Below are 72,089 nucleotides of genomic sequence, written 5' to 3' on the forward strand. Positions count from 1 at the left end.
TATTGTTATCATCAAAACTAAGATAATTGATCAGAACAAATCTTGTTCTAACAAAAAGTCTCCATAACGCTTCATGTTGCAACATTTTTGTTACGTTACTAAAAGTAAATTTGTAATTATCGTATCCATATATACCAATAGTTTTTAATAGACCATTCAAAAGTTTTTAGAAGTTTAAGTAGAAAAGGGGTTTATAAATGTCTTTTTATGCAGAAAAATAAATGACATAAAATAAATAAATGATAGAAAATAAAAATGAAGATTTTGATTAAGTAATGTATATTCCGTTGAGAACATATTTTGTTCACAGATTCCTTTCTTTTTCCTTAAGAGGAAGATTTTCATATACTTTATAAAAGATTATGGTTTTTTTCTAACTTGTGCACCAAGGAACATAACTAAGCCATGGTTGAATACCAAGGTTAATACAGGTGACAAAGATAATATGATGCAGAGCTTCTTCCTTGCAGAAACCCTCAAGTACTATAAGAATAAAGAATTAGAATATTCCACTATTGTCATTTTCAAAGTGTGATAAAAAGTTTCCTCCAAGTACTATAAGAATAAAGAATTGAAAGTAGATTCATAAACTCAATCAAAGAGACATTCCTACAAAAAAAAGCATAAACAAAATTGATATAAAAGCAGCCAATGCATCCCCACCAACTCAACTGCAATAATTACACTAAGAGTGGAAATAGAGTCTTTATTTAATTAAAGGTATAAAAAGCTTAAAGAATAATTTATTATTATAATGAAAAAAAAGATCATTCATTAAATTTTCCATGCAAATTCTAAGGTGGTAGACAGAATGATACATATATTATGGATATTAATTAATTTAATTTAATGTAATTATTAGTATTATTGATTCTTAGATGATGTGATTGGGAAGGCAAAAAAGTGTGAAGTAGAATCTAGTACTATCTCTTGATAGAAGTGATGGAATTTTTGAATTGGTAAATTAGAGAATCCTTGCTATGAGAGAAACTTGAAAAGGAGAGCCATAATATGAAGGAGAGAATAATAAGATAGATTGTGTCAGCTTGATGATAGTGCATGCGTTTTTTAATTCAAACTTCAAAGAAGTTGTTTGTTTGTTGAAACTTAATGTGTTATAGACTTATAGTATGTAGTATATATACTTCCCTTTATATTTTTTCTATATAATTCATCATGTAAGAGATAATTCTCTGAGAGATTCTCTGCATTCTTGCGTTCAATCGAAACTTTGTTGGATGTATGATTATTCGATCAAGATTAGTTAGTTCAGATATAAGTTTGATTTTTGATCGAACGATCACTAATATTCAAAGTAGGTGAATGCATAATTACGTATCGTGGAAATCTGAATTCCTATTATTTTTATTTTTATTTATATATATATATATATATATATATATATATATATATATATATATATATATATATATATATATATATATATATATATATATATATATATGCATGTTAGAGCATTGAGGACATCAAAATAAAGATATGAGGGAAGCTTTTTTCGATTTGATACTGAGTTCAATGATATAAATACATAGATCAATTTCTTATTAGTTATTATTACTCAAAAAAGCATGGTCCAAAAAAAGGTGTTAAAGGTGATCTGTAAATCTTTTTGACTAGTAGTAGCAACTTTTTATTCTTAATGACCTAATTTTGAATCTGTTACTTAAAAGCTTTTGCCTCAAAAGTTATTACTCCTATCTTGCGCACATCAAAATGCTAAAAGCTGATCAGATCTATGATAACTTCTTTAATTCACTTTTTTCTTTATTTTGAGTATAAAGCTAACCAATTCATACTTTATATTGTCCAATTCATACTTATCAATGCCATCTTCAAAGACATGCAAGCTCGGTTACTACAAAATTAGTTACGATTAAATCATAATTAAACAGAATTCCATAAAATGTTAGTCACAATTAAATCGTACTGGCATATGCGCGTAGAGTCCCCCACTCTCGTCCCGGGACGATAAGGGGTTTTTGAATTTGGAATGGACAAACTTCTATTTATTTTGTCATGATTATACCGTGATTAATCTATGCAATGTTTTTAAAAATTTTTGAGACGACTTAGTATTTGATTGATAAATTTTGTAAATTTAGATGGCCTTCAAAAACTACTTTAATCATTTTCATTAAAAACTTTAAATAATTTCTAAAAATATATTTATATTAAATAGTTTTATTTTTCAATAGATGAAATGACAATAATTATCAAAATTTCATGCACTATTTTTGTTAGTATCTTGATCGAGGGTGTCAACCTAGTTAAAACCCTAACATGATATCGACATTGACACATTAACACCAATTAACATCAGTAATAATTTTTAAAACAAACAAATTATATATATATATATATATATATATATATATATATATATATATTATATATATATATATATATATATATATATATATATATATATATATATATATATATATATATATATATATATATATATATATATATATATATATAATATCGGTATCTATAGTGACATAGATACAAACATATTATAAAAATGAATAAATGCATGTATGTATGATAGAGTTGGAATGAACAAAAGGGGAAGAGAGATTGAAAACTAGGTACATCAACTGTTATCTATCTCAATTATTGTCGGATACCCCCCAATCTGTCTCAGAATATATGTATAGGTCAGGTTTCAGGTGGACATATATGAAATTATTCCAAGACAATAATTCGAAATAATTGTTTGCATGCAATATACTTATTCTCTCTTAGATCAAAAAATATATACTCTTCTTTCTCAGCATTGTAATCTCTCTCATGATGTTTCACATTTTTGGACTGAGATGAAATAAAGTTGGAAATAATGTTTGGAATGTATATATATTTTATTGTCCTTTGTCCTTTGACGTTGGAGTCATAAATCTTTTTGGCAAGAATGAATACTACTTGTTGAGGAGATCATATTGAAGAGTGTTATCTATCAACTCTATTTTTTAATATACTTTGAGAGGAATATTTATGAAAGAGATTGATGGACACAACAAAACTAAAAGATTAAGGAGGTACATACATGGTCTATTTATTGAAATATATTTTGAAGGTTTTGAGCAAGGAACGTTGAGAGGCGAGTAAGGTAATTTGTGAGGCGAGCTAATCATCATAGAGATTTTTAGAAATTTTGTAAGAACAAATTTTCGGAATGAGGAAGATAAATCATAAAGCCAATTTATAACAATGACACTTTAGTGACCTACGTGGATAAGGTGACAGATACTTTAGAGTGAAGAGAATTTATTATACTAAACAAAACACCATATATTCATAATCTATAAATCGAGGTCTCCGATCAGAATTGAAAATTATATATTTTTTGGAAGAAAGAAAATCACAAAGATAGAGAAGCATCTCAAGATTAGAGTAGAGTTCAATAATTTTAAAGTGACGCAATTCCATTTTCTCTTCATATTTATGTAAAACTATTATTCCATATTGAAATCACAAATTTCCGAAAGTTTGAAAATGATCTCCGGGAGAAGGCTTATAACACATTGGTTATGGTTTTCTAGTGAACAAATGAGTGCATGTAAAAAGTTAGCACTCAAATATTCAAGTGAGTGTTTGAAACAGGTAAAATTTTACAAATGTATGTAAAAGAATATGTGGACGTGGCTCAAGGTTACACTTATATATAGGAGACAAATATAATTGTTTTTGGTTTTTCTGTTGTGGAGTGCGGGCAAACCGTTGGATGTGATCAACGGTGGAGAGAGAGATATATTAAATAATCATAATGCATAGTTCCTGAAGAATCAAAGTCCATCAAACCTGAAAGTTGTGTTTTGAAAGGTCTATTTTCAAGCTATCAGAAAGACAGACGCATAGTTTGTTTGTTCTGATTACAGATTTTGACCTATATTACATTGCATTGCAGCATAACTAGACTTTGTTTTCTTCTGTTTTGTTTCTATTATATGCATGCTCCTCCTACCCCCACCCCACCAATTTGTTCATCAATCATATTAGTATCAACAACTCAGCTGGGCAAGCCCACAGAAAAATAAAATAAAGCTTTTTGTATATTAATTCACCTTACTAATTTTTATGCTTCAGTGTGACCATCTTTTTGCTACAAAAAACGGTTGTCCTAAAAACTTTAAATTCAATAGTTGGGTGTTTATTTGTTTCATCTTACGTGGAAAAGTGAATATTAAATTAATCATAAAATATATATGAATTTTTTCCATAGTTTAATCATGAAAATGTGAATTTTTATATTATAGGTTGGATTGCACATTGTCAAAGACGAATCTGTCTAGGCATATATATAATTTAAAAAAATGATATTTTTTCACTTATAGAAAATAATATTTCAAAATCAAATGTGAAATATGATTACACATTCACTATAATTTGACTATTCGGAGCCTCAAAAATATATAAAAATAATTTCTGCATTTTCTTGTATATATTTCTATCTAAGTCTTCACTTAAGTTAAAACAATAATAAAATTATTTATTTCAAAATATAAGTAAATTCAAATCTAAAATAAATTTAATATTGATATATTTAAACTAAAATAAAGTTCAAAAACAGAATTTTATTCAATTAGTATACTTCAAATTTAAATTATTATATATTGCAAATCAAGATCGTTAGCTAAGATAGTCTCTTAGCTTCTATTACGTGATTTAATATAGTCCATTCGGTAATTAAATTAATTTGTTAATTTGTGTGCATTATAACCAATACACAACAAGATAAACGATATCTTCCCTACTTTCCAACTCTATATCCGACTTTTTACATTTGTCTTTTTTTGGATATATATATATATATATATATATATATATATATATATATATATATATATATATATATATATAGAGAGAGAGGAGGGTTATATTTACTCCAGGAGTAAGTTATTATAACTTACTCCAAATCTAGACCATTGATTCTTCTCAATCTAATGGTTAAAAATAATAAGTAATAGTTTTCTCTCTACACATTTAATTACTTATTATTTTTAACCACTAGATTGAAAAGAATCAGTGGTCTAGATTTGGAGTAACTTATAATAACTTACTCCTGGAGTAAATATAACCCTCCTCATATATATATATATATATATATATATATATATATATATATATATATATATATATATATATATATATAGGGAGCGTATCCGGTGAGAACTCATATCTTTATGAGAGACGAGAACAATCAATATTAACCATCAGATTTAATTAACGCGTAAGATTTAATAATTCCACGTAAGGAGCATTTTATTAAATCTTTTCTATTATGTTTAATATTTTCGTAAGAATATAATCTTACCAAAAATATTTTTTAATATTCTATTTAATTTTATCATTAATATATAAAATTTAATTTTTTTCATGATATCTCATACATTTTTTTAACTCTCTTGATTCTTTATATCTATTGCAAAATAAAATCATTTTTTTTACTGTTATGGAGTTTAATATTCTTTATGTTACTAAAATATACATGTATGAAATATACAATTTTTTTATAATATTATCTATTGTATTGTTATGGAGTTCCTGATGTTATTATTTATATAAAAAAATATCATATTCTGTATTTTTGTATCGTTAAATATTTTTTGGATATTTTAATTTGGTTGATTTATTTATTTCTCAATTTTTTTTAACTTTACAAATTTTATCATGGTGACTATTTTAAATAAATTTTACTATTGTTATAATATTTTAATAATTGTGGCCTCTTTTTGATATTGACAAACTAGAAATTTTAATCTAATTATTTATTTAATTTTTTTCTGATATGAAGTTTTCATTCTTGCAAGTAGCATATTGAAAAATATTTTCAATCTGGCAAGAAAGATAATTTTATATTGAAAATAAATAAATAAATAATAAGACTAAAATTTATAATTTGCCAATAATTAAGAAGGTCATAATTATTAAAATATTATAACAAAGTATAAATGATTAAAATAGTCACAATGGTAAAATTTGTAAAAAGAAAAATTTCCAAACACGCAAATAAATAAATCAACTAAATTAAAATATTGATAATACTTTTACATTTTTTAAATATTTTTTATAAAACATAAAGAATACATTAAATGAAAATATTTTTTTCTTATAAAAGAAATATTTTTAATCAAATAAAAATATAGATGATAAATCAATAATGTATTTTTATTTAGTATAACTTGCTAAAATCTAACTTGTAAATAAATAATTCCTCCAAAGTAAAATATAGGTTATAATTTCAAATTCTTCAATATTTTTAATAAATGAATATATAGGTGATAAGTAAATAAAATTCTTAGTCATAAAGTACTACACCTTATACATATCTATTTTACAGTCATGTCTATTTAAATAAAATAAATAATATCAAAACTCCCCTAACAATAAAAAAATATAGAATATGATTTATTTATTTTTTATAACAAATTTAAAGAATCAAGAGAGTTTTTAAAAAATGTATGAGATAATATGGAAAAATTAAAATTGATATGTTTTTTTGATATAAAATTAAATAACATAAGGAATAATATTTTTGGTAAGATTTAATTTTTATGAAAAGTTTAAATATTAAGAATAATAGAAAAAGATTATGTAAAGTGTTGTTTATATAAAATTATTAAATCTTAAGATTAATCAAATTAAATGGTTGGTATTGATAGTTCTCATTTCTCACAAAAGATATCAGTTTTCACCGGATACGCTCCCTATATATATATATATATATATATATATATATATATATATATATATATATATATATATATATATATATATATATATATATATATATATATATATATATATATATATATATATATATATAAAAGAATAATCAATATTAAAAATTTAAAAATTCCTACGATAAGTGGGAGGTAAAAAAATCTCAAAAATACTTATATGAAATTTGAACAATTGCTTAAAAAATTTCCTAAGACTTTTAACATGTGATGCACCGACTTGATAATAGTTAACAATTGAATAATAAACCATCTACGTTATTAATATGAAAGTAATGCCTTAATAATAAAGTTAAATGACATTAGGTGCCACATAAACCCTTTTTATTTAGTATTCAAAGTGATAGAGACAATATAGAAAGAAATCTAATATCCTTAGTCATGTTGGTGTGTATCTAACCAAGAAGTCATTCTTTCTATATTCTCTTATTCTAGACTGCTTTTGTAATTTAATATAACCACTTTTCTTGATTTATTTATGCATTCTTTAGCTAAAACTAAAACAAAAGAGAAAGAATGAGATCGATCCATGACATTTTTATGGGGATCAGCGTATAAAGAGAGAGTGTGGCAACAATGATGGTCTAGGTTGTCAATTGTCTTGTATATGCAATACTATTGAATTTGAAAGAAAGAAAGGAACATACTTTCATAAGCTTTACTTTTTTTTTTCTTACCCTTTCACTTTCCTTTGCTTTATTATGGCCGTTCACTCTAGTGACTGATTTCAACAATGAAAGCTTCTTCATTTCTACTCATTTATTTATTTACCTTTGAATATAAGATAGCTACTTTAGATTCATAGAATATGTTGGAATATAGTAGAATGAAATGAAGGAAAAAGAAATAAAGATGTCATTTTATTATTTGGTTATTTTACGATGAAATAGAGCAATTTTGTCATTCCGTTCAAATCGAATGATACAAAAAATGATGGAATGAGATGTAATGCATTCCATCAGATTCCACTTCATTCCATCCCATTTTTAATCAATTCAAATGATGGAACATAACTTTATTGCATTCTATTATGCTCCATTCTATCATATTCCATCAATCCAAACATGGGATAAATTTTATATTTACTTTTGAATATAGAAACTCCAAGATAGTTAAATGATGCCTGTTCCTCGCTGAATCCAAGCATATCTGAAAAATATGTGTCAACTTAGATCTAAAACTAACTCAACCATAAAACTTACATTTAGTTGGATTGGTGTGTTGACCAAAATTTTAACCATATAATTGAAAGATATGATTAATGACTAGATCATTTTTTCTAGTAAATTTGCACAATATTACAAGGTCATTTTTAAAAAAAGTATGGTTAGGAATTATTGTTTTGCTGACTGATATGTATGCCAGCTTACCCTATTCTATCAACATAGATAACTGCCTACTAAGTGTCTCTTCAACAATGTATAAGAGCAAAGGAGACAGAGGATCTCCTTGTCTCACTCTTCTAGAGCAAGAAAAAAATCTTGTCTATCTTTCTCATTTATCATGATTGACAATTTAGCTGAGTGGAGATTGATAAGAATCCAATCACAATATTTTTGATTAAAACCAAATTTGAACAAGAACTTTAATAAGATAAATTCAATCTAAAGTATCAAAGGATTTTCTGATGTTCTTCAAAGTCATACTACCTATAATGAATTTTTCACCCAACAAATTAATGACTTATGAAATAATCCCAATACACTCATAAATTTTTCCGCCCCTAATGAAGCCTCTTTGGTATTTTGAAACATTTTTAGGAGCTATGATGGTCAACTCGTCTACAATGATCTTAGTGATGATTTTGAATTAAAATTTTTCAAGTGAAAGAGGTCTATACTGCTCAATAGAATCTGCCCCATGTTGCTTAGGTATCAAAGTCACATTAATTGAATGTGAAGACTTGATAACTCTTTATCCAAGATCCATGATATGTGATCATTAGCCTATCCACATAATAGTCTCAATGCTTTAATATTATCCCACTTTACAATAAAGTTTGACTATGGATACTTTAAGAATATTGTCCTTATATCTAATGGGATCTCATGATTAAGTCACACTTAATGTTTCATTAAGCGGACTAGTTATTCTAGGGACTTTATTGTTTTGGAAAAACAAACATAACAAAAAAAATTCCTTTTATTGTTAATAAATAATTCGATACAAGTACCAAAACTATTGGCCTCTAGTGCTTACACCAACAACAAGATGTTATGGCAAGATGTGAGACATCCAGTTTCTCTGTAATCAAGACATTTCAGTAAGAAAGCAACATGTTAAGCATAATTTGAATCATTTTGAGAGACAACTTGTCTCGCCCTGAGTTGCTTCGTGCACAAGATAATTTGAGTGATTCTTGCGATGTTTAAGGATTTTGTTTCCTTTTTTCATCTAATGAGGTTTTAAACTTTTGTACGTTTTTTGGAATAAGAAAGTTTTTTTCATATTCACTTTTAGCAAGATTAAAATTGAAGTATTATGATATGTTCAAGATTTAGTCAATCAAAGATCTTCAATCATCATAATTGAAGATTGGTGGCTTGCCCCTTAACAAAGAAAACCCTAATGAGTTTTTGAAATTTGACCTTTGCTGCTATTTAAGGATGAAATCTCCTTCGTCACGGCTCAGGCCTTGCATAATCAAGTTTGGCATGTTTAATTATTTTTGTATCTTGTGTGTATATGTTTGTGTAATACTCTATTCTTGAGTCTTATTCCTATGTTAAGGAAATAAATTATTTGAGTTGTAATTTTGTTCCTTTATTCATAATCTCTTGTAACTGTCCAAACACTTGAGAGAGTGTTTGAGTGAAACTGAGAAGAGTCTCATATTTGTTAGCACAATAATCGGGGGAGGGTCGAGCGAGGAGCGTGCTTACATTGTGGGACTTTACTTTGAGCAACACATCTTTGTAGGAGAGACACCACTTGTCCACCTAAAATCTTAAGGTGATAGGTGAGGGGGTTTTCTCACTTATAAATGCTCAATTCACCATATATTCTTATCTAATATGGGACTATTTAACACTCTCCCTCAAGTGTGAGTCCACAATGTTCTCTCACATTTGTATCGTCATTGACACCTCGCAACGGGACACCACTTCCTAGGCATTTTGATACAAGTAAGTTTTCCCTTTTCTCGAACCAGAAACTTTGATATCATTTGTTAGCGCAACAATCGGGGAGGGTCGAGCAAAGAGTATTTTTACTTTGTGGGACTTTCCTTTGAGCAACACACCTTTGTGGGAGAGACGCCACTTATCCACCTAGAACCTTAAGGTGATAGGTGAGTGGATTCTCCCACTTATAAATGCTCAACTCACCACACATTACTATCCAATGTGGGACTACTTTTCCACTTACTCACACTTGCATTATTATTCTAACAATATTTAGGGAAGTCCTAAATAGATGTTCACAAATAATATTAGAAAAAGAGACATTGAATCAAGAGAGTTCAAATCAGACCAATTTGTACTTCTGACTATTAAAAGTGAATTTTATTTCATTGAGTTAACGTCCTCTACATGTGAGTGACTTTGCACCAAATTAGATTACTAACTCATGTGTTACTTTATTTAATGCATTTATTCTACTACTAGTTATACATTACACTTGACTCTAACATTTTATCGAAAATAGAATTGATAGATTATGTCTTATACATGTCTCACTAAAACGATGTTAACACCAAAAAAAAAATCACTTTTATAAGATAAGGGAGCCTGATTTATATCTCTTAATAAACCCTATAAATTTAACTTGATGCTTTATTGAAAATATGTCAGAGAACATGCAAACCAAATCATTCCTTAGAGTTACACAACATGATTTATTCTGGGTCAAATTTGAATACACATATAACACATGACACATTCTCTATTAATTCCATAAAAGGGATACTTTTCTTCTAAGTAGAGAAATTCTGATCCTAGTGCCTTCTTCACTTTTCAAACGTTCAAATATAATGTTCCAATGATTTGATTTTTTTTCTTTCTTGTTTTGTTAAAGGGTGTGTATATTGATGACCCTCAAAATGAGTGAACCTCGTTATTATCTACTTAGTGGTGTTTCCTCTTTAATGGGAAGAAAAGATATAAAGAATGCTCAAAAGAATAAAGATCCTCAACTCCACTTCCCCTCCACACTCTTGTGTTACGAGGAAAAAACATTAAACATTAGGTTAAGAGTAATTATAGTTTAAACACTAAACCTTCATTCAAAATATTAAAAAAAAATTATGGTTACCTCCTTCAATTTTGAAGAAAAATAATAGATATGATAATTTAGGGGTGCAGTTACCGTGCATAGATAAAAAATCTATGCACCATGCATAGATTATTATGGACCCTTTGATCAAATTCTAGACATCAATTGTTATTACTCAATACTCAATACTCACCACTCAATACTCAATACTCAATACTGTATTAAAAACATGATCCAATGACTTATGTAGGCTTTTGCATGGTGTATAAGTAAATTCTTATGCATATTAGCCAAAGCCATAATTTAGAGTTTGACAGAAAAATCAGTTAAAGTTTAGAAAAATGTTATTCTCAGTATTTTTATTAAAAAATAATATTTTGTGTTAAATATATTTTTTGGATTAAGGAAAATAGATTTAAAAACGGTATGATTAACCAACTTCATCATTTCATTAACCAATATTCTACACTTCATTTACCAACTTTATTTTACTACTAAAATTTTTTTTGGTTCTCCCTACCAAGTCCAGCGCCAATCACCACTGGACCAACTAACGATTGGTACTAAAAATTATTTCTAATACCAGTGTTTATTAACCAATTTCATGATTACATTAATTAACAATTTACACTTCACTAACTAACTTCATTTTACAACTAAATTATTTTTCATAGTTTGTTTATTAATTACCTTCATCACTTTATTAACCAACCTTTTATACATCATTAATCAACTTTGTTTTATTACTAAAAAAATTATTTTTAATATATGGACCGTTATTAACTAAATAATCAATTATATTAACCAATTTTTTATATTTAATTAACCAATTTTGTATTACCACTATTTATGCACTGTTTATATTACAATTCACGAGCAATGTTCACGATACTATTCATGTTACTATTCATTATTTATGTCACTATTTATGATATTTATGAATAGTGAATTTGACGAAGGTGTAAAATATAGGCTCTGTTTGGTAAAACTAGCTGATAGCTGATAGCTGGTAGCTTTTAGCTGGTAGCTGATAGCTGATAGCTGGTAGCTGATAGTTGATAAGCTAATGTGAGTGTTTGGTAAATTAGCTGTTTCATTAGCTGATAGATACAAAATGACATTAATGACATTTTAATTAATGAGGGTAATAATATATTTTAGTTAAAATAATAAGGGTATTAATGGAAGAAAAACTCACAAGCTAAAAGCTACAAGCTCAAAAGCTACTTCAAATAGCTTTTGAAAAAAAAGCTAAAAGCTAGTAAAAAAGCTACAAGCTAAAAACTAAAATAGAGTTATCAAACAGAGCTTTTTTATTAATACGAGCTGAAAAGCTAAAAGCTAAAAGCTAAAAGCTCTTTTTTTTGTCTTACCAAACAGACTCATAATGTATGAATAGCATACCTCTAAATTTTAATCTTGTATTTACAAAACACTAATACAAACAAAAATATTTTAGTTAGAGAGTAATTAGAAAACTTATATACCAAGTTTTAAGATGGTATCTACTTTTTTTCCCATATTTCTTTTTCTCCCATGTTTTTTTTTCTTTAATCCACCTTTCAACTCTTGACAGATCATAAATATAGTCTTGAAATGAGAGCCATTTTTTGTTTTTAAGTTTTGTAATCTTCTTTTAGAGATGAAGCTTCTCTTCTCCCTATTCAAAAATGAAGCTATACAATGATTAATTTTTTCTCATTATAAACATTTATGTTTCGAATCTTGGAAAGAGTCAAACTAATGTGACTACATGAGGACCCATATGCCTCTTAGTCACTTCACTTGCATGTGAATCTCTAAAAACAACTTATTCCTCAACTTCCACATACACCAAACAGTCATTGCCCTAATTAAATATTTAAATCTTTTTAATAGTTTGTCTTTTAACAATGCTTTAATATGAAACATATGTTGAACAATTTCTATGTAATTTACATAGAAAATATTAAACCATCTATTGATATAACATCATTCAATATTAAAAATGTGCAAGAAAAAAAAGTGCATGCTTATAAATTTCCTATATAACAAAACACACATGATAATGATGCGAGAAAAGATGGGAATAGCCCCATTACAAGAAATCTTTTCAATAATCATATCAACAAGAGTCTTTTAAAATGAGCGTTAAGAAAATATAATTTGAGCCTATTCATAAAAAAAACAAATTTTAATATTAAGAAAATATTATTTAAACCTATTTTATCTCTTTAAAATCGACTTGTAGGATGATGATTGTCTCCACTTATAAACACATGTTCAAACGTTTAATGTGAAACTTTAATAGTAGGTGGTCTATCAGATCTTAAACCACACTCTGATATCTTATTAAGAAAATGTGTTTTGGGTCTAACTCATCCCTACAGAGCGATTTCTGATGTGAGAATTACCTCATTTATAAGCACATGTTCATATCATATATTTTTTTATGTGAGACTCTTAACAGACACATTGATTCAATGTAATATTCACATCCAAGTTGCGTAGAGAACATTGGGATTTCTAAGATATTGAGATTAGTATTTGAATCATTGACCATCTAAGTTGCGTAAAAGTCCTTCACATCCTACAATTTTTACCTTTCTTTGTAAGCTCCATTGTAGTTAACCTTTACTCACCATTTTCTAGGGCTCTTCTATCCAAAGAACATTGGTGTCGCAAGAGGGACATAGAAAGAGATAGTTGACCCTCTCTCTCTTATCTCTTCTACTTTATTTCTTCTTGTTGGTTTTCCTTCTATTTCCTTTTTCTACTACCTATTTACTAATTTGTTTTAAAGTGAGTTTGAAAGTGGTTTAGGCTGGAACTGTGAAAGTCTCAAGTTTGATTTTAGTGGAAATATCAAAGAGAAATTCTTGAGGAGTCTGGAGTAGACAAAGTGGTTAGCACTACTTAGGATAGTTCTCTAATGCGACCATTCTAATCGCTTCTCTCCTCTATTTCTCTATTTCTGTCATTTATTATTCTGCTTCTTATTTTTCTTTCTCTTATGTCTTTAATTATTTTGCTTCTTATTTCTCTCCCTCTCTCTCTCTTTTCTCTTCTTCTTATTTCCGACGCTTCCTCTCTATTTTCTTATGATGGAGACTTTGAGTGTGTATGTGAGAGTGTGAAAGAGAGAGGGGGGATAGAGAGAGATATGTGCATTACAAAATCACACAATCGAATAAGCTTAACTTATTTATTTTTTCCCACTAATCTGTCCTTATGTGTATGAGCTTGTAGGTTGTCATGATTTTGGCATATAATATCAAATTACACATTTAATGTAATAAATAGTGAGCAATATCTAACAACACATTACAACTACACAAATCTCAAAAATGTCATGTGATATGAAAATACATTTATGCGTATAATTACCATTTTGTCCTCGTGTATATATTAAACACAAGTATAGACTGTGTCACTCTTGCCCATTTTAATATTTGGCCCTTAGACATTTATCTTATTACCCAGGATGAACAAATTCATCTAGGTCGCTCATGTCTCTCATCATGATTTGTGGAGTATCTACCAAACATCTTTATGGTTATCATATTATTGACAATGTTTGATCGACAATAAAGTACTCAACTCCACATATACATAGTTATCACATTGAGAATAACTTATAACACTTACATAACATTCTAAGTACGGAATTCTTCTAAAACTATTGACCTCTATGGCTCACACCAAAAAGTTGTTATCTTTTTTCATGTTTCTTATATCCTAGTCCAGAAGATTATTTGCACATATTTTTATAATAATCAATTCATCACTCGTTGAGCAAATCATTCCATAATTCCTTTCCACCTTTACTTGTTAGCTCACAAGCTTATCTTTAGTGGCCGATCTAAATTTTTAATTATTGGTCGACTGATTAAAATGTTCATAAATATATAGCATTTAAAATGTTGAAATTTAATTGTGAATATCAATTAGACAGAAAGGAAGTGTGTAATATATAAGAGAGATTAATTATATATTTAATATTCAGGTCTGACCCTGTACAACAAATTTTAGTGGAAAAGATTTCAAATTTTAGGAGGTCCCAATTTTTTTTATTTCATTAATAAACATAAAAAAATGTTATAAAAAAATCCAATACATAAAAAATTGTTATAATAAACATTCAATACATAAAAAAAATGAATATTTTATAAATATAATTATTTTTTATTAATATATAATTATATTTTTAAAACATTATTTTTAATTATTATAATTATAATTTTTTAAATTGAAGTCTATTTTTTAAATTATAAGGAGCCTCTAAGTTGATTGAGTTGATCCTCTTAATATCTTAAGATGTGAAAGTGAAATCTTAATACTAAATTTGATTATTTTGTGAGAGAACAACATAGGTTCTCTCTTATTTTATAATTCAAATTTTTGTATACAATTATTTTTTAAATCCATGCAATTATACAATGAAGTTAAATAATTAATGGCACAATTTTAAATTAAGTGTAAAGTAGATTCCTAAAAGCTCACAATTAAACTTTAGTGAAACACCTTATTTTTGTGGTGTCGAAAAACACCAAAAAAGTAGGACTAAACAGAAGAACTGTGAAGATTGTCGATTATACAGTTTTGGTTCCTTTCTATGGCAATACAAAAGTTATGGTTTGAACAGCTAAAGATGATTAGATTAAGACAAAAGGTTATGCTGAAAAAGAACCAATAATGCTTTAGATCATAGCAGACACAGCTTTGCTTTTTGGAGAATATATTATAATACTGTTTCTCTACGAGGATTGCCGTGAACTTGTACACTAAGTGGTGCTTTCAGTATTCTGCATATTCTTACAAATGACAAAAAGTATTCACTCATAAAATTTGTGTTCTCTCTTAGGTCGAGCTGGACATCAGAACTCATCTATCGGTATATTATCTACGATTAGATTTGATCGGATGACTTTTAGTATTGTATGTTGGGTTAGACGGAAGCAGATTTATTTGTCGCTCATATGTAAATCCTACCACGTGCTATTTACAAGTATTATCTAACTTTCACTTTCAAATTATATTTATTTGACTTTGTTGACTTGGACGTTAAAGTGATAGTCTTGCATGTCCCCCCTGCTCCGTTGTACCTGAAGCTCCCGACGTTGTACCGGGAGAGCTCGTTCTCCCACCACCTCCTTTTTCTCATTCAACCACGGAACACTGACGTCGTATTTGAGAAGTGACTACTCATTCCCTCGAATTCACGTGAAAACTAGTGTCTCTTCACCGCTCATCTACTTCAACTGATCTTCTTTCTAATCTAGCGTTCATCGATTTTACGCAAACCCTGGCAATATCTAAGTCCACTAGCCACCCAACGTAACATCTTTGCTGCAACGGTTAAGGTTCCTAATCACACAAGAGAAGCTCCACATCCTCCAACAGTAAAACTTAGTCAAATTCTAATAACTTCTCATTTTGTTCCAACTCCTTAGAATTTTCATCTAGAGAATATTCCACGTGCTTCAGACTTTTCAATCTTCTCAATAATTACAACAAGTTCAACCCTTCAAACAACCTCAACTACAACCAAAGCTCACCTGATAAGAGATGCTCCAAAGCATCCAACAACTCCAAGCCACCATAGGTGCAAAGGGTGAACAAACGACTTAACAACGTCAACAATTTGGCACAACAATGAAACTATTATTTATTGGTCGAAAGACTCATCAGGATTGAAGAGAAACCTACAATACACTCCTCATAGAGACTAATTTCATACATGATGTGGCATCCCATTATAATCGTGGAGCCATGACACAATAGATGCTCATCGATACCATGTCTCCATGCTGATATTGTCCACATGATTTCGGAGGGAGAGGTAGTATCCATACTCCCCAGGGATAATGCCATCCTCCTTAACCGCCACTGCGCAATTCACAGAGGGATGACAAAAACGATGACGAGATACAAGTTCTTCATCGAAGAAGGAATCTCCTCTCTAAGCCATTCATTTTGACCCTCTTAGAAGCCTTCACGATGTGGTCTATGACCCTGTTAGACGGTTATATAAACTCTTGGAAAGAGCATTGAGGTTCTTTTACCGTCCAATTCACGCTTGAAAATGAAAACCTATGACAATTTTCGTCCACAACATAATTAAATAAAATGAAACAAAAATCATATGGGAACACATAGAACAATTCTTCAATTCTCCAAGGTATCCATAGAGGTAGGAGAGACGAATAATGATCTAAAGTGTTGCATTATCAAGAAAGGACTAACATAATATTGTGGGTTTCACAACACATGGGACTACAAAGGGTTGGGAGCTTGAACGACCTCTTGGCTAGGGCCCAACCCTACATTAACTATGAAGAGGAACTCAACATCGAGATAAAGGATATTGGGGGTCACGGGCCAGATTCTCATCTTACACTTCCTTGAACACATCAAGGGAAAAGATTTTGCAGAAGTGTGCTAACACCAAATTCATGGAAACATGGATAAGAAACTCTTGCAGTGTAAGGGAATTAGTTAGCATCGATAAGACAAGGTTCTTCTATTTCCACAAGAATCATGGGCATAATATGTCTGAATGCGTACATTTTAAAGACACAATTGAGAAGTTAATTAAGAAGGGAGTGTTAACTCGATATACCTAGGAAGACGGTCAAAAAGATGATTGTGGAATAAAGAAAGAATACAAAAGATGATATGGATCTCCAAGAAAGAAGTGATCCCCTCGCCCAGAGAATGCGTCCCCCAAGAAGACAATTGAAGTTGCGATTGAGACAAAGGAATGAAGGGCATCTGTGATAAAGGGGAACACTATCAGAGAGGAAAGCGTTAATATATAGGCATACATCATGGAAGGCCTCCCAAAATAAAATAAAAAAATCGTTCAAAGAGATAGTTAAAAGAAGGATTATCAAGTTGATGGCAATTAGTAAAGAGGAAAGAATGGTCCCCAAGGGAAAACTAGAAAAACCCATTCTTGGATTCACGGATAGCAAGAAAACAAGTGGTTTTTCGAACAAAATTTTTCCTCTTTTTATATCGACGTCTATGACCAACTTTGATGTGTCAAGAATTTTCATTGACGATGGAAGATCATCTGATATCATGTACACAAAAATCTTTGAGAAGCTTGGGATGAAAAAAGAGGTTATCTCCTTATGCAACCTCTAACCTGCAAGTCTCCAACAACACGATGACACACCCCTAGGAATGTATAGAGCCGATGGTTACTCTTGAAGAAGGGAGTGATACCAGGACGATAAACCTCCAGTTCTTGGTAGTCTCGCGCAATAACGTTTACAACTGCGTTCTAGGCAGACAATTTGCTGCGACACTCAACATCGTGGCCTCCCCAATCCATCTAAAGATAAAATACCACAATGTTCACGACAAACTTGTGACAATATGTGTTAATATATATAGAGCCTGAAAAATACACAAGGCCTTGCAATACAACTAGGACACAAAACCAGTTAGAAAGGAGAAAGAAAGTGCACTAGAAGTTAATGTTTCCTACCTCCGTAAGGACTTAGAGACTATGATGGTCAGCCACCACAATGGCGGATCAGTGTCCCCAATAAGTACACTATGAATTGTTTTAACTTTGTGAGTGCAAGTGACAACGATAAAAAAATAATCCAAGCTCTTTTTTTCCAAGAAACAATAAAAGAGCAACACTGATGTAGCATAAAGCTCGTTTTAACAAGCTGACCAAGACCACATGGACCAATAAATAAAGATTATGTACTTTTGGTTAAGTACTTTTACTCATGCATGCAAAACCCCACATTATCATGTAGTTTTTTTGTCCAACAATGAATAAATTTTTTCACCAAATTATCTTCTTTATTATCATGTAAAGATAGATACGAATGAGGGGTGTTGTCATAAACACCATTAGTGTACGACTAAAGCAATTCAAATCCCAGAACAGAAGTCACACAAATAAGGATGGGAAACCACGGAACTAAAGTGGTGATCGAGGCCCACCCCCTCTTGGTAGCTAGTCATTATAAAGGCAGGACGTGAGTCCTTATTACATTAGTCTCAAAACAAGTCTAAACTAGCGGAAGAGAAGAATAGTGGGTCCTTGGTCGAGCGTATTCCTCATAAACGTTCAATAAAGTTTTGAGCATGGCCTCATATAATGGCCAGATCCTGAAAAAGTTAGCTTAGAAGCCAAGGAAATACAATGAGAAGGTAAATAACATGGTAAGAAAATAAAGAAACAATACCTCGCAATAAATATAACAACAATACACAATCATTTACTCAACAATCTACAACACCTGAGAAAAGGTATCCCGTAAAAAAACACTACGAGTCTGGCTCGTCACTTAGATTCTCCGGCCTCACATATTCCATTTACTTTCTCATGATGGATATGTTCTCTTGATATTCACACCCCGGGATGGAAAAATTCCACCCACTTCAAAGAGTTTTCAAAAGAGGTCTACTATACAGGGTAACCAGATCTACTAACTTGAGATACTCTTAAGATAGATCGTTAATTTTTGAACACATTTCCAAAAAGGTCATTTTAAGTCTTCTTCCATCTTCCCGGACTTCACTTAAGGATACCTCCACCTCCCTTGTCGTCTTGTGAGAAGAATCTAAAGCTCGTTCACATTAGCAATGGCAGTCTCAGAATCTAATAAAACCTTCTAAATTAACGGCAATGTGACATCCCTCACCCTGATTCCCTAAGACAACAACTGCACATTCTAAGCCAATAGTGAGGATACCCCAAATCTTGCACCTTATCACCGATTTCCCTTAAGAGGTTTCCAAACTTAAAGAGATCATCTAGAAATCGGTTGTGCTTTATCACTAGGGCACCTATATGTTCTTTGATTGCTTCTTTCTCCTTCCACTGACAGTGAGACATAAAGATTCCCCTTTTACCTGCAAAACAAACGAAGTCTTCTACATATGCTATAACATTTCCATCACTTATTCTTGAATGGAAACTTTATCCTTTCTTAAGACATAGGCATAATAATTTTCATAAATAAAGGACTAAAGCTCTATGGCTATTCGAGGACCAGAGCGAGCCAGGATCAACATTAACAAGCTAGTCGGGGTCACTAACAAACTTCAGCCCAAATCCACCCTTCCTAGGTCCAGGTCCACTCTTCGAGGTCTTTTTGAGGCTGACACCTCAGATGGACATGCTTCATAAAATTCTTCCCTTAGGGGCGTATTGGTTGTGCATGGTAATAGGTTTATATCACCCTTCGCTACAAGTAGATCAATAGTTTTTTTCACCTCGGGTCGTAGTGAAAAAAGAGGGACATAAGAGGTCGGTCAGCATGACTCCCTAAAGTATGGACCTTGTTCGGAACCAGTTAAACAACAACTTCAGAAGGTGAAAGAGTGATTTTTGGCGTCCTCTTAATTTGAAGCATCATTTGTGGAAACCCATCTTCTCTACAAGCAAATTTCAAACAAACAATAAAAATACTAACTTCGAAATGGAAGGACAAATAAAAATAAATAGCCCACTTCCTCACCAATATATCATGCCTCTCCTTTTTGGTTGCAGCCTTCTTTAACAGGCATGTCTCTATATGTCGTTTATTCTACTTCTTTGATGTCGTTGCAGAAGAATCGATGCCATCAGCAAATCCCAAACCATACGAGAAAGCCATTAGCTTGTTCTTTAAATAAATCTCCTACTTAGATACGATGTCAATGAGGTAGTGGTTTTGACGCCAGAGTTTTGGAAATATGTTAGAAATTTTCGAAGGCGTTCCGGGTTGAGCATCACATATACTTATGAGGGCAACCTCCTTAAGGGTGTAACTAGGTCCTTGAAATTCCTCATAGTGTAAGTATACACCTCGAACATCTTCTTATCCTGCCTAAGAGATAACAAACCTTGGCCCTGCTCCAACTCAGGTGAAATATTGGATATTGAAAAGATGAAAAAGGAGTGTTAAGGTTGACACTCTCTTCTTTTACTCTCACGCCAATAGTGGAAGACCTTGACGTGATTCATCTCATTGGATGCAGTTGTGAAGAAGCAACCCTCAAATGGTTAAGGATTCCTATTTCACAATTATTAAACGGAAGTTGGAAACCTATCCAAGAAAATAAGCATTCATGAGAGGGACGGACGCGTCTTTCGTACTTGTTACACAAACTTTAGTCCTCTCCCGGACAATAAGCATTCATGGAAATACATGGAAAGCTATCCAAGAAAATAAGCATTCATGGAAAGCCCAAAACACTAATTAGGAGTGACCCGAACAATACAATCATTGCTTCATCAAGTAGCAACAAGGAATTTGGAGGCAACTGTTATGGTCGGCCAAAGGCCCAAGGAAGAAAATCCTATTGTAAGGCCCAATCCAGAATACCGACTCACCAAATAGAGGAACATGTAGGACACTTGATCCCAACTACTAGTATATTTTTCATCATTAGATATGTTTAGACGACTCCCTGCATTGCACATCGGATTAAACGACAACGGTTTTAACCACGGATCATATATAAGACCTACCACACGACATTTACATGTATTATCTTACTCTCACTCTCAAACTACATATTTCTGACTTCCCTGACTTGGACGTTGGAGTGTTAATCTTACAAGTCCTCCCCACTCCGTCGTGCCTAAAGCTCCCCTCGTCGTACCACAAGAGGTCATTCTCCCATCACATTCTTTTTTTTCTCGTTCCACCTTGAAACAACAATTATCGGTGCTAAATTGTTGTTGCAGTCGCAGTTGCGGAACACAACTTTCTTTTTATTTCTTTTAAAAATATAAGATGCCACGTTTGCTTATTTCTTCTTTTTGTTTTTTTTCCTTTAGTAACTTTTTTTGAATTCATACTGGCTTTGTCTGTCAATTCAAAAGATGATGATGTGGAAAATGGTGGGAAACTATCCGATCTAAGTAAAAAAGCTTTGATTTCAGGGTCCACATTAATTCCTATATTCTCTAATTTCTTATACACCTTCACTTGCTTACAACAAAACAAATTACACTGATGAACATGGAAAATCATATATTGTTACAGAAGCATGCAGCTGACAGTTAATGCTGTATCTCACTGCAATCTTCACCTTTTCATACTTACATGAACATGAACCTCTTCATATCAAACATTCATAATCTTACATCACTTCTATAATATAGTTTAAATATAAATAATTCACTGCTTAAGTATATTCAATAGTGGTTAACTAAAGTAATGTGAAGTCAAAAAAGTTGCCTCTTTAAACTAAAACAAAAAGAGAATTAAAGAAAAAAGATAAAGTAATGAGTGACAACAAGTATAAAGAAAGCAGTGTAGAAAACCTACTTGCTACATTCTCTCTCTCTTTCTCTTTCACTCTCTTTGAAACTCTTTCTGTTAGTTCAATAATTCTGTGACAGAAAACAAGAGAGAAGCCATTAAACCAGCTTCTTAAGACCAAGAGGGAGGTGTAAGGGGGTGTGTATATATCAAGTGATGCGCTCAGGAGGTTGTGCATTGCAGCAGACCCTCACATCAGAGGCTGCTTCAGTTTTGAAGCATTCTCTTGTGTTGGCTAGAAGGAGAGGCCATCCACAGGTCACTCCTCTACATGTAGCAATCACTTTACTAACCTTAAGACTAAGTTCTTTCAAAAGGGCTTGTCTTAAATCTCATCAACCTCATCACCAAACTTCACATAATCATCATCCTCTTCAATCTCGAGCTCTCGAGCTTTGTTTCAATGTAGCTCTTAATAGGCTCCCGACAACGCCGTCACCTTTGATTCATTCTCAACCTTCGCTTTCCAATGCTCTCATTGCGGCTTTGAAAAGAGCGCAGGCTCATCAAAGACGAGGCTCGATAGAGCAACAGCAGCAGCAGCAAACGGTTCTTACCGTGAAAGTTGAGCTTGAACAGCTTATTATATCGATTCTCGATGACCCTAGTGTTAGTAGGGTTATGAGAGAAGCTGGATTCTCTAGTACTCTTGTTAAGAACAATTTAGAGGATTCTTTTTCGCCTTCTAATTCGGTTTTTAAATGTTACAATAGTTCTGGTGGTGGCGTGTTTTCGTCTCCTTGTTCACCTTCTACTAGTGAGAATCATAGAGAAAACATTAACCTTGGAAGTTTCAGACAGAACCATTTCACGGCTTCAACGAATGCTAAGTACAGTTCTTCTGAGTTTAACTCGGCTCTCTTTTCTCCACCAAAGAGAAATGAGTTGATGACTACTTCAAATGGACTCGGCTTGACCCTTCATTCTTCAAGGTAATCTTTCGCTTAAACAATAACAATAATATCAAGTTTGGTTAAATGCAAAAAAAAATTTAAAAATGCATGCTTGAATTTAAGGTGAGTTTGTCAAAAGCAAAGTATCACCGCAATTTTGCTTAAGTTCTAAAGTGCTTATCGTTTTCTGATATCATAGTAACATACCGTGGCTCTGTCATAGTCACCGCTAATCTAAAAATAACCTAAGTGCATGTTTGGACTCGCGGTGAGTTCAGCAAAACCTCGGTGTGTCACTGTGATTATGTCAGTATTAACAACATAATGTTGTTCTTAATTTGTTTGATTTAGTGCACAAAATTTCTTATAATCACTTATAAAATGCAACCATGAAAGAAAGGTAAACATAAGTACATAAAAGTGTTGTCTATCTCTGATGGTATATTTGAAAGGTTATTATGTTGGCAAGATGTGGAGGAATATGTACGGTTACTGAGCTATGGCAAAACACATGCTAAAAGCTTTGTTGGTTGGTAGGAAGGCAAAATATGAAGCAGAGTCTTTCCTTCTGCCTCACTTTAGTTTGTCAGTATATATAACAAACCTCTTACACATTAAGCACTCAAATTATTTTGGGTTGGAGAAACAAAAAGACTACACTTGTACGAAGCACAGACACAAATAATGACAGCAGACACGACACCGACACATCAACAACACTTGTATGTGTCAATGTTGTGTCGGTGTCCAACAGTGACATAGACGCATATGCCTTTTTTCAGAGGTGTCAGTGCTACATAGCTACACTTTATCTAAAGAAAAATAAAGAAGAAAATTTGTGTTTTCTTGAATAACAGAAAAGCATTTTGTGATGTGGTAGTACTATATGTTTGAAACTTCACAGTGCTTATTTATTTGATTCTGGATGTTAATTTTGTTGAGTTTCTGAACTTAATCTGCAGTGTTCTTGATTCAAGGATAAGCATCTCTCAGAATCCATCTCATATGATGGAAACAAAGCCATTTAGTAGTGATAAGGAGCATGAGGATAAGCTTAATTGCTGTGAAGAATGTGCATCCAACTATGAAAAAGAAGCTCAGTTTCTCAAACCTCAACAGAAGAAAATATTGCCTTTCTGGCTTCAGTCTCATGGCACAGAAGAACCAAAAAAGGTAACAAATCATTGAATAACTATGTAGCACCAATACCTCTGAAAAAAGGTCGACACCGACACCAACACGACATTGTTGATTTGTCAGTGTCATTTCTGGTGTCTAGTGTCTGTATCTGTGTCCGTGCTTTGTAGTTGACTAGTAAACTAGTATTCACATCTATGTTAGTACTATTTGCTTATGAATGAGTAATTTAACAATTTTCAGGATGGATTAACCGAGTTGAAACGAAAATGGAATAGACTATGCCTTTGTCTCCACCAAAGCAAACAGCATCAAAATCAAAACCACTGGAATTGGAGCAACAACAATCACATTTCAAACCACAATAACTCATCAAGTTCCGTATCTAATAACTCCAATCATACACCTCGATTCCGTCGCCAACAATCGTGCATTATCGAGTTCAACTTCAACGATAAAAGGCAAGCAGCCGAGCCAGTCTTCGATTCTTTCGAAAGCATGGAAGCTAATGAAGTAAAGATCACTCTTGCACTTGGAAATGCTAGTGATTCAAGTGAAAAGGTGACACAACAAGCTCATGTTTGCAAACTATTGGAAGAGAATGTGCCATGGCAATCCGAAACGGTTCCTTCAATAGCAAAAGCCTTGATCGATTATACCAAATTATCAAAACAAAGTGAAATTGCATTCACATGGCTATTTCTACAAGGCAATGATTTCATAGGGAAAAGAAGATTAGCACTTGCTATAGCAGAATCAGTTTTTGGTTCAGCTGATTTGGTTCTTCATATGGACATGCTAAAAAAGGAAACTTTAACAACCCCATTTTCTGAAATGCTATTAGGAGCATTGAGAACACATCAACAGCTTGTGGTTTTAATAGAAAACATTGATTCTGCTGATACCCAATTCACCAAATTTCTCTCAGATGCATGTGAAAAAGGAAAGTTTGAAACTTTAAGCAGCAAAGAGAGGAATTTAGGTCAAATTATATTCATACTAACAAATGGTGGATCCACAAGCATTGAAGAGAAGAAGAACAAAGGTGTTATCAATTTGTTGTGGCAGATAACTGAATCTAAACCTAATTTTTCTAGCCCCAAGAGAAAATCTGAATTGGATCTGTTTTCCAAAATCAAGAACCCTAGAATTGAAGAAAATGAAAAGGGGTTGTTGATTTGTGAACAAGGAAGCAAAAAGACTGAATTTTTAAGACAGACAAGCTTTAACAGTAACACCCTTGATCTGAACATGAAAGCTGATGAAGAACAAGAAGAAGTTGAAGAAAGCCCTAATTCAAGTGATTTAACTAGAGAAACTGCAATTGATCAATTGAACTCAAAAGGGTTTCTTGATTCAATTGAGAACAGGTTTGAGTTCAACACAAATTCAGACAAAGACAGAGAAAAGACAGATTTTTTTCTGTCTAGGATCAAAGGGTCATTTGAAGAGGTTTATGGTAAAAACAATGTGGTGAATTTTAGTGTAGATGAGAAAGTGGTTGAAAACATGTGTGTTGGGTGTTGTTTTTTTACTAACAAAATGTTTGAGAAATGGCTGAAAGACATTTTTCAAAGGAGTTTAGAAACAGTTAACTTTGGAGGGAAGGAGGGTATACTTTTTAGACTTTGTTTGGGGGGTGGTGATAGAAATTTGGATAGTGGGTTTAATGGTTCTTGTTTGCCTAAGAGTATCAAAGTTGATTGCTTTATGGAGTAAGCAATTTTGGGTTCTTAGGGTTTCTTGTAAAATGGGATAGTTTGTGTAACTTCTAAGTTTCATAGTAGTGTGTGTTTTTTTTTTAAGTTCTCTTTGTAAGCATTGTGTTATGTCAATCAAATTTTGCAGTTTAATTCTAAGAGTTTTGTTAATTTGAAGATAGGTTAAAAGATAAGCAAAATTTTCCTTCTCTTGTAACAATTGATGGAGTAAGCAACAGGGGTGTAAGTCCTTTCGAGCAAATCTTCAAGATAGCTATAGCATTTAACAAAAAATAGTGATATATAAAAAATAACTGAGTAAATAAAAAGTCCATGTTGAGCACTCCATATATGTAAGAGAGTCCATATACATTATATTTTAAGATTGTATGTTAATATGTCATGTTTAATTTGTTGGAATTACACCTAAAATTTGAAGAATTCCAAACTATTTGTCTCTTGTTCTTTAATTTTTACACGAGTGAATCAACCACACTTTAATTGTTAGATGACTCCGCTTCACAATGATTATGAGAGAAGGTAGGAAAAGATGAATTGGAAAAGAAAAGAGAATTAGAGTTTACGAAAGAGGAAGAAGAAGAAGAGAATTCTAAAGAAAAACCATCTTTATTTTGCTCGTTGCAGTATTATGGTTTACACAACTCAACTTTTTTATAATAATAGGGTACCTCCTTATTTATATGATTGGGAAATGGAGCAAGTCTAAATGAAACGAGTGTATTTGCCATCCCTACCATTGACAAGAAGAAAAATAACATATTACTACTGATAATTAATCATGGATAAAATTATCTTCATTCATTACAAGACAAATTTGGCGCTTCTAAATATATTTCTTCAAAGCTCTATATGATTATTTTTTACCTTAAAGTTAGTATATGATTGGACAGCAAAGTGCACTTTTCTTTCCATCTTAGTAAAACACTAGTATGAATTTCTTCAATAGTTTAACTTTAAGGTATGATTCTAACACTCACATAGCTTTAACATAAGTACTCGAGTGTCCTTCATTTTTAATTACGCAATAAAGTTTCCTATGATAGTTAGGAGTAGGAGTGACAAACAGGTATGTATTCCGTTTAGGTCTGTTTTGCAAAAGTCTGTGAAAAAATTGGACGGAATGGGACAGATATATTTGAGAGTGCGGATCTAAAATCTTGTTCCGTCCTATAGAAAAATGAGGACGGGACAGGTAAAGTCTGCGGACATTGAACCTTTTAAATCTTAAAATAGTAATATTATATGAAAAAACTCATGTCCGTAAAAATTTGTAAAAAACATAACAGAATACGAAAAAATACGGACAAAACGGACATTCCCTACGTGTCAAACTCGTTTTGTCACTCCAGTTAGGTGTGAGGTGTGAGGTGTGAGGTGTGGATGATTGATCATATGGACACGGACATTCTACCACTACTACTAATTGAATTCAAGCATCGTCAATATTAGTAAAAGAAAAAGTCATGTTTTACTTTGAACATGAGAGTTAATACCAAAAAAAGTACAAGTTATTTTACTAGGGATAACAATAATAAAATTATATGAGAAAGTGGAGTAGTCTTCATAAGACACATCTTCCAGTTAAGAATTCTTTATGAACAACTTTAGTTTAGTTCTTTTATGCTTTTGGGACTACCTTCATTATTTTGAAAGAGCTAACTATTGTCTTCATTAGAATTAACTAAAATCCATAATGATGATATTACTTACCATTTGTTAAGAGAATAAAAGTATTGATTACCAAATAAGCTTGAAATGATTATATGTATGATTGCAAAGTTAGACACTCTTTTGATTTTTTTTTATTTCTATTTGTCTTTAGAGGAAGTGGCAAACATAAAACTCACATAATTGAATGGCTTTAAGGTGAATATATTCGGTATAATAATATTAACATTGTATATTGAGTTAAAATGTACAAACTAGTTAAGAGTTATATAAAGTGAATGAATGTGTTGATTTACACAAGAGATATAAAATATTAGTTTTTAATAGACATATGATAAAAAAACTTTTTGAAATGTACACAAAAACGTCGAATATAATAAAGTCAAAATTCTAGAATCAAATTTGAAAAAAAAAAAAAATATAATAAAAGATGGGGAGTTTTTCAACTTTAAATATCGAAATAACCTTATTATTCAAAATGAATCTCATAAAGATATGAATATATTTGTAGATTCCATATATCTATGAAGTACAAGCGAAAACCCTATTTATAATATAGGAGTCCAGTCAAAGAAACAAATAGAATAATTATACATAAAAACTAATTAATGAGATAATCACAACATATCTCAAACTCAAGTGAGTGGAGCTGTAAACAACTTGAGTTTTGAAGTTAAAGTTTGCAAGCGACATGGAGAATGAGGTTTTGTAAACATGTCAGTTGGTTGGTTAAGAGTGCCTATGGAGATAAGATGAAGTTTACCACAGAGAATATGCTGATGAATGAAGTGACAATTAATTTCAATATGTTTTGTTCGCTCATGAAAAAACATCATTGTGGGCAATTTGAAGGCACGACCATTGTCAAAATAAAGATCTGTCAGAGAAGGTTGAGATGTCTATAAATCAGCAGGAAGCCAACGAAGCAATAATATCTCAGATGTTGTATCAGTAAGAGCATGTTATTCAACTTTAGTGCTAGAGTGGGTTGTCAAAGTTTGTTTCTTGCTCCATCAAAAAATAAGAGAATCTCCAAGAAAACTACAAAAATATGTGGTAGATCGACTATCATTAGGATCATCGGCCCAATCGACATCACAGTAGGCTCTAAGAATCAATAAGGATGTGGCTGAGTAGTGTAGACCAAAAAACATGGTGCCCTTAATATATCGAATAATTCAGAGGACAACAGCATAATGAGTTGTACGTGGAAAGAACACGAATTGACTAACCAAATGAACAGCATATGATATATCTGTTTTAGTAATTGTATGGTAAATCAAGCTACCTATGAGTTATCGATAAAGAGAGGCATCGTCAAGCAAACTACCATCTTGAGGAGTAAACAGAACATTAGGTTCTAAAGGAGTATTTTCAATTTTATAATCAGTGAGACCTGCTCGAGAAATAAAATCAGAAACATACTTAGCTTTTGAGATAAATAAGCCATCACTAGAAGATAAGACCTCAAATCCCAAAAAGTAACCTAATGATCCAATATCATGTATCTCAAAGTGCTCACACAAGAATATCTTGAGCTCTTCAATTCTAACAGAGTCATCGCCAATGATAATCATGTCATCAACATAAAGAAGCAAGATAACAATACCATTGTTTGTTTTTCGAGTAAAAATAGCAGAGTCATGAGAACATGAAGAGAAATCCAATTAAGTGATAATATTGCGAAATTTAGCAAGCCAAGCTCGATGTGCTTGATTAAGACCATAAAGAGCCTTACGAAGACGACACACTTTATTTTCTTGGCAGGAGGATGCATACAAACCACTTCTTCTAACTCACCATTTAGAATGGCATTTTTGACATTCATTTGCGTAAGTATCTATTTTTGAGTGGCTAAAATGGAAAAAAGAGTTTGAACAGAGGTGATGTGTGCAACAAGAGTAAATGTTTCTTCATAATTAATACCATACTCTTGAGTGAACCCTTTTTCCAATAGAAGATCATTGTATCACTCAATAGATCCATTAGAAAGAGTCTTTGTTTTATATACCTATTTGCATCCTACAATAGACTTATCAGAAGGAGGTTCAATAAGGTCCCATGTGAGGCTTCTCTCTAATGCATGTAATTTCTCTTGCATAACTTGTTGTCAATATGGATTTGTGTAGGCTTCCTTATATGACTATGGTTCATGAAGGTTAAGCATAGTAGAAAACAATGGTAATCACGAAGTTAGGTAGGAGGACTTCTTACCCTTGAAGAAAGCTCATTGGTTTTAAATGTAGGAACAACAACTGAATCATCATCACCATAAGTGGATGGAACTATAGAAATGGTTAAAGGCTCACTAAAATAACCTTCATATGTCTCAGAACCTGTATCTGTTCCACTAGGAAAGTAATTGACATCAAGGTTACTAAAGAGAGGAGTGGAAGTGGACGGGATAAAGGTAAATTTTGACAAGGAGGAGAACATTATATGTTCCTAAAATATAACATGTGTTCAGTTCCATAACTAATAAAACAACTTAGTATATTCATGGGGTTGAAGGAGGAAAAAATGATCACAACCAAGCACCTTTAGTGACTTATAATCTGGTGTAGTGAGATAAAGACACTCAAAAGGGAAACATTATCAAGGATAGAAGAAAGAAGACGATTGATAATATGGACAGCAGTAAGATTTGTTTCACCCAAACTGCGTGCTGGACAAGAGGTTAAGATAAGCATGGCACAGACTGAGTCAATAATGTGACAATGCTTTCTCTTAGCAAAACCATTTTGTTGAGATGTGTATGGACAAGAAAATTCAGACAAGGTGCATTGATCTCCAAGAAAAGATAAGACTTTAGAGTCACAATATTCCATGGAATTATCTCGTCGAAAAAATTTAATGGCTTTAGAAAATTTTGTTTGAATCATTTTGACTAAGTTAATGTAAATTTGAGGAATCTCATACCGATTTTTCATCATTTATATCCAAATAAACTGAGAATAATCATCAATAAATAACACATAATATCGACAACCTTCTGTAGTAGGTGTGAGGGTAGGTCCCCAAATATCATAATATACAAGATCAAATGGTACAATTCAAATAGAAGTAATTTTATTAAAAGATAAAGATGGTTATTTAGCCGCTTGACAAGTAGTACAAACGAGGGACTCGTTAGTGATAGGTCCTAAATAACCTTGAGACACTAGATGATTTAATTTACTAATAGAACGATGGGAAAGACATTAATGCAAATTTGAATGGATGAATATGTAAAGTGATACAAATGTTAGACTTATGAGAAACATGCAGTTGAGTGAGCTCAAATTGCCTTATGATCTTACATACAATCCCAATGAGTTGTATCGTGCGTGTATCTTATACACGACATCCAGAGGAAGAAAATGTAAGTTCATAAACAAGATCACATGATTGGCCAACACAGATAAGGTTAAAATTAATTTTAGGAATTAGATATGTGTCAGGTAGACTTAAAGTAGACAGGGAGATAGAACCTTTGTGGCTTACATTCATAAGAAATCTTATCAGTAGTTTGAATGGAACGGGTAATGTCATTTTTAGATATGGAAGGAAATAAATTAGATTCGGATGTCATATGGTTACCACAGGCAGAGTTAAAATACCATTTAGAATTATTTGGTGTGGTCGAAAGAGTAGTAGGAGTATTACCCAAAGGAAGAAGAAGAGGCTAAAGATTTGCGATTGAGAAAGCTAGCTGAGAGGAATATAAGATTTATTGGTAGCAGCAGTAGTTGCAAGTAAGGCCTTGGAGATTTGGTTGGAGGTTCATTTCTATTCTGGTAAGAATGTGAAGGACGAGTGGGACAAATATGAATTAAGTGTCTGAGTGTCTTGAAGTATCGACAATAGTTTGAAATATGACCTTTTCATGCAGTTATGACATTCAACTGTGGAACAATCAGAAAAATAATTATCAGACTTACGACAACAGCGACAGAATTTGGTAGACTTATTTGTAATTGCAAAGGCATGATCAACTTGTTGGCGAACAAGTGCCAATCTAGTTACTTCAGAATTGAGACAATGATGAGCATTCTTTAGTGTAGGCAAAGGGTTTTGGTGCAACATCGAACTGGTTCATAATCAATAGTGAGAGTCATCAGAAACTGAATCAGGATAATACGATTGCAATGAGTCTCATATGTTTTTATATCAGTAGCATCTTTCAAAGAAAGCTCGCATGAAGCTGACTGATTCTAAATAACTTTCCATCTGTGCCAAACAATCATAAACAAGTTGACCATATTGTTATTTCAAATTACTAAGATCCTTCAATAGGTGACATTTATAGGATAAATTAAAGATAGTATAATGTTGTTTTAAATGATCTCATATCTCTTTGGCATTCTTGAATCGCCCAAATTGCATATGAATGCTTGTAATGGAGGTATTCCGAAACCAAGTTATGATTTGATGATTTTTACTCGTTCTTCTAACTTATTAGCATGAGCCTCTGAAGTTTCACCGGAACTTCTCGTCGGACACTTTTTATCGCCTGTCACATATCGTCAAAGTCGACGACCTTTCAAGAATCTGTTTATTGCCTCAATCCACTGATTATAATTGTTGTCATCGAGAGTTATGATAATTGGCCGAGTAACCTTGGATTTCTCCATTGTAGCACAATAAAGTTTAACTGAAATAAAGCGGCAGAAAGTTTGCTACCAAAAAGAAAGAAAAAACTCAGAAGGAGCGATGGGTTAAAGAACCTAAACTCTTTGATACCGTGTGGAAACTCAGGAAGATATGAATATATTTATGTATTCGATATATCTCTGGAGTACAAAAAAAACTCATATTTATAAGGGTTAAATATACAAAACCTCCATATAATGTTAGCAAGTTTTGATTTTAGCCCCTGTAAAAAAAATCGAATTTCTCCCTTGTAATGTTAAGATTCGATGTTTTTAACCCCTCAAATGACAAAGTGGCATGAAATCTTTAATTTTGCTTATGTGGCATGTCCACGTGGATCTTCTTTTATTTTTTAAAATCCACGTGAAATTATTTTTTTTTTTAAAAGTTATAAAAAATTATTTAAAACAAAAATTTACCCTTGTTTTTATAATTTTATTGTTGTTTTTATTATGAGGAGGTAAATCAAAATTCGCTAATATTACAAGGGTAAAATATATTTTTTTTGATATAAAAACAATTATTTATTCGAATTTTTTTATTAAATTTTATTTTTGGATTTAAAATACTATCGTTGTTTTGAATTTCTGCGTTTGCACTGTCTCCTGCCACTCTATATTTTTTACTGTCTTATTTAACCCCTTAATATTTTATGAAATTATCATTTATTCAGTAAGAGATCCTTTGAAGGGTCATCCCAAATCCTCAAAGAGCCAAATCTATTAGAACATCTTAACAAGTTACTTGGTTCTCCTTCCATAATTCGTTTGCCTGTGTCTCTCAGCCCCTTGTTAACTGCATAATTCGTTTGCCTGTGTCTCTCAGCCCCTTGTTAACTGCATAATTCGTTTGCCTGTGTCTCTCAGCCCCTTGTTAACTGCATAATTCGTTTGCCTGTGTCTCTTAGCCCCTTGTTAACCGTAGTACATTTGCTTGCATCATTTGGGGTTTCATTGTCTATGTTTATTTGCTTGTTCTCAGCTGCTTATGTATGTTGTGTGTTCACCTGTTTCGGCTTCCATTTTTTGATAGACTGCTTCTTCTCTTAATGGCACTTATCACCTAGTTTTTGACATTTATAACATTATCCAATAAACTTCAAAAATAAAAAAACCTCTTACAAAAATTATCGTATTGGATTTTTAAAAATACCTACCAAATTTTTAGTTTTTTCTAGTTTTTTTATAGAGATTTTTTTAATAAATTATAAATTTTTAAAAGATAAATAATAAGAAGGATAAACATGTCATTATAAAATATTATGGGGTGTCAGTGTCAGTATAAAATCTTTTCAAAACACTACCCAACAAAACCAGCCCAATTATTTTAACCCAAGGCCAAAACCAAAACCAAACCACACGCGTTTTACTTCCAATAATGAACCATGGTAGGTTCGTTCACCAACTCCCGTGGGTCCCATCTACCAACCACACCACTAACTCCTTACTTTTCCATTTTTTTTTATATAAATCTTTTTCCAACATTATTCTCATTATCCTCTTCCGTTTCCATCTCCATCGCTGAAAATGGCACAACAACCGGAATCAGAGATTCTCCCCAATTTCTGGGGTGACACCCCCGAAGATGAGTACTACACCTCCCAAGGAGTCACCAACACCAAATCCCACTTCCAAACTCCCAACGGCAAAATCTTCACTCAGTCCTTCCTCCCCCTCGACGGCAACATCAAAGCCACCGTTTACATGACTCACGGCTACGGCTCCGACACCGGCTGGCTCTTCCAAAAAATCTGCATCACTTTCGCCACCTGGGGTTACGCCGTCTTCACCGCCGATCTCCTTGGTCACGGCCGCTCCGACGGTCTCCGTTGCTACCTCGGCGACATGGAAAAAATCGCATCCACGTCACTCTCCTTCTTCCTCCATACCCGTCGTAGTCCTCCCTACAACAACCTCCCAGCGTTTCTCTTCGGTGAGTCCATGGGTGGTTTAGCGACATTGCTGATGTACTTTCAATCAGAACCGGACACGTGGACGGGTTTGATATTCTCCGCGCCGCTTTTCGTGATTCCCGAGGATATGAAACCTAGTAAAGTTCATTTGTTTGTGTACGGTCTGTTATTTGGTTTGGCTGATACGTGGGCGGCTATGCCTGATAATAAAATGGTTGGAAAAGCGATTCGGGATCCGAATAAGCTGAAGATAATCGCTTCTAATCCGAGGAGGTATACGGGCCCACCTAGAGTGGGGACCATGAGGGAGCTTCTTAGGGTTACTCAGTATGTGCAGGATAATTTCTCTAAAGTAACGGCGCCGTTTCTGACTGCACATGGGACTGCTGATGGTGTCACGTGCCCTTCTTCTTCTAAGTTGTTGTATGAGAAGGCTTCGTCTAAGGATAAGACTTTGAAGCTTTATGAGGGGATGTATCATTCTTTGATTCAAGGGGAGCCTGATGAGTCTGCTAATCTTGTGTTGGGGGATATGAGGGAGTGGATTGATGAGAGGGTGAGAAAGTATGGGCCGAGTAACAATACTCGGTAAACAAAAGAAAAAGAAAAGTCTTTGTTGTATTTTTTTCATACAAATTTTAGTTCCTGGTTTTTTAACAATCACAAGATTTGATTAAGGACTAATGAAATGGTTATGAACTGTGTTGAAATTATATTATGTTATTGTAGTTCGATATAATAATGTTTTTAACTAAATGTTTGCAAGTTAAGAAATTCAGAAACATTCTTTGATCATGCTTTGTTTGGTTTCAAGTCAACCAAGGTCAAACTCGCGTCACATCTTATTTTTCAAAACAAAAACAAAAAAACATGCACTTGATGTGTTTCTTTTACTGTCATGGACACGAGGATAACAAAAGCTATTGAGTCGTAAGAGGGATATCTTAGATAAAAAAAATATTTTTTATACACTGTTTATCACCCAGAAGAAACATAAAGAATTAAAGAGATGGATGAGTGTTGAAGAATTAGGAGTCTTCAAATATCACTCTTGTTAGAAATGACTCAAAAGAGTAGAGCTCAAGTATTTAGTGTTACAATGGAATAATCCATTCATTTGCTTTAAAAATATTTTAGAGTTAGTGTCAGACCCATGTAATTACACCTAATTTACTGAATTTTATCGATGTCTAAAATCAATACCGACACTTGTAATTACGTCTAATTTAATTTATTAATTTTTTCAAATTATTATCAGTGTTGATGTCCTTGCCTGTGCTAAGCACAAAAAATTTAATTTGTTAATTTTTTCAAATTATTATCGGTATTGATGTCTTGCCTGTGCTAAGCACAAAAGTACATTTCAACAAATTATTACAGTACTAGTTTCTTTGCTGTTTAAAAAATAAAAATAAAAACATTTCAACAATCTATTCTTGAACTCACCCGTGCTTCTCTTCAACAACTTTTCAAAATGTTTGGTAGTTCTGATAGAAATATTAAAAGTTATTCTCTGTTAAGGCTAAAAGTTAAAGGACATGGCAGCAAGCAACGAAGAATGTAAACTTAATCAAATGGGTAATTGTAATAACATTCAAATAATCAGCATTCACTCAGCCCAACACAAGGTAGCAGCTCAAGAGCAGTGGAGGTAAAAAGATTATACTTGCACTCTTCTATATAGAGTTAACACATATTTATACAATATATTTATACAATATAGAGACCATTCAAAACAAGAAGACACTAAAAATGGGAGAAAGAACTTTCCTTAGGAGGTTGCCTCATATTTACATTTGTTCCAAAACTTACTTGATAGAGGAAGGGGTGAAATTACAGATCAAGGAAAGGCTGGTATACAAAAACAATGGGCGCACACGATACACAACATAGTTTCTAATCTAAAATCTGGTTATGCATTTTGTGATATATACAAAAGGGTGGCGACACTAACCAGTAACTAACCAAGCCGAATATCTTACAATGATTTGGGAAGTATTCTGTTAGAGGAATCCTCAGGAACACATAAATGTGAGTTTGATAAATCTATTGCAGTTTCAAGGTTGAGCAAAGGTTTAAGCCTTCTATGAACCTCATCACTCACAAAATTGATCTCTTCAACGATCATCCCTAAAGCAGATTTGCAAGACTCCTCATCCCTGAACGCCAATGTCCATCTTCCATCAACCAAATTTTTTGTTTTCATTCTCTCATAATCATTCGATTTGGCAGGATCTTGAAAGGGTAAAGAGGATGACCGGATCCGCAAGTGTAACCATGATGAATGTGTATCATCAACCCTGGGCTAAACAATGAGGCGATATATTAAAATTATTATTCATAAGAATATTATACAATGCTAAAACAATGATGCAAGAAAATGTTAAAAAATTCATTACATTTTTTTTCTTTATGCGAACCAACAAAGTTGATTGAAAATTATCGGATGGAAAAGTTAAAAGAAAAATAGTTTAAGGAAACCGCCCAAGTATGTAATTACTAATTATTATGTCAATGAAATCATCAACCAATTGAGGGATTTTATTCCTAAGCCGGGGCCATGTTTGCAAATAATTTTGCACCATGATTGTCAACTAACCAAATGAATTGACTCAAGATAAAGAAGAAAAGTTATGGGATAACAATACATACATTGCACCCAGCCAAAGGTGCAACAACCCGAACGATTCCACGGGACTTCTGTGATGGCAATTCTTCTGCAAGAACAAGCCAGCCAGATATTCCTAAAGAGGTTGCTTGAAAGCAAAGATGGTGTTCTTTGCCACTCTTGAAAGCAATTCTACAAGGCACGGCATTAACTGCAAAAGCAAAATAAGAGAAATTAAAAATAATAAGTGGATTTATGACTCAAGATGATATAGAATATTAGCATATAGCTTTCTTATACTGCCTGGAGAGGAATTACAAATAATCAAACTGAAAAATATTACTGTATAGACGCACTGTAAAAGAACAACCAAGAAAAAATGATTACTTGGAGTTGGAAGACTACTACAACACTTCCTTCAAATTTCAAAAGGAGCAATTCTCTCTTTTGTTGCCTGCTGTCAGGTGTATTGCCAGAAATTAATATACAGTTCACGTAACACTTTTGCCATCTTGTCCTTAGAAGCACCCTTCAAAATACTATTCCCACTTTCTTATATTATGTATCTCATTTGGAGTGTTTTTTGGTCTCAAATTGTTTGTCATTTTATATAATCAAAACGATATTTATTACTCTTAATCAATGATACCCTTATTTATTATTATAGTTGCATGTATATGGTAGACAAATAATAAATGAAATATAAAGTTATTCTAGTCTTAACATATTTTTTAATGAAAATTGGTATAAGTGATCATTTTTATTAAAATTGTGCATATCCCAAATGAGACATGTAATTTGAGATGGAGGGAGTATTTCTTAATCTCACAGTCTTGCACACTAGAAATTATAACTAGCTCCTGTATTCACTACTGAATAAGAACTGGCCCAATCTTTGCTAGTACATATTATCCTACACCTAAGCAAATACCTCAAGTTAAGCAATACCGGTATAAATGATACAAGAAACTTTAGTTAAGATGACTAACCAAGGCTGATGTCAGTGCCTGCCTTTGGGCCTGATACATCAAGCCCAGAAGTCTTGGCACGACAATTTGCGGGAAGATCACCGGGAGGGTGAATTGGTGGTTGCTCAGGTAAAGCTCTCCCAAGAGTGAATAACTGAAGTTGGTGCAGTACTACAAATACCTAAATAAGAAAGGAAGCAACCAAAAAATCTTCACCGTCTAATGGTACATAATCTATGAAGAACCAAAATTGAGAATGGCACAGTATTCAAAAAATCTATGCCAACACTTGAAAAAGAGTGTGTTGGGGGTTAAATAAGCACAGACCTTCACCAGTTCCTGCATTCTTTCTCCAGCAGAAAATGATGATCCCTTTGGAGTGTTATCTGTAGGAATAATAAAGATATCATTTTAAGGCCTCCTTACCATTTTTTCCTAGTCCATAACAACGGCAATCAACCAAAGGAAATATGAATGTTGATGGGTAGAGGAATACCCTGTAAAGAAAATTTATGTGGATGTGGCTGCAAAAGCATAGAGTTTGGTCCTTTCGGAGGAGACGATGATTCCATTGCTGCAGTTACAAAATTTTCTAGGTTTTAGTTCAAACACACAAGTAAACCTCTCAAACACAGCAACAACCAATCAGAACAGTATATCATATAAAAATCACCTCTTTTGCACTTCCGCCATTCCTCACATAGAACAGAAATAAGTAAGTCGGTCCAGATGCCTTTAGCCTCCTCTACAAGAGCAGAAGCACAGGTCTTGTATGAAACCTGTATTAGAGAAGAAACTTGTTATAATTGCATTAGGAGAGGCAAAATAATGTTTTTTCCAGAACAAATCTCCTCTTACACATTCTTAGTGTATATGATCACAGTTACAAGTATGGCTGTTATATTACAGGCATGTAGCGAAGAGGAAAGACAGGTTATCAAAAAGTACAATCTTTCAAACCACTGATTTATTACTTTTATAAACACAGTCAACAAAGGGGTTAAGGTGTTTTTTTACATTTCTTATTTTTGTGTGCTTTAGTCTTGTATTCACTGTCATCAACTCTTCATTTCTTTATTTTGACCTAGACATAAGTGTTGTTTTAAGTTGCATATAACGGAAGTCCTCAAAAGGGAATGGTAAATTCACATCAAGACCCATATGTTTCTTAGACTAGTATGTTCTAACTATTGGTTGATTGTTAAGGATTTAAATTATTAATATATTTGCACAATTAAGGGTAAATAAAACACTGATTCAATTATGTAATTGTATCGGTATCTTTACTCAAATTGCTCAGCTTTCTCAAATGTTCTACTGAACTGATAATTTGTCAAAGTTAAGAGTAATTTTTATATCTTCACAGTAGCAACCCCCAATATTATGTTAGCTGCAGAGAAAACATGTGAATGTTCGTATGTTTGTAAGCATTATATAAGTATAAAAGAATATATTATGCTCTTGAGGGTTGTTCAAAAAAATCTAACTGAACCGAACCAAACTGAAGTTAAAATAACAGAACCATTATGTTTGGTTTGTGAATCAAACCATAATGCACAAACAGTTCTAGAACCGAACCGAAACTCAAACCGAACCGAAACTGAACGCGAACCGAACCCGAACTGAAAAATACTTAAAAAACAAGTTAAATTTTTTTTTAAAAAATTGAAAAATAGCTTAACGGTTCGGTTCTTTAATAAACGGTTTGGTTTGGGGAAAATTGTCTTCTAACGGTTCGGAATTTCGAAATGGCATACCAAACCAATGATTTTGGTTTGGTTCGGTTTTTAGAAATTTGAAACGGTTTGGTTCACCTCGAGTGAATTTTTACTATGGTTTGGTTCAGTTCAGTTTTCTCACAAACTGTACCATGAACAGCCCTATTCTTAAGGATATACTTAGAAAAATGGCATGTTCTTACTTTCAAAACTTCATGGTGATGGCTGTTGAATTCTGATTCACTGTAAGGAAGCAACTGACGCAAAAGCCAACCACCGTCCCATAGTGTCTCTGCAGATATATTAGAGCGGCAAAAAAGGCTCACCAATGCATCAATCACCTGAAATTCAGGTACATTGTATATAAGTAATAAACTTAAACATCATAAACTAAGATCACGCTGACTTCCAATTAAAGAAGAAAACCATCCATGGGCAATGTTACTTATTTATAAGTGTATCATATCTTTGTCTGTAAAAAGAGAGATCTATAATGAGTGGGTAACCCTGGAGAAAAAACTGTATTCCCTATTTACTGTTTTTGTTTTGTAATAATGCAGTTCCACTCTTTTGATTCTTTCTATCTAATTTCCATTTTGTTTTGATCTCCTAGCACATATGTGTTTTGCACTACACCAGCATGGCGCCATGGCCTATCCACCATTTTTGCACTAATCTTCCTCTATTTGACGCTCACATGTCAGCTTCTTACTCTGCTATGTACAGCTCCTTGTATTAGTTCTTTTTCACAAATCTGCATCCTCTTTTTCTACTCGGCTCCTAAACTGATACTATCAAGACCCTGATGCATCACCCTAGTCACGGCATGTTATCCTATACTTTCTATTTACAAATTTTCATTGCAACCCTGATGGTTGAAGTAGTGTCAACTTAGTGATACATTATGCCACTAATATCATTTTTAGGGGGGGCTGCTTCCGTTTCATTGTACTATTAGCTAAATACTACATAGTAATAGACTGCAAATAGAATATGTCACTTTATCTCTTCTTTCTTACTTACCTGTTGATATTCAAACTAAATAGTAATATAAATACAGGAATAGCTTATTCTCTTATATTCTAGCATATTCTATAGTAATTAATGCCGTAGGTTATATATTGAGCCTATATAATAACAGCTATGTGGTGTAGTTAAAACAGTTTCACCAAATGTTTCTCTGATTTTTTCTCTCATTTGACAGTACCAAATAGGCTTGTTTTTTTACGTTATGGAATAACACTTGAACTTATGAGTTGATCCTTCTATAATTACAAATAGGCCAATCAAATTCATGTTTGAAAGCCAAATCAAAGTCTAGTTCCAATCAAATTCATGTTTGAAAGCCAAATCAAAGTCTAGTTTGAGGAAAAACCTCTGGTTTGAGTTTTCCAGTACAGTGCAGAGTTACTTATTTATAAGGAAAAACCTCTATTCGACGCTCACATGTCAGCTTCTTACTCTGCTATGTACGGCTACTTGTATTAGTTCTTTTTCACAAATCTGCATCCTCGTTTTCTACTCAGCTCCTAAACTGATACTATCAAGACCCTGATGCATCACCCTAGTCACGGCATGTTATACTATACTTTCTATTTACAAATTTTCATTGCAACCCCGATGGTTGAAGTAGTGTCAACTTAGTGATACATTATGCCACTAATATCATTTTTAGGGGGGGCTGCTTCCGTTTCATTGTACTATTAGCTACATACTACATAGTAATAGACTGCAAATAGAATATGTCACTTTATCTCTTCTTTCTTACTTACCTGTTGATATTCAAACTAAATAGTAATATAAATACAGGAATAGCTTATTCTCTTATATTCTAGCATATTCTATAGTAATTAATGCCGTAGGTTATATATTGAGCCTATATAATAACAGCTATGTGGTGTAGTTAAAACAGTTTCACCAAATGTTTCTCTGATTTTTTCTCTCATTTGACAGTACCAAATAGGCTTGTTTTTTTACGTTATGGAATAACACTTGAACTTATGAGTTGATCCTTCTATAATTACAAATAGCCCAATCAAATTCATGTTTGAAAGCCAAATCAAAGTCTAGTTCCAATCAAATTCATGTTTGAAAGCCAAATCAAAGTCTAGTTTGAGGAAAAACCTCTGGTTTGAGTTTTCCAGTACAGCGCAGAGTTACTTATTTATAAGGAAAAACCTCTATTTGACGCTCACATGTCAGCTTCTTACTCTGCTATGTACAGCTCCTTGTATTAGTTCTTTTTCACAAATCTGCATCCTCTTTTTCTAATCAGCTCCTAAACTGATACTATCAAGACCCTGATTTTTCTACTCAGCTCCTAAACTGATACTATCAAGACCCTGATGCATCACCCTAGTCACGGCATGTTATCCTATACTTTCTATTTACAAATTTTCATTGCAACCCCGATGGTTGAAGTAGTGTCAACTTAGTGATACATTATGCCACTAATATCATTTTTAGGGGGGGCTGCTTCCGTTTCATTGTATTATTAGCTACATACTACATAGTAATAGACCGCAAATAGAATGTCACTTTATCTCTTCTTTCTTACCTGTTGATATTCAAATTAAATAGTAATATAAATACAGGAATAGCTTATTCTCTTATATTCTAGCATATTCTATAGTAATTAATGCCGTAGGTTATATATTGAGCCTATATAATAACAGCTATGTGGTGTAGTTAAAACAGTTTCACCAAATGTTTCTCTGATTTTTTCTCTCATTTGACAGTACCAAATAGGCTTGTTTTTTACGTTATGGAATAACACTTGAACTTATGAGTTGATCCTTCTATAATTACAAATAGCCCAATCAAATTCATGTTTGAAAGCCAAATCAAAGTCTAGTTCCAATCAAATTCATGTTTGAAAGCCAAATCAAAGTCTAGTTTGAGGAAAAACCTCTGGTTTGAGTTTTCCAGTACAGTGCAGAGTACATCTTCACAAAATCTGCAATCTTCCAAGTCCATTCCCATTTGTGATTTCCGTCAGATATTTTTCCTATAGTTTGTCTAATAAAAAGTGAAGCTATACTTTTGTTGAAAATCCTAAACAGGTCATTTGCAACAGGAACATCAGTTGTTCCATTCCAACAAAGTGAACTAGAACACTGCAAATTTGAATGAGCAATACAAATGCAGTTCAAATAGGGTTGAGCAAATTCGGAAACTATATGCACGGAACTCCTATAGACACTGCCATAAAAGCAGAATCATTGAGTATTCTAAGGTTACAGTTCCATGATCTTAATTGAGCAGACGATGCCTACCATTTGTCAAAGAATTTAACATGCTATAGAGAAACTAGTACAAAAAAATACCTGAAATCTATTTGTATGAGGACTAATTCCAACATCAGAAGACTGAAAAGATATTCCATACTGATCCTGTAGAACATAGAAAATGTAGAGAAGCCAGCATTAAAAAAAAAAGAGATACTAAAAAATCTATACATTGGTAGTGAAAATTAAAATAGATAAATGATTTCTGAAGAATAGAAGGAACTGAAAACCTTGATCTTTTTGTGATACACAGCAATATCACTACCAGTGCTATCCTTTGTCAAACTACTTCTAGAAGAAAAAAGTTCCTCTTCACCTGAACTCTCGCCAACTAAAGCTTGCTGCACCAATATGCAATGTCAGTCAAATGATATGTCAACAATAAATCAAATTAATCAGAACTGAAGTCCCAACTCAGTGAGTTTATATCAAGTCCTACATTGAATAGAGAAAAGGCTTTAAATGAGTTTATAAAGAGTGACATCACCTTACAAACCGGTTTTGTAAGGATGAGTAAGACCCAATATAAATACTTAAAATGGTATCGCATCAGAGCCTGTAGATACAGGTCACTCATCATTTATATTCATGCACCAAGCCTTTTAGTGGTTGTGACGGAGTCTATTGAGAAAAAGTAAAACCGAAGTCCTATATTGAATGAGTTTATAAAGAGTGACACCCTCACCTTACAAGCCAGTTTTGTAATGATGAATTACACTCAATATATTCTCATTCACAATTAAAAGGTTGGAATAAACTATTTATATACTTGAGAAATATAATTTAAATAAGATGTGACCCTAACATGATCCTAAAGATAATAACAATTCAGTTATAATCAACAATTAGAACCTACCACCTTAAACTATTATTGGGAGAAAAAACCAAGTCCTACACTGAACAAAGATAAGGCTTTAAATAATTTAAATAAGATGTGATCCTAACATACTATTATTGGGGGAAAAAACCAAGTCCTACACTGAACAAAGATAAGGCTTTAAATAATCTAAATAAGATGTGATCCTAACATGATCCTAAGGATATAACAATTCAGTTATAAATTATAATCAACATCTCAACACCGATGAAGTACACCTTTTATTTTAAAGAAGTCAAATCCTCTTTCTGAATATGGTGCTTGGAGCAAGAGAGAGCTAACCCTAGGATGGTACATACTTGGTGGAATAATTGTCATTCATTGAAATTGTTTGTGGTTGACCATGTTTCAACTCCAGTCCACTTCAAAACCTGCTATGAACCCTTTTCTAGTGGTAATGATGATATCATAGGCTTCATCATTACCACACACCACCAGATGTCATTGTTTGCTTCAACCAGCATGCCATGGAATGGAAGTGTTAAAGAAGTGTACTATTAGGTTTAGATTTAGTGTAAATGTCTAGGTTCAATATATCATCATGAAATTAAAGTGATTAGTAACATTGTGTCTTTGTCTCTACTCTTCACTACATTAATTATATAAACTGATGGCAAGCAAATATCAACTGCCAAAGGCTCATACAGAAGAATGTGGCATACCAATAAAAGCTTCTTGTGTTGTTTGCGTTGTGGAAGAATTCCAAGCTCGTCTAGCATTGATTCATCAAGTTCTGAAGAACAAATTTTACTAAGTAAACAGAAACGGGTGCAATGGTAAAGAAATTATGTGAGCGAGTAGATAAACGACCTTTAGTTTGCAGTAGGGTTGCTAGCACAGTCAAAGAACCCAATACTTGTATATCATCTCCTTTTACTACATATGCAAGCAAAACATCCCTACATCAATGGTACGAGTCATCGGAGTAATAGTATTAGTAGCAGTAGTAATAATAAGACATCTTATAAATAATGTTTAAAACACTAGAACAACTCTTTTTTTTAACGGACAAGTAAAACAATTCACCATTATAAGATGTTAAAAAATTATCCAAAGCATGTGGAAAAACAATTCAGCATGAAGAAAATATAATTATTTGAAACATGTTTCATTTCTAAAACATCAAGTTAAAGATTCACACCAACCAAGATCGCATTGTGTTTAACAATGTGCATATATGCATAAATGTATGTAGAACAAAATATTACATATTTTCATCTCAATAACTGAGTACATTTTGAGCTCACATCATGTATTCATTGTCTTTTCCAATTTTGGAGACAAGCCAACTTAAAAATAGTGATAAAAATAGAATGTATAAAACTTTTACCTTAAAGACAAATTTGGACTGCTACAACCATTTTGCATGCGAACACCGTCGGGATGAAAACCTGAAGAGCTAGAAAAGTGTGGAACATTAAACATTGAGTATCTTATATCAGACTTGCTAAGATTAACATTATTTGAGACTTGGCATTCAGATGGGAAACCATTACCAGATATATGGCTATTGAGTTTACCCCCAGAACTTTTTGTAAAGGCTTCTGAGGGATAAAAAAGAGCAGCAGCTATGGTATTAGCCAAATCTTTAATTTTGATTATCCTCAAGATGCGACAAAGTAAGTAGATAGAAGTGACAAAACTACTTTGCATGTCCTGCATTAATGTGCTACCAAACATAAATAAGAACAAGTTGCATATTTAAAGATCCTGCAACAAAGATGGAAGTGGAAAAAAAGAACTGACAAGGATGTTAAGAGAAGTTTCTTACATTATCAATTGACATCTTCCGAGAAGGAAGAAGTAATGGAAATATCAAAACCATCAGAATACTGTCAGTAATTAGCCTACCAACATCGGGAATTCCAGCAGAGACAATATCACTGAAGTAGTATAGGTTGTCCTCAATTTCATCTATAGCAACAGTAATTGTAGAGGTTGAATCCGGGCCTGGATTTCTGTCTCAGTATTAAATAACCACAATTAATCTTTCGGGCAAGAGAATCTTAAGCAAATATACAAAAGAGAAAAGGAGATGCTTACATCAGTGTATGAGAAACCAATTTATTTAAATCCATGCTCTGCTTCCTAAAAAATGATATCAGGTTTGAGAAATAATCTGTGTGAGGTGGGCTGGATATGTATCTATTTACAGAGTCATCTCCAACTGAAAATTGTAAAGCATTTATGCATTAGAAATTTTAGCTTTTCCAACATAAAATTTTCATGGAGGAAATGAGAAAGATGGAAAAAATCACAAAAGAGGATCAATGTGAAACAAAAAATTCTCACCGTGATAAACATTAAGTGTCACAGCTCGTACTGCAGTGCGGACCATGTTCTCCTCATTAAAGGCAAAGCGTATGGCCTCAACATACAGGGGAAATGAAACTACTTTGTCCTACATGCATAGAAAGATGCATTGAAGACAGTTGGACATCTCAAAAACAAAGCAGAATTATCTCCTCCTCAGCCAAAAGTCAATAGGTCAACTATATTTAAAAGACTTGCTGGACACAAAAAGTTAACTACATGTTTAAAGAAAATCAATGATCTCACAAGATTTGACTGAAACAATCTAACAATGTTCCAACTTCCAGCAGGTTTCAGTTTCAACTTCATCCACTTAGAAAATATTTAAAGAAAAAAAAGAAGTTTTCATTGCATTTTAATCTTTCACTTACTGCTCCTTTCCTTTCTTATCTTTTCCTAACCATCAAATATCATTAAAGGTATGTTCAAAGAATAAAAAGCAGCACCATTTATGCAATTTATAAAGTTAAGAGCCTACAGCTAGAGAACCCTCCTAGAACAGTCTCTTTGACAATACAATTTCAATGCCACAAACATGATACTCACGGATCAATACAGTAGTTATGAAGACGGCCTCACAAGATTCCCTCAAGAGCTGCAACTCAAATTATCAGAAGAAAAGGACTCGGGGAGCATTAAACTTACACCGTTCATCTTCACAAGCAGCGAAACCGTATTCCTGTTCAACTTTCCACTTATTGCCCTACAAAAATAATAAGACAAGCCATCAGCAACATTAAACAAGGAGGTGAACCCGGCAAAAACATACTGACCCCGGAAAACAGGTACTATGGAGTGAAATCATCAACCACCACTCACCAGTTAAGTAATTACCTTAAAAAGGATATGTAGTAAGATAACAGCTCTTCATTTTGAAAGTCGAACGAGTAGGTTATCAAGTAGTTTATATGTTCATTACTAAACAAGTAGTCTGCAACAAAGATTCAGCAAATAACATTACAAAACCATCAACTTTGTGATAATATCTCATATCAATTGAGAAACTAAAGAGTATAAGAAAATTCCAAACACGAAACCTCACAAAGTAATCAATCAACCTACATATAGCATGTTCATTCCTTAAGTTCTGGACCAAAATGCTAACTGTTTGCAACAACTGAAGAGGAACACTAACAATCTTGCTAATTTTAAGAATCCGAACAAACTCGCTCATGACTTGTTTTTCCATGAAGAATCTGCCATAACACAAGGAAACACTACAATAAACTTCCACTTCCACCATTACAAAAATCATAACAATGAACACAAACAACAACAAATCTCACTCAAAATAGCTCGAGTCATGCTGATCGCCATACGTCATCAACTCGGCAATCGATCTCAGAGCCTCAATAACAAAATCCTTCAAAATAATCGAGAAAAATTAGGGAAAATCGTGAAAAACAATTCAAACTCAAATCAAATAAAACCGCTAGCAACTTGATGTAATTTAGTTATAAATTATAATTATTACCTTATTATCATCTGTAACAACTTGAATTTTCGTCAATTGATCAGTTAAGTAACTGAAAAGTGAAAAACACAACGAAGCAAGATAATGAGAAATGAAATTCGTTCAACTAGGAGTAAAATAACCTAAGATTCTTGATGATTTTGATGAATTTGAATGAAATTGAGCGTAGAAACTGACCTGAGTTGATCAAGTGAGAAACGATCTCTGGATCGCCAGAAAGAACTCCACATGATTGAAGAATCAGAGTTCGACGGTTGAGTTCATCGGCTTCGGAGATGAAACTGCTCGATGATTCCGAGCAGTCTCGGAGGGAGATTGGAGAGTGTGTGCGGTTTTGTGCGATCAGTGGGAGAGATGAAGGTTTTAGAAGAGGGAGACTGAGTGGCCGAAAACAATGCTTTGTTGGATTTTTTATTTTTTGAATTGAAAGGTTGAAGACACCTGTATCGAATTTGGACTTGAAGTGTGAAGGAAAATTATTCAAATAATTGTTGTTGGCTTATCAAAAAAAATTATGTCGACCGATCTAACTTTATTTAATTAAGAGTTTAATGGTGGTGCACTGAGTTTTACACTATCATCCAATGAGAATATATCATTCTGCCATGTCATCTCAGTAATTTAAAAATAACAGTATGACTTGGTAGGATACATGGTCGTGATTGGTTAACAGTGTAAAACTTTTTTACACTGTCAATGCATGACCCATTTTCTCTTTAATTAATGATAGAATCCAACTTTAATTAATGATATATGTTATTTTTGTAAAGGGAAATATCTATATATAAACAAAAAGTTTCCGAAAAGAGTTACCAAGGAGCACAAGTTTGGTATAAGGAGGAACCAAAAAGCCAAAACAAAAGGAAATAGGCTTAATTGCAGTTTTGGTCCCCCTATTATTTTTTTTTTTGAGTTTTGGTCCCCCTATTTTAAAATCCGGAATTTTAGTCCCTCTATTTTACTTTTTAGAGGATTTTGGTCCCCCTGCAAATCCGAAGGCAATTTTTAATGAAATAAACCTCACATTGATGACATGTTTAACATAAATCTTAAATAAAAATAGTTTTTTTGAACATATCACTGCTAAATTGACATTGACACGTCATTAATGTGAGCATCATTTCATTTAAAATTGCCTTTGAATTTGCAGGGGGACCAAAATCCTCAAAAAACTAAAATATAGGGACTAAAATTCCGAATTTTAAAATAGGGGGATCAAAACTCAAAAAAAAGAATAATAGGGGGACCAAAACTGCAATTAAGCCAAGGAAATATAAACAACACCTACGAGCAACTAGAAAGAATAAAAAGAAAACCTAAACAAATATCATTCCTCCAATAATAAGTAAAGCTAGAATATGAAAACAAGAATCACCCTCGGTACAACATCATCCTCCTAAATTATTAGGAAAAATCACAACCTCAAGTATACATGCCATAAACACTCGAATCGGTATTGACTCAAATAGAGAATAGGGTTCTAAAATCATTATTCTCTCGCTTGAAAATGACATATTTATAAAAACTAAGGAAAAATAGGAAATGCATTCGACATTAAATTTAGAAGAATCAATTTATCTCTAAACTAACAAATTTGTGACTCCAAGAGAGGAGGCGTTTAGTGAGTAAAGACACAACAGGATCCCAAATGGCCTTTACTCATTTGATAATGTGCTTGATTCCAGAGTTTATTACAAGACTTGGTTTAGGTTTGTTCAGTCCATTCTGTTGAAAGAAACAATTGATTGGCGAATTTGTGTAGACAACTTGTTTAATAATATATGTCTTGACATGTTGTGAGACATTTTGGCGTGCGTGCTACTCGTATTGGCATCTAATTCGCTTCAGATTTTTTTTAAGATTTTTCGATTTTAATTATTGTTGAAGTTGCATTTAGAAATAATTATTTTAATGCAAATTAGTGTGAAAAAGATTTGATGAAATCATATATCTATTAGTAGAATATTTTAATTGGATATCGTTTAAACAAGATATTTGCATTTGTATTAATTACAAGACTGAGATTTACATTTAATGAGAAGATTTTCATCCTTTTATTAAAGATGATTTATATCAGTATGGAAAAGATTTGATTAAATCATACATCTATTTGCAAAAGATTTAATTTGGATATGATTTAAACAATAGATTTGCATTTGCATTAATTACAAGATTGAGATTTGCAATTAATGAGAAGATCTCCAACTTCTTATTAAAGCTTATTTATAGCATGATTATGGTTTAGAGGGTATTTTATTCTAAATCATTTACATGAGTGTTTGGAATGCATAATCACATCAAGTAAAAATATTATTAAATTTGTTTTAATGAAGTTTCAGAATTGGCTTTATTAAAATTCGCGGAAAGTAACATTTTTAGCAAACTGTCTGATGACATTCTGTGTGACATCTTGAATCAAACTTGTTGCTTGGCGCACAAGGTTGATAGAAGATGATATTACACTTTTGAGTTTTGATTTCTTTTCTGTCCAATTATAGATATGAGTATGTTAAGATATGTCTGTATTCGGAAAAGATTTATCCTAAATATGTTTTAGCAAGATTGAATTTTATGTTCTAATTTGTTCAAGATTTGTATCAATCAAGGATCTCAATCATCATAATGAAGATTTGATTGATTATGTGCACGATTAGAAATATTTAATGTGAATCAAATTAAGAAAGACTGAATTTGGTATAATCAAGAGATTCAGATTAGTTTTAGATGTGATCAATCAAGTGTGGCAATCAACATTATTGAAGATTGGTCACATGTGCTTTTTAGAGGACCAACTGTGTTCAAGATCAAAACCCTACTAGGTTTTGTGTGAGATATTGGATCGAACTCTAGTATGGTCGAAGGGTAGCTTCTTGGTTCGACATGATTAAGCACGAAGTCGAAGGTTGTTCACATGCTAGTGTCAAAATGCTAGGGTTGTTAGCATGTTAAATTTGGTTTTAATGTTTAAATCTTAATTTGTTAAATTAGCTTGTTTATTTATTAAGTTAACTTGTGTAATGGGCCTTGTAGAAAAATCTCATTAGTTAGTATGTTAGGTTTTATTATAAATAGCATACTAGTCTCTCATCATTACATACTGCAAATCCTAATTTAGGGTGAGATAGATTATTTGTTATTCTTGTAAACTTGTAATCTTATTTTCTAAGAAAAAGTAAAAGAATAGCAGTTATAACCAATTCTTGTGTTCTTCTTCTTCCTTGTTCTTTATTCTTTTCTTGTTTTATACTTTGTTATTGGCATTGAATTCACGACACTTTGTAGTTGGACTTTTTTTTGCTATATAAGGAGGCAATCTCCTTTGTGAAGACTCAAAACTGGAGAGAAAATATTTACTCGATAGAAGAGTTTCAATTGAGTCTTTTGTTTTGATTTATAATATTATATACTTGAGTTTAATTCTTATGCTAAAGAAATAGATTATTTTGATTTGTAATATTGTTTCATCATTTTAAACACTTGTAACTAGCCAAACACCAAGAAGAGCATTTAAGTGAAAGTGAGAGGGGTCTCATATTTAGGAGGACTCCTGAATAGAAATTCACATGTAGTATTAGGAAAAGAGGCTGTAATACGGTGGGAGAACTGACTTTTAAAAATGTCGCGGTTAAGCAAGAGTCGCCACCGACTTTTATTTTATCCAATTAGTGTTAGAACAAGATTTGTTCTGATCAATTATCTTAGTTTTGATGATAACAATAATATGAATTTTGCTTAAGATAATATGGTACTCTAATCCAATGCAATTTCCTTTTCAGGAAATATATAAAGAGTATGCATAATTCAGCGCTCAGAAGCTTTGTCTCAAAGGGTTCAACATGCAACATCAGAACATGGTCTGGCAAGACATCAGAAGATGGTCGAAGCAGAATCAGAACATGGGTCTATGGAAGCATCAGAAGAACATGAGATCAGAAGCACTGAAGTTCTGATGGTATCACGCTCAGAAGCACTTCAAGGTTAGAAGATCAGAAGATGCTTTGCACCAAGCTGTTTGACTCTGATGATATTCAAAAGTTGTATTCACAAACATCAGATCAGAAGGAAGTACATGTGGCAGGCTACGCTGACTGACAAAAGGAACGTTAGAAGCTATTAAAGGCAACGTCAGTAGACACAGCGTGAACAAGGCTCGAGGTAGTTGACAAAAGCGTATAACATTAAATGTGATGCTGTACGGAACACGCAAAGCATTAAATGCACTCAACGGTCATCTTCTCCAACGCCTATATATATGAAGTTCTGATGAGAAGCAAGGTTAACGATTCTGAACAAAACAACTCATATTAACTTGCTGAAACTCTGTTCTATTCAAAGCTCAGAATCTTCATCTTCATCAAAGCTCACTACATTGCTGTTGTAATATATTAGTGAGATTAAGCTTAAACGTTAAGAGAAATATCACAGTTTGTGATTATAGCTTTTAAGAAGCAATTGTAATACTCTTAGAATTGATTACATTAAGTTGTAAGGAACTAGAGTGATCGTGTGGATCAGAATACTCTAGGAAGTCTTATAGGTTATCTAAGCAGGTTGTAACTAGAGTGATCGTGTGGATCAGAATACTCTAGAAAGTCTTAGAGGGTATCTAAGCAGTTGTTCCTGGAGTGATCAGTGTGTGATCAGAAGACTCTGGAAGACTTAGTTGCTGACTAAGTGGAGAACCATTGTAATCCGTGCGATTAGTGGATTAAATCCTCAGTTGAGGTAAATCATCTCTGCGGGGGTGGACTGGAGTAGTTTAGTTAACAACGAACCAGGATAAAAATAACTGTGCAATTTATTTTTATCGGTCAAGTTTTTAAAGCTACACTTATTCAAACCCCCCCCCCTTTCTAAGTGTTTTTCTATCCTTCAATTGGTATCAGAGCGCCGGTTCTAAGGTGCAAGCACTTAACCGTGTTTAGAAAAGATTCAGGAAGAGAAAAACGCTTCAGTAAAAGATGGCTGATGAAACTGCAAAGTCTACATCTACATCTGGCTCTGCTGAGCAACACAACGGTAACAATGGTTATACTAGACCGCCGGTATTTGATGGTGAAAACTTTGAATACTGGAAAGATAAACTGGAAAGTTAATTTCTTGGTCTAGATGGTGATCTATGGGATCTTCTGATGGATGGTTACAAACATCCGGTAAATGCCAGTGGCGTAAAGCTGACAAGGCAAGAAATGAGTGATGATCAGAAGAAGCTTTTCAGGAATCATCATAAATGCAGAACTGTTTTGCTGAATGCTATCTCTCATGCTGAGTATGAGAAGATATCTAACAGGGAAACGGCCTATGACATATATGAGTCCTTGAAAATGACTCATGAAGGAAATGCTCAAGTCAAGGAGACTAAAGCTCTTGCTCTAATCCAGAAATATGAAGCCTTCAAGATGGAGGATGATGAAGACATTGAAAAGATGTTTTCAAGATTTCAAACTCTTACTGCTGGATTGAGAGTTCTTGACAAGGGATACACCAAGGCTGATCACGTAAAGAAGATCATCAGAAGCTTACCCGGAAGATGGGGTCCTATGGTGACTGCATTTAAGATTGCGAAGAATCTAAATGAAGTCTCTTTGGAAGAGCTGATCAGTGCCCTGAGGAGTCATGAAATTGAACTGGATGCAAACGAGCCTCAAAAGAAAGGTAAGTCTATTGCATTAAAATCCAATATCAAGAAATGCACTAACGCTTTTCAGGCTAGAGAAGAAGATCCTGAAGAATCAGAATCCGAAGAAGAAGATGAACTGTCCTTGATCTCCAGAAGGCTAAATCAACTCTGGAAGAACAAGCAAAGGAAGTTCAGAGGCGTCAGAAGTTCAAAGAAATTTGAACGTGGAGAATCTTCTGATGACAGAAGATTTGACAAGAAGAAGGTCATGTGCTATGAATGCAATGAGCCTGGACACTTCAAGAATGAATGTCCAAAACTTCTGAAAGAAAATCCCAAGAAGAAGTTTCATAAGAAGAAAGGTCTTATGGCAACCTGGGATGAGTCAGAGGATGATTCAGACTCTGAAGATGAGCAGGCCAACTGTGCGCTGATGGCGACAGAAGATGACGGATCAGAATCTACATCAGAATCAGATTCTGAAGAGGTATTTTCTGAACTTACTAGAGATGAGTTAGTTTCCAGTCTAACAGAACTTCTGGAATTTAAGTCTCAGATTAGTCTCAAATACAAAAAGCTGAAAAAGCTATTTGAATTTGAAACAAAGAAGCTTGAGTTGGAGAATTCTGAATTAAAAGAAAAACTGTTAAAATTATCCAATAATGTTGGATCTCCTTCTGATTCAGAAAAATCCACTCCTAGTCTAAACCATATTCTGAAAGAATATGATTTAAGTTTCAGGAAGTTCTTATCTAGAAGTATTGGCAGAAGTCAGCTAGCTTCTATGATATATGCTGTGTCTGGAAACAAAAGAGTCGGCATTGGTTTTGAGGGTGAAACCCCATACAAACTTGAACCTGTTGATAAAATGAAAATCATATACAAGCCATTGTATGATCAGTTCAAGTATGGCCACTCACATGATATTAGGCACACTTCACATGCTCAAAGTTTTCACATTACACACACTAAGAAGCATGTGACACAACCTAGGAAATATCATGAAACTCACATTAAGAATTATCATGCTGTTCCTCCTATTGCTTACAATGTTAAACCCAAGTTCAATCGGAACTTGAGAAAATCTAACAAGAAAGGACCCAAGAAAATGTGGGTACCTAAGGATAAGATTATTCCTATTGCAGATATCCTTGGGTGCAAAAAGGACAAAGCACAACATGTCGTGGTACCTGGACTCTGGATGCTCACGACACATGACAGGAAGAAGGTCTATGTTCCAAGACCTGGTGCTTAAGTCTGGAGGAAAAGTCAAGTTTGGAGGAGATCAGAAGGGCAAGATAATTGGCTCTGGAACTATAAAGTCTGGTAACTCTCCTTCCATTTCAAATGTACTTCTTGTAGAAGGATTAACACATAACCTCTTATCTATCAGTCAATTGAATGACAATGGTTATGATATAATCTTTAATCAAAAGTCTTGCAAGGCTGTAAATCAGAAGGCACTACGCCAAATGTTACATTTAGCAGCGCAGCTACGACAGCGCTTTTGAGAGAAAGCGCTGCTATAGCTTTCACTAAAGACAACAATATAAAACAAGGGGAATAAAGCGCTGGTATATGGGGGACCTACGAAAGCGCTTTTAAAAAGCGCTGGTAAATGGGGGACCTACGAAAGCGCTTTTAAAAAGCGCTGGTATAGGCTGGTCTACAAAAGCGCTTTATAGAAGCGCTGGTATAGGGTAGTCTACGAAAGCGCTTTCAAAAGCGCTGCTATAGGGATATCCTACGAAAGCGCTTTTCTCTTAAAAAGCGCTGGTATAAGGTGTGTTACTAAAGCGCTTTTCAAAAGCGCTGTCGTAGCTATTATAAAATTAAATTAATTAAACTAATGAACAGGATAACACGTTTTGCCCCAAATTTCTCAGTCTCTCTTCTTCTCCTCGCGTACGGCCTGAAGCCCTAACCACCCTCATCACTGTTTCCGACCGTTCCCCTCCGTCACTCCGCCACGACATTCATCTTCAATCGCAGCTCTCCGACCGTCCCTCCCCCTCTGGTTCGCCGTCTCAGTCGCTGGTTCCCCGTTCTCAGCCGCTGGTTCGCCGTCCCTCCGCCTCTGCTGTGTCGACATTTTTATCTCCATTTTTGTTCAAATCAGGTTTGACAAATTTCTTGATTGCAAATATTTTGTCATTGGATTTGGAAGCATACTTTTCAATTGTGAATCTGAATGAATTTGGTATTACATGAATGCTTTGAATCAATGAATTGGTGTAGATTTTGTTGAAAAATTAAGTCACATTTTCTTTTGGATTTCTTCTACCTGGTGCTGTTTGTAGCTTATAGAGCTACTGTCCTTACTAGAGTTAATTGGCTTATAGAGCTACTGTCCTTACTAGGGTCTATGGCATATGTTTTGATACATTATTTTGATACATTGTTTTGATACATTGTTTTGATACATTGATACATTATTTTGATACATTGTTTTGCTCTGTTTGAAGACAAAAGAGGTTTAGTCACAACAACTTACAAATTATTATAGGTTTTTGAGTGAAGATAATTTGAGTGATTGTAGGTTATGTTGTGTGTAAATACAACACGACACCGACAAATTAGTGAAGATATTTTGAGTGCTATCTTATTGATTATTAAGATTTAATAGTATCCTTTGAAATTAACGATAGAATAACATTCTTAATTAGATTTTTCCAACTAACATGTATATAAATATTGTTCACATCTTTTCATTGTTAATGAGAAATATTCAATATTCAAGTAAAAAGAAATTAATATCATTGATGTTAGAAGTGACTCTTAAACATAACTTAGGCACTATTTAGATAAATAGTTTAATTAAGTACTATATTACATTAGTGCATATCATATAAGTGCCTATCTATAAGCTATTTCTATAACAAAAGATAAAGATAAAGCATCTAGCCAAAACATATTTGAGCATTCCGGTTTTGTAAATTCGGGTGTTTGTAGTTACTAGCTAATTCATAATTGATTTCATAATTGAGAATATATTCTATATTCATATTTTGCTTTCACTTTAAACTATAAAATTATAATTTTGTTTTCATTTTATTTACCATTTTAAAATAATTGTACATGAATCAAGTTTATTGAACAAATAGTTGAATATGCTACAGTTTGCATATTCAATTTAGTGTTTATTGTTTATAGTTTATTGTTTATGGTTCTATTTAATATCAATTTAGTGTCTCTCAACCAATTTTTTGGTTTGTGGACTTATATTACCTTGAAATAAGGTAATGTCTTCTTTAAGAAATCGGGTATTCTGATTAGGTATTCTATTATGATGATAGCTATTTATTATCTTGACAGAATTCCTTAGTACCTGATAGAGAAACCAAGACATGGATAAGACATGGATGAGATCAAACCGATTGTCGAAAGAGTACGAGAAAGGGGTATGGGAATTCGTTGAGTTTGCGGTTGCGCACTCCGAAGACCCGCTTCGAATGCCGTGTCCTTGCTTGGGTTGCTGTTATGGGAATAAGGTTGACGGGAAAAAGTTGGGATCCCATTTACTACGGTTTGGAATTGATAAAAGTTATACATGTTGGACAATGCATGGTGAGAAAAGTAACGGGAATGCTGGGTCGAGTTGTAATAGGAAGTATGCTTCAAACGACGATTGCACAGACACATACGATTGCGATCGAGTCGAAGAGATTGCAGAAGCGCTTGAAGAAGATCTTGCGGATTGTCCCAAAATGTTTGAGAGGTTGGTAAGCGATGCAGAGAAACCGTTGTATGATGGTTGTTCAAAATTCACAAGATTGTCTGTGGTGTTAAAGTTGTACAACTTAAAGGCGGACAATGGATGGTCGGATAAAAGTTTCACAGAGTTATTAGCCCTTATGAAAGATATGCTACCAGAGGATAATGTTCTTCCCAATCGAACGTATGAAGCCAAAAAGATGTTGTCCTCTATTGGCATGAGCTATGATAAGATACATGCATGTCCAAACGATTGCGTTTTGTTTCGAAACGAGTATGCAGCGTTGAATGAGTGTCCTAAATGTGGTGCCCCTCGATATAAGAAAAAGTTGTCTCCTGCTAAAGTCTTATGGTATTTTCCTATAATTCCGAGATTTAGACGCATGTATCGTAGTGAGACCGATTCAAGACACTTGACTTGGCATGCAGATGAAAGAATTATTGATGGAAAGTTGCGACATCCGGCAGACTCACCACAATGGATGAAAGTTGATACTGAATATCCTGAATTTGGAAAAGAAGCAAGAAACCTTCGGTTGTCATTGTCTACTGATGGAATGAACCCGCATGGTATTCAAAGTATCTCGCATAGCACATGGCCTGTGATTCTTATGATCTATAACCTACCTCCGTGGCTATGTATGAAGCGTAAGTACATGATGTTATCTATGCTAATTTCTGGGCCTAAATAACCAGGGAATGACATAGATGTATACTTGGCACCCTTAATCGAAGATTTAAAGTTTTTGTGGGAGAACGGTGTGGAGGTTTACGATGGGTATAGGAAGGAAAGTTTCAACTTGAGGGCGATGTTGTTTGGAACAATTAATGATTTTCCAGCATACGGAAATCTATCCGGGTACAGCAATAAAGGTCAAAAGGCGTGTCCCGTTTGTGAAGATGAAACCGATACGACACGATTGGAGCTTTGTCAGAAGAATGTCTTTCTCGGCCATCGTAGATTCTTAAATTCTAATCATCACTACCGTGGGTGGAGAAAAGCATTCAACGGAAAGGCCGAACACGGTACAGCCCCGCCTTTTTTGTCAGGTGATCAAATTTTTGAAAAGGTGAAAGATGTGAGCACTCAGTTTGGCAAGCCTTTTGCACATTCACTTGTCAAGGGTGGGTGGAAGAAGAAGTCAATTTTTTTTGAACTTCCATATTGGAAGTCGTTGTACGTAAGACATTTCCTGGATGTTATGCATATTGAAAAAAATGTATTTGACAGCGTCATAGGTACGTTACTCAATATACAAGGAAAGTCTAAGGATGGCCTTAACATAAGGAAGGACATGGTAAACATGGGAATGAGAACTGAATTGGGACCCGTGACGAAAGGAAGACGAACATATCTGCCACCTGCTGTTTACACTCTATCTAGAAAGGAGAAGAAAACATTGTGTAAGTTTCTCAGTGAAGTTAAAGTTCCAGAAGGCTACTCTTCAGATATTAGAAGACTTGTGTCCATGAAAGACCTCAAGTTAAAGAGTTTGAAGACGCATGATTGTCATGTTATAATGGAACATTTTTTACCAATAGGTATACGTTCTATTCTTCCAGAAAAAGTAAGAAGCGCAATAACTAAGCTGTGTTTCTTCTTCAGGTCAATTTGCAGTAAGGTGGTCGATCCCGCGATCTTACCAACATTGCAAAAAGAGATAGTTGTTACTTTATGTGATCTTGAAATGTATTTTCCTCCCTCGTTTTTTGATATAATGGTTCATCTAGTCGTGCATCTTGTGAAAGAGACACAATTGTGCGGACTAGCTTATATGAGATGGATGTACCCTGCTGAACGTTATATGAAAATATTAAAAGGGTACGTGAAAAACAGAAGTCGACCGGAGGGCTGTATTGCGGAACGATACGTTGTTGAAGAAGCGGTTGAGTTTTGTACTGAATATCTGTCAAATGTTCAATCTATTGGACTCCCTAAGTCTCATATTGTCGAAAAAAAAGAAGGAAAAAGGCTAATTGGAAATAAAGTTGTGACAGTATCAATGGTCGAACGGGATCAAGCGCACTTGTATGTTCTGCACAATGAGATTGAGGTTGAGCCGTATGTTGAAATGCACAAGATTGTTCTCCGAGATTTAAATCCAAATAGAAATGAGAACTGGATAGTACGAGAGCACAATCGAAGTTTCATACCGTGGTTTAGGGATCATATTTATTCAAAGTATCGTTCAGATCCTGCTTCAGTAAAAGAAAGGTTGAGATGCTTAGCCTATGGTCCAACTGTAATTGTGCTTTCTTATAGCGCATACGCAATTAATGGATACACATTTTATACCAAAGAACAGGATGATAAAAGTACTATGCAAAATAGTGGTGTTACCTTGGTGGCTGAAGCAATGCACATATCAAGTGCGAATGACTTAAATCCGAAATTTGCAAATTTGTCATATTTTGGGGTTATCGAGCGCATTTTGGTGTTTGATTACGCGAAGTTTCAGATTCCTGTATTTGGTTGCAAGTGGGTTGAAAATAATAGTGGCATACGAATGGATAAGTCAGGATTTTTGCAAGTGGATCTCAATAGGGTAGGGTACAAAGATGAGCCTTTCATTTTAGCCTCTCAAGCTAAACAAGTGTTCTATGTCAATGATCCTTCAAGTACGAAATGGTCTATAGTGCTTTTATCTAACAAAATAGTTGATGAAAACATTGAAGATCAAGGTGATATTGGTGTTGGCATTGATTCTTGTACAAGAAGCGATCAAAACGAGAATGAATCTTGTACTAGAAATGATCATAATGAGGGTATTTGGATTAATCCAACCGTCCGCGTTGTTAAGAGACGCGTTGAACACAATCCTACCAAGAAAAGAAAGAGACGTTAGTGATAAAGGTAATAGTTTTATTCACTTTGTACCGATTGTTTTATTCAATAGTATAGTACTTATTCAATTTGTTTTATTCAATTTGTACCGATTGTTTTATTCAATTTGTACCGATTATTTTATTCAATTTTTACCGACTAATTTGTTTTGAACCATGTATCCGTTTGTCGACTTCTTTACATGTAAATATACTATTTTGACGATTCCGGATCTGCTCATGCACTTATCTTTACATTTCGGGACTGTTTTTTTATCGGTTTTGCTTCTGCCCGTAATCAAAAGTCGGGCTTAGGGTCTGAATTTCGGAAAACCGACTTTATTTTTGAGTCCGTGGGGACGTTTTACCATAGCCATGTAAATTTCGTTCAATTCCGACAACTTTCTTTTTTGACGCTCATTTTGATTTGTACCGATTTCGTTTCCGATACACTTGTTCATGCATGGTTTGACTTGTATAGATTGTAAGCTTATTAATAGTGTACTAATGTGCTTTACTTTGTTTGATACAGGTTCAATGGCTTCAGATAAAGATGCTCCACCTACAAACTCACAAGAAAACTCACAAGAAAGAGATGCTCCGGATACAAATGCTCCACCTGATACTGAAGCAAAAGAAGTTGCACGAGGCATCACGATTATGAAGGGAATCATACGACATAGAGACCAAGGATTAGTATACCCTTTGGAATGGAATTCTGAAAACCAACCAATTGGTCCTAATTCTGCAAAGTTGACAAGTTACATTGGTACACTTGTTCGTATGCATATTCCAATCTCCGTAGCTAAATGGAATATGAAGAGTGACGACTTGGATAATAAAAAAAAGGCGATTTGGGAAGAGCTTCAGGTATATACCATATATGGTTGTTGTTATTATATTGAAGATAAATTGTTTACATTACTTATACTAACACACTATGCGTATGTTTTTTTGCAGAGGACCTTTGACATACCAGATGAGCGTAAAAAGTACATACTTAGTTTGGCCGGAAAAAGATATAGAGGGTGGAAAGCTTTTTTGACAAATAACTATCTTAAGGATAAAGATGGAAACTTTCTTGAAGAGGCGCCGGGAAGACCACTAAAGTATAAGATCTTCATTGATGAAGAAGATTGGGTTAAGTTTGTAAATCAAAGAGATGAAGCTTTTCGGAAAAGGAGTGTCACAAATAGCGCGAGAGCATCAAAACCCGCATATCCATACAAAAAAGGGCGTATGGGATATGCACGCTTGGAGGATAAAATCGTAAGTAAATAGAAATGCGTTTTAATTAATTGTCTAAATGTGTTTTATTTGACGATTTTGCGATTTGTGTCAATGCATAGTTGGAGGAGTCTAAAAGTGAGGAAACCTCACTTCCTGTACATGTGTTGTGGAGGGAAGCTCGGGTGGGCAAGAATCAAGTCGTCGATCCCGAAGTTCAGAGAGTGTATACTGAATGTGTAAGTATAATACTGTGTCTTTATTTAAATCAAATGTTTTTTAATATATAAATGATTTTTTATCTCCACTAATAATTATTGAAATATAAATGAATTACAGGAGACCTTGTCGCAATCGGTGTCCACCGGTGAGGATCATGATGATAGGAGCGTACTTAGTAGAGCCCTACATGCTCCTGAGTATCCCGGTCGGGTGAGGGGTAAGGGTCATGGTGTGACTCCAACCTCTTATTACAAGAATCCTAGGAGAAGAAATCCTTCAAATGAAGAAGTGTTGCAAAAGTTGGCGGAATTGCAAGCACAAGTCTCTGCATTGCAAAAAGATAAAGATTTGTATATGAGAGAAAAGTGCAATACTGCATCGGTGAGAGAAACTAGTGATAAAGCTAGTTTCAACGGTCAAAGAAAATTTCCCGAGGTATTTCTTACAAATTGTTCTATTTCCTTACAAATTGTTCTATTTTGTTAACGATAATGACTTTATATTTACTATTGGTTTAGGGCATTTCTTCTTGCCAACTATTCTTATCGGCACCGTGTTATCGCCTAGTTGGCAAGGGAAAAGTGCACAACACTGTGGGAGATTTACTTCACCATAGACCGCTCCCGGATGGACACCTGAAAGTATCGGTGGATGTTGTAGTAGATCATGATGCGATGCTACCGGTACCTGACTTGGTCTCAGAGACGACATTGCTGCGAGATGCAATAGGATCATTTGTTGCATGGCCCTCGGAGCTCATTGTCATTAGTGATGAGGTATATTGAAAACGATTAAGAAATCATTTAGTTTTCGAATGTCAATTCTAAACCGTTTATTAACTATTTTTTACATTTTAATTTTAGATTGCTCCTATAAAACCCGCAAATAAGGGTAAAGGGATTTTACAGGAGGAGGAGTCTGTTGCATCACTAAAAGAGGTACATTTAAAGTGTTAATAATTAATCTGAATCTAAATCTGCATGATTTTATATTTTACCTAACTTATATGATTTTTAGGCATCCGCTCGGGAGTCACAACAAGTGACGCAGCATGTTCGTACCGTACCACCCACTGGTCCTCCGAAGCCAGCGGGAAAAAAAGGCGGTGCTTTTGTGCCTCGGTACCGGTCGACGCTCGCAACAATGGTTGATATGTCCGATTTGAAGGACGGTGCTTTACGTGAAATCGTTATGGATGAGAGTGTCTTCGGTATTGAATTCAAGTCACTTATTGAACTTGATGACTTGGAGGAGATTTTTAAGCATGATCAACTAGGCGTCAATAACATGCACTCATACATCCGGTAATATTCCCTCATCCGATATATTATTTAATTAGTCTCACAATATAATTTATTTACACATTTCAATGAAAATAATCTAATGTTTGTTATGTTTTTATTTAAGGTTGTTGTATGGCAGAGTGTTGCGCGGGACTCCGTTGTCTAACAGATTCCGTTTCGTGTCTTCCGCCCACTGCAGCGGAATGGCAATTGCTTCGGAACCGGAATCAGTTAGACAGCACTTAGTCGATAGATTCATGTCCACCGGCAACACAGAAAGTCTGCATCTTTGGGCGTATAATACCCGACCAGTAGGGTTAGTTTCTCATTCTTTGTTCATCTAATCTCTGTTTCTTTTGTGTATAGCAAAATTTTCATATAACCTATTGTTTTTATTTATAGAGCACACTGGTTGCTGCTTGCTATCAACCCTATAAGGGAAGTCGTGTATTATCTGAATTCGGTAAACGGTGAATGGACCAATTATCAGGCCATGAAGGACATCGTTGATTTGTAAGTGGGATCGTTCTAAATATATATTCGTGTATATTTATATATATATATTTACTTATTTGTGGGATTGATCTAAACATATGCTTTTATATATTTGTTAATTAGATCAATACAAGTGTTCCGAAGTCAACGGGACGCACAGGTATCCCGAACTAAATCTAGCAACATTACTTGGATCCAAGTGCAGGTACATTATTTTTCACAATGTTGCTTATAATATATTTATGCTACTTGATAAAACAATGCACAACTATAGAATCTTATTTGTTTTTCTATGTAGTGTCCGCAACAACGAAACAGTTACGATTGCGGATACTTTGTATTGCGGTATATAAAAGAAATCCTTCAGGCAAATCAATTAGAGATTCCGCTCACGGTATGAATTTATAACTTAAGATAATTTCATATAACTTATTACATTTAACTAAATGTATCATTCATATTTTTTTTTTGTAGTACCTTGACGAATTCCGTGCCGCTTCATACCCGAAACTTAAGTTGGAAGAAATAAAAGAGGATTTGAGTCATTTTTACATTAAGCACTTTTTCATGTAGGATTTGTGTCGATTTACTTACAATTTTATATAACATTATTGATGTTGTAATATATGATGTATATATATAATTTTGGATATTATTTTGGTATATATATTGTCTTACTGATGGCTGAAATAATATCGTCGAAAATAAATTACAGGTCGAAAATATTACAGGTCGACTGGGAGGATTAAATTACAGGCTGCACATTAAAAAACCTCACAAACCTACTAAAGCGCTTCTAAGTAAAAGCGCTGCCAAAGATTAATAAAAAAAGAATTAAAAAAAACGCAACATACGAAAGCGCTTCTGTAAAAGCGCTCTTATAGGGTGGGCTTTAAGAGCGCTTTTTCCTAAAAAAGCGCTCTTAAAGGCCACCCTATAAGAGCGCTTTTCCAAAAGCGCTTTCGTATGCTGCTTTTTTTTTTTTTACTCTCACAGGGGGGGCTATAAGAGCGCTTTTCTGGAAAAAGCGCTCTTAAAGGGGGGCCTACGAGAGCGCTTTTTCCAAGAAAACGCTCTTATAGGGGGACCTACGAGAGCGCTTTTTCCAGAAAAGCGCTCTTATAGGGGGGGCCTACCAGAGCGCTTTTAGAAGCGCTTTTGTAGGCTACGCCAGCGCAGCCTTTAACAGCGCTTTTAAGCGCTCTTAAAGCCCAAAAAAAAGCGCTGTAAAAGCCCTTGTACGGCGTAGTGAGGATGGCTCAATCCTATTTACCGGCAAGAGGAAGAACAACATTTATAAGACATATCTGCAAGATCTTATGAGTCAGAAGGTGACTTGTCTTATGTCTGTTTCTGAAGAGCAGTGGGTCTGGCACAGAAGATTAGGTCATGCTAGTTTGAGAAATATTTCTCAGATTAACAAATTGGATCTTGTCAGAGGACTCCCTAATCTGAAATTCAAATCAGTTGCTCTTTGTGAAGCATGTCAGAAGGGCAAGTTCTCCAAACCTGCATTCAAGTCCAAGAATGTTGTTTCTACCTCAAGGCCATTAGAACTCTTGCACATTGATCTGTTTGGCCCAGTCAAAACAGCATCTGTCAGAGGGAAGAAATATGGATTAGTAATCGTAGATGATTATAGCCGCTGGACATGGGTAAAATTCTTGAAACACAAGGATGAGTCCCATTCAGTGTTCTTTGATTTCTGCATTCAGATTCAATCTGAAAAAGAGTGTAAAATCATAAAGGTTAGAAGTGATCATGGTGGTGAATTTGAGAACAGATTCTTTGAAGAATTCTTCAAAGAAAATGGTATTGCCCATGATTTCTCTTGTCCTAGAACTCCACAGCAAAATGGAGTTGTAGAACGAAAGAATAGGACTCTGCAAGAAATGGCCAGAACCATGATCAATGAAACCAATATGGCTAAGCATTTCTGGGCAGAAGCAATAAACACTGCATGCTATATTCAGAATAGAATCTCTATCAGACCTATTCTAAATAAGACTCCTTATGAATTGTGGAAGAATATAAAGCCCAACATTTCATATTTCCATCCTTTTGGATGTGTATGCTTTATTCTGAACACTAAAGATCATCTTGGTAAGTTTGATTCCAAAGCACAAAAATGTTTCCTTCTTGGATATTCTGAACGCTCAAAAGGCTACAAAGTATACAATACTGAAACATTGATTGTAGAAGAATCAATCAATATCAGGTTTGATGATAAGCTTGGTTCTGAAAAACCAAAGCAGTTTGATAATTTTGCAGATTGTGATATTAATGTATCAGAAGTTGTTGAGCCAAGAAGCAACGCATCAGAAGCAGAGCTTCTCAGAAGCAAAGAATCTGAAGATCAAGTATCAGCTTCTCTGGAGAATCTAAGCATTTCTGAAGAACCATCTGTCAGAAGATCATCCAGACTCATCTCTGGTCATTCAGAAGATGTCATTCTTGGAAAGAAGGATGATCCAATCAGAACAAGAGCACTCCTTAAGAACAATGAAGACTGTCAATTAGGTCTTGTATCTTTGATCGAGCCAACTTCTGTTGATCATGCTCTAGAAGATCCAGACTGGATAATTGCTATGCAAGAAGAACTGAATCAGTTTACAAGGAATGATGTTTGGGATCTTGTTCCTAGACCAGATGGATTCAATATAATCGGTACAAAATGGGTCTTCAAAAACAAGCTCAGTGAGAAAGGTGAAGTGGTAAGGAACAAAGCCAGACTGGTGGCTCAGGGTTACAGTCAGCAAGAAGGGATTGACTATACAGAAACCTTTGCACCAGTGGCCAGGTTAGAATCTATTCGTCTATTAATTTCATTTGCCACTCAACATAACATCACTCTCTATCAGATGGATGTTAAGAGTGCCTTCTTAAATGGTTATATAGATGAAGAAGTTTATGTCCATCAACCTCCTGGTTTTGAAGACTCTATGTCTCCTAATCATGTTTTTAAACTAAAGAAATCGTTGTATGGATTGAAACAAGCTCCCAGAGCTTGGTATGAACGCTTAAGTTCTTTCCTTCTGGATAATGGTTTCACTAGAGGAAAAGTGGACACTACTCTCTTTTGTAAAACCTTTAAAAGGGATATTTTAATTTGTCAAATATATGTAGATGATATTATTTTTGGAACATCTAATGCTACACTTGGAAAGGAGTTTGCTGAGTCTATGCAGGCTGAGTTTGAAATGAGCATGATGGGAGAACTCAAGTATTTCCTTGGAATACAAATAAATCAAACATCAGAAGGAACGTATGTTCACCAAACCAAGTATGTGAAGGAACTTCTGAAGAAGTTTAATCTTCTAGACTGCAAAGAAGCCAAAACTCCTATGCATCCAACATGCATCCTAGGTAAGGATGAGGTAAGTAAGAAGGTAGATCAGAAGTTATACAGAGGTATGATTGGATCTCTTCTATATTTGACTGCTTCTAGACCTGACATTCTGTTCAGTGTTTGTTTGTGTGCTAGATTCCAATCAGATCCTAGAGAATCTCATTTAACTGCTGTTAAGAGAATTCTAAGGTATCTGAAAGGTACTACTAATGTTGGCTTAGTTTACAGAAAATCTAAAAAATACAACTTAGTAGGATTCTGCGATGCTGACTATGCTGGAGACAGAATTGAAAGAAAGAGTACTTCAGGAAGTTGCCAATTTCTTGGAAGTCATTTGATCTCCTGGTATAGCAAGAAGCAAGCAACTATTGCTCTATCAACAACAGAAGCAGAATATGTCGCTGCTGCTGGTTGCAGTACACAGATGCTCTGGATGAAGAGTCAGCTAGAAGATTATCAGATATATGAGAGTAACATTCCTATATTCTGTGATAATACTTCTGCTATATGTTTATCTAAGAATCCTATTCTTCATTCAAAAGCTAAACATATTGAGATTAAACATCATTTCATAAGGGACTATGTTCAGAAGGGTGTTCTATCTTTAAACTTTGTGGATACAGACCATCAATGGGCTGATATCTTTACAAAACCCCTGGCTGAAGATAGGTTTAAGTTCATTCTGAAGAACATCAGTATGGATTTATGCCCAGAATGAGAAGATGAGAAGTTCTTATGTATGAGTATCTTCTGAAATGAAAGTGGATTATTTTTTAATCAGAAGTTCTGATTAAAATCTTTTAGAAATTATGATTCGGTTATTACTAACGTTTCATTGTCTAAGTTGATTCAGAACCTCTTTTAAAGCAAAACAGCTGTAACGTTTTATCTCGGGATGGTAAACCTGTCTTTACTGTTCATGGATAAGCGCGCGTGCAGTTGAAGGGACGCCGACCATAGGTAACTGTGCTAGTCACCTCATTTGTCTTTATTATCTCTCCTCATGTCACGTAACATTAAATGCTATCCATCATTTTTTTCATTTTATTTTCTTTTAAATACTCTTCAAACGCTTCTCCTTCCCTCTTATATTTTCTCTATTACACTCTGTCTTTGTTTTCTTTCTCTATCTCTTTGCATTCATATCAAACCCTAGCTGTTCATTATCTGCAAATCCATCATGAACTCTTCATCAAGCCCAGGAAACCATGAAAATGATCAAAACAAAAAGAGAAAAGCTGTTGAAACATCTTCTTCCAAACCCAAAAAGATAAAGATCACCTATGACCCTCTCAAGGTGAATTCATTCGAAGCAAAGTTGTCTGGAAACTATTCTAGACGTGTGTTTCAACCCCCTGGTGAAAGCCCTCCATCATCTCCATCTTCTTCCTCATCTTTTTACCTTCAAGACTCAACTTCCTCTTCATCTAACCTTTCCTCTCCCTCAACCCATTCCAAAGAAATCTCTTCATCTTCACCTGCTGAGAATTTTGTTTCTGATAGAGATTGTGGAAGATCTGCATCAGAATCAAGTCTCCCTGACCCCTCGCCTGGAAGCCCAAGAAGCAGTCAATGATGCGTTTCACTCCTTCATGGCAAGGAAAACTGCAAATTATGACAGGGTTCAAGACATGCTGGCGCAGATTTTGTCTTAGCCAGGGTCTTAGTCTTTGGTCTTAGTAGTTTTCTCTCCTTGTTGCATCTGCTTGTTAAACATCTTCTCATGTAATATCTTTTGATTATCAATGAAAAGTTTCTTTGTTTTTACATTCCAGTGATTTTATTTGTCGTTTTATACATCTGAATCTTTTGAAATATTCTTTTTGATGTTATGACAAAAAGGGGGAGAAGATAAATGATAAATGATTTGATTAATCTATCAGTTGCTGGATAAAGCTCCCACACATTTACTAACAAGAACTGCAAGTTCTATATGGTTTAAGTGTTTTGCAGGTATAAAGAAGTGAAGAGAATCTTCAAAGCACACAAGAAGCAAAACAATAAGAAGCGTTATTCTGTAAAAAGAATAAGCTTATGGAAACTGAAGCAAGCTGAGTGCTGTCAAGCTTCAGAAATCAGAAGCAAGAAAGAAGAATGATCAGAATTTCTGATAATAGAATTTGATCCAAAATTTTTCTATTTGCTCTGACAAAATTCTATTTGCTCTGATACATTATTTTAGCCTATATGGCTCTGATACATATCATGTGTTCTAATATACATTTTATGTTCTGACTCGTTCATGCTGACTTTTGTCGTTTAGTTTTTGTTCTGTAACATTTCAGGATGTAGAGATGCTCTGATGATGCTCTGGTACATTCAACAATGTTCTGATACAAATCTAGCATGAAGTGATGTTGGTAGAAATTCAAAGCTCTGAAGCTATCCGAGGGAAGCAGAAATCAGAAGCTGTGAATGTTCTAAAGATCCAGAAAACTCAAGTTCTGAAGCTGTCCTAAATGGAAGCAGAAATCAGAAGCTGTGAATGTTCTGAAGATCAAAGAAATTCAAGTTCTGAAGCTGTCCTAAATGGAAGCAGGAATCAGAAGCTATGAGTGTTCTAGGGATCTAAAGAAATTCAAGTTCTGAAGCTGTCCAATGGAAGCAGAAGTCAGAAGCTATGAATTCTCTGAAGACAGAAGCTTATGTGATCGTCTCTACCGAAATAATCAGGGAAGTCTTTTATTAAAGTTCTTCGAGTATTTATTTCAGGGGGAGATTATTTATCTCAGGGGGAGATTGTTAATCTCAGGGGGAGACATATTCACATGCTTATGCTATAGCTGTGTAATTTGTCTTTTGCCGTCTGCTCTTTCTGATCGCAAATTCATATCATTTATATATGTTTTTGTCATCATCAAAAAGGGGGAGATTGTTAGAACAAGATTTGTTCTGATCAATTATCTTAGTTTTTATGATAACAATAATATGAATTTTGCTTAAGATAATATGGTACTCTAATCCAATGCAATTTCCTTTTCAGGAAATATATAAAGAGTATGCATAATTCAGCGCTCAGAAGCTTTGTCTCAAAGGGTTCAGCATGCAACATCAGAACATGGTCTGGCAAGACATCAGAAAATGGTCGAAGCAGAATCAGAACATGGGTCTATGGAAGCATCAGAAGAACATGAGATCAGAAGCACTGAAGTTCTGATGGTATCACGCTCAGAAGAACTTCAAGGTCAGAAGATCATAAGATGCTTTGCACCAAGCTGTTTGACTCTGATGATATTCAAAAGTTGTATTCACAAACATCAGATCAGAAGGAAGTACATGTGGCAGGCTACGCTGACTGACAAAAGGAACGTTAGAAGCTATTAAAGGCAACGTCAGTAGACACAGCGTGAACAAGGCTCCAGGTAGTTGACAAAAGCGTATAACATTAAATGCGATGCTGTACGGAACACGCAAAGCATTAAATGCACTCAACGGTCATCTTCTCCAACGCCTATATATATGAAGTTCTGATGAGAAGCAAGGTTAACGATTCTGAACAAAACAACTCATATTAACTTGCTGAAACTCTGTTCTATTCAAAGCTCAGAATCTTCATCTTCATCAAAGCTCACTACATTGCTGTTGTAATATATTAGTGAGATTAAGCTTAAACGTTAAGAGAAATATCACAGTTTGTGATTATAGCTTTTAAGAAGCAATTGTAATACTCTTAGAATTGATTACATTAAGTTGTAAGGAACTAGAGTGATCGTGTGGATCAGAATACTCTAGGAAGTCTTAGAGGTTATCTAAGCAGGTTGTAACTAGAGTGATCGTGTGGATCAGAATACTCTAGAAAGTCTTAGAGGGTATCTAAGCAGTTGTTCCTGGAGTGATCAGTGTGTGATCAGAAGACTCTGGAAGACTTAGTTGCTGACTAAGTGAAGAACCATTGTAATCCGTGCGATTAGTGGATTAAATCCTCAGTTGAGGTAAATCATCTCTGCGGGGGTGGACTGGAGTAGTTTAGTTAACAACGAACCAGGATAAAAATAACTGTGCAATTTATTTTTATCGGTCAAGTTTTTAAAGCTACACTTATTCAAACCCCCCCTTTCTAAGTGTTTTTCTATCCTTCAATTGGTATCAGAGCGCCGGTTCTAAGGTGCAAGCACTTAACCGTGTTTAGAAAAGATTCAGGAAGAGAAAAACGCTTCAGTAAAAGATGGCTGATGAAACTGCAAAGTCTACATCTACATCTGGCTCTGCTGAGCAACACAACGGTAACAATGGTTATACTAGACCGCCGGTATTTGATGGTGAAAACTTTGAATACTGGAAAGATAAACTGGAAAGATAAACTGGAAAGTTACTTTCTTGGTCTAGATGGTGATCTATGGGATCTTCTGATGGATGGTTACAAACATCCGGTAAATGCCAGTGGCGTAAAGCTGACAAGGCAAGAAATGAGTGATGATCAGAAGAAGTTTTTCAGGAATCATCATAAATGCAGAGCTGTTTTGCTGAATGCTATCTCTCATGCTGAGTATGAGAAGATATCTAACAGGGAAACGGCCTATGACATATATGAGTCCTTGAAAATGAGGTGTGAAAAGCATTTTGAATTTTGAATTGAATGTGAGCAAGCATTTAAGAACACCTACCCTAAGATTGTCTTTCTTGTTCTTTAAGTCTTTCGGGCGAAAGGGTCTATCCATACCATGAGAGGGCAGGAAGTCTTTCAATTGGGTGTGCGGGTCATCGAAGGGTCATCGAGAATAATCGTTCGCCACAAGATTGTCCCTACCATAAAGGGGGCAGGTAGTCTAAGGAAAGGACATAATAGTCATTTAGGCAACATATAAAGATTCCTTAGCATTCGAAGGGACGATCATCATTTATCAAGGCAACGTCGAGGGACACGATCATATTTATCGTAGGCAACTCGAATGGACTATGATCTTTATATCGAGGGACTATGATGATTTTATCGAAGGCAACAGGCTAAGGAGTCTCTACGCTCGAAGGGACTTGACTATTTTATCGAGAAGGCAGCATAAGAGGGTGTTACCTTAGAGGTGGGTGTGTGTAGCAATCACGTGATTGTATTCAAACATTTATCTTGAATTAGTGAGCTACGTTCAATTACTTATCTTGCACTCCCTATTTACTAACCACGCAGTCAATATTGTGCAGGAATTAAAGTGCGGAAAGTAAAATCCTAAGCTATTACAGTTTTAGGGATGGGGATTTACAATAAACACCTGTAAGGGGTATGCGGAAAATAAAGACGAAAATTAAAAACTATGAAATTAAAAAATGTTTAATAGCTTGAATCGTCGTCGAACCTTTGATAATCCTAAAAATCAAGAACGAAAATAATAGGAGGGTTAGTGTACGAAGGAACTATCTATCATAATCTTGATTAATCGATTAAATCCTAATTAAATTAAAATTATGTGCGAAAAAAGATTAACTTTGATGCTTCAAATTAATTATTTAATAGATAAAGAAACACATGCAAAACAATTAATTTTTAAATATTAAAAAAACATTTTCGATTACAAACGAGTTTTCGATTAAAAATAAATGATTAAAATAAAACATTATTTTTAGTTAATATGTTTGTAGAAAAAAAAACAATAATTATTAGTTAATAAAAACAAAAGAAAATAGTTATTTAGCAAAAGGAAATATGTAATTGTCGCACGCTCGCGAAAAATGAACAGAGTCGCCACCAATATATTTATCCCATAAGGGAAAGGAATATCAGACAACCTGGAAAAGAATAAGAACAAGGTCTTGCGACCAGAGATCAAGGTACGGGAGTAGGTTACGCAAGGGGAAGGTACTAGCACCCCTCGCGCCCATCGTACTCGATGGTATCCACCTATGTTTATTTCTATCTAAAGGGTGTGTACTATGTCTATGTCTATATATGCGAATGAATGCAAAATGTAGGAAAAAT

At 34.0% G+C, this 72,089-nt stretch overlaps 3 protein-coding genes across 4 annotated transcripts; 2 read left to right on the forward strand and 1 right to left on the reverse strand.

Annotated features, from left to right (window-relative positions):
• Positions 1-22,270: 22,270 nt before the first annotated feature.
• Positions 22,271-26,130, forward strand: LOC131629015 (protein SMAX1-LIKE 4-like). Its single transcript, XM_058899819.1, has 3 exons — positions 22,271-23,172; positions 24,096-24,306; positions 24,514-26,130. Exons 1-3 carry the CDS (start codon positions 22,397-22,399, stop codon positions 25,987-25,989), a joined length of 2,463 nt encoding a protein of 820 aa, XP_058755802.1. The 5' UTR covers positions 22,271-22,396; the 3' UTR covers positions 25,990-26,130.
• A 7,639-nt stretch (positions 26,131-33,769) lies between these two features.
• LOC131629038 (caffeoylshikimate esterase-like) lies at positions 33,770-34,916 on the forward strand. Its single transcript, XM_058899837.1, has one exon. The coding sequence runs from the start codon at positions 33,818-33,820 to the stop codon at positions 34,793-34,795; it is 978 nt and encodes a 325-aa protein (XP_058755820.1). The 5' UTR covers positions 33,770-33,817; the 3' UTR covers positions 34,796-34,916.
• Positions 34,917-35,863: 947 nt separating this feature from the next.
• On the reverse strand, positions 35,864-47,928 carry LOC131629028 (protein TRANSPARENT TESTA 9-like). Of its 2 annotated transcripts, none has more exons than XM_058899828.1 (21): positions 47,626-47,925; positions 47,449-47,500; positions 47,261-47,337; positions 47,037-47,170; positions 46,809-46,905; positions 46,620-46,677; positions 45,954-46,062; positions 45,705-45,828; positions 45,433-45,619; positions 44,992-45,317; positions 44,472-44,560; positions 44,324-44,394; positions 43,015-43,125; positions 42,824-42,889; positions 39,701-39,838; positions 38,453-38,558; positions 38,276-38,353; positions 38,107-38,165; positions 37,801-37,960; positions 36,856-37,022; positions 35,864-36,508 (listed from the first exon to the last, which is right to left on the reverse strand). In XM_058899828.1, the coding sequence occupies exons 1-21, from the start codon at positions 47,676-47,678 to the stop codon at positions 36,182-36,184; spliced, it is 2,589 nt and encodes an 862-aa protein (XP_058755811.1). In that variant the 5' UTR covers positions 47,679-47,925; the 3' UTR covers positions 35,864-36,181. The 2 variants fall into 2 exon arrangements, with proteins under 2 accessions (XP_058755811.1, XP_058755816.1); XM_058899833.1 differs by having other exon boundaries at positions 36,363-36,503; positions 47,626-47,928.
• Between the last annotated feature and the right edge of the window lie 24,161 nt (positions 47,929-72,089).

Source organism: Vicia villosa, linkage group LG1 (genome assembly GCF_029867415.1).
Source record: "Vicia villosa cultivar HV-30 ecotype Madison, WI linkage group LG1, Vvil1.0, whole genome shotgun sequence".
NCBI classification, from domain to species: Eukaryota; Viridiplantae; Streptophyta; class Magnoliopsida; order Fabales; family Fabaceae; genus Vicia; species Vicia villosa.

Excerpts from the sequence above, each read along its gene's own strand:
- LOC131629028 (XM_058899828.1), bottom strand. The coding sequence starts at position 47,678 with ATGTGGAGTTCTTTCTGGCGATCCAGAGATCGTTTCTCACTTGATCAA. Across the intron at positions 47,338-47,448 it reads TTGTTACAGATGATAATAAG|GATTTTGTTATTGAGGCTCT; the intron begins GTAATAATTATA and ends ATTATTTTGAAG. Across the intron at positions 39,839-42,823 it reads CTCATACAAATAGATTTCAG|GTGATTGATGCATTGGTGAG; the intron begins GTATTTTTTTGT and ends CCTGAATTTCAG.
- LOC131629038 (XM_058899837.1), top strand. The coding sequence starts at position 33,818 with ATGGCACAACAACCGGAATCAGAGATTCTCCCCAATTTCTGGGGTGAC.
- LOC131629015 (XM_058899819.1), top strand. The coding sequence starts at position 22,397 with ATGCGCTCAGGAGGTTGTGCATTGCAGCAGACCCTCACATCAGAGGCT. Across the intron at positions 23,173-24,095 it reads TTGACCCTTCATTCTTCAAG|TGTTCTTGATTCAAGGATAA; the intron begins GTAATCTTTCGC and ends CTTAATCTGCAG. Across the intron at positions 24,307-24,513 it reads GCACAGAAGAACCAAAAAAG|GATGGATTAACCGAGTTGAA; the intron begins GTAACAAATCAT and ends AACAATTTTCAG.